Genomic DNA, 54,005 nt, shown 5'->3' with positions numbered 1-54,005 from the left:
CCCACGTGGCCCTGCCTTCTGTGAAAGGGATAGCTGTGCGCCCCTATCTCCCTTATTTCCTTTCTCTGTAGGAAGATTCATTCATGAAGTTTCTGTATCTAATCCTTTGCCCAGCTGCCTTGGGAAGGGAAATCAGTCTGCACCCACAGAGCCAGAGACAGGACTGACTATGGAAATTTTCAGCTGCTTACAAAATGAAAATGCAGAGCCCTTTGTTTAAAAATTAAGAGTTTCATAATAGTGACAGCAGAGCATTAAAACCAAGGGCAGGGCCTTTCTGATCATGGGCTCCTGCACAGAGCCCACATCCATTAAGCCAGCCGTGACTGGAAGAGATAGAACACTCCCTTAGGAGCTCCTAGATTTTATTTGGGGAAGGGTGAGACCTGGTGCATAGCTCACAGCTGGGGCCAAGGATGGGCAGGATTCCTCCTTCTGCATGGTCCATCAGGAAGACCTCTCAGATCCCAAAACCTTTCCCTACTCTGCATCTCCCTGGGTGCCCAGCCAGCTCCTTGAGGTGGGTCAAGCAGGGGTTAGGGCTCCATTTTACAGATAAAAGACCCCCAAGGCTCCCTGAGAGCCTGACTATGTAGGTGGCTTCCTCCTGGTGTATAAGCAGAGCATGGAGCTAAGATGGTCTGGGGGGGAGGGGGGACTTGCCTAGGAGACAGGGCCGTTCCTGCACTCCCATCAGCTGCTGGAGGTCACAGCCAGGCCAGCCTCACGTTTGTCCCCACCCAGGCCTGCACAAATCCAGCCTTGCCAGCCCACAGCATGGAGCCTGACAGGTCAGGATGGAGCAGCCAAGGTAAACAGAGGTTTCCTACCTCACAGCCACTCACCCAAGAGGGAATTCCGGGGCAGGCCCTGGCACACTTCTCACTGGCTCGGGGATGGCAGCTGCCAAAATGTCCGTGGCCTTGCCCTGCCCCCTCCATTGGCCGGCCTATGTTGTACTCCCCATGGCCCCCATGCTGCATGCTGCGTCCCTTACAGGGGTAGGGAGACTTCATTGGGGCCACACTGGGAGAAATGAAGGGGCAAAATCAGGAAGTGAAGACCTAATGTCCACACCAAGAACTGAACCCAACTCTCTGTGGCAACTTTACTCATAATAGCCCCAAACTGAAAACAACCGAAATGACCATCAGTAGGGGAAGGACAGGGGCTCCTGGGTGGCTTAGTCGGTTAAGCGTCCGACTTTCGCTTAGGTCATGATCTCGCGGTTCGTGGGTTCGAGCCCCNAAAAAAAAAAAAAAAAGAAGGGGAAGAAAAAGGAGGAAGGAGGAAAAACAAATAACAAAAATAAAAATAAAGTAAAAAATGAAAAAGAAGAAAAGAAAAGAAAAAACCAAAAGACAAAAACAGTCTAAAAGCATAAAACCAGAATTCCGAGCCCCGCGTCGGGCTCTGTGCTGACTGCCAGCTCAGAGCCTGGAGCCTGTTTCAGTCTGTGACTCCCTCTCTGACCCTCCCCTTCTCACGCTGTCTCTCTCTCTCCTAGAAATAAATAAAACATTAAAAAAAAAAAAAAGTAGGGGAAGGACAACAAGCTGTGGTATGTCCATACAACAGAATACTTCTCAGTGAAAAGAAGGAGCAAACTTTTCATATATGCAACAGCACGGATGAAGCTTGAAACCCTTGTGCTGAGTGAAAGAGGCTCATACTGTGCAATTCCACCTCCATGAAGTTCTAGAAAAAGCAAAACAAATCTACTGACAAAACAGACCAGTGATTGCCTGGGGGTTAGGGAAAGATTGACAGCAAAAGAACTGGAGGGAACATTCTAGGGTGTCAGATGACGGGTGGGGGTGGGGTTACATGCAGTTGTCAAAACTCTTCAAACCTGTGCCTAAAATGGGTACATTTTATTGTATGTCAATTACACCTCAATATAGTTTGATTTAGAAGAAAAGAAAGAGGTAGGAGTCCGAGGAGGTGGGTGGGCATGTGGGTGTAGAAGTTTCAGCAACATCAGGAGGCAAGGAGACAAGCCTCCCAAGGGGCGCTCAGTGTTTGAGGGGCAGGGACCTAGGTCAGCCCAAGGAGTGCCCACATTCCAGGAGCAGGAAGGGGATGGGGACCAAGAGGAAATGACCCAAAAGGACCAAGGAGAACCAGGGGGTTGTGATGTCTCAGATGCCATGGAGAAGGGGCTCTAACCAGGTCATGGCCCATAGCTGGGGAGGGTCGAAGAGGCCAGAGAAGTAGTGCAAGGTCTGGGAGAAGCCAACCATGAGGATTCTTGCTGTGGCCTCCCCATAAATGCCTGCCCCTACAACCTCCCTTTGACCATCTCTGTTACGCTGGCCCAGGGCCCTGTTCTGGCCAGCATCTAAGGAGTTGAGTGGCGTTGAGTGAGCCCCGGGACACTGAAGGCCCAGTGTCGGGGATTGGCCTGGACTCTTCAAGCAGAGGTGTCATCCCTGCAACCTTGGGACCCTGAATGGCTAAGGGGACCCATTGAGGGACCCATTGGAAACTGTGCTGACCCCCTTGAGGCCTGGGCTGGCCTCCAGGATGGACACAGGCCCCCTCTACACTCCATGGAGCTGCTAAATTTAGCAAGGCAGAGGAGGCTGTTCTGGGGCTGAGGGCTTGGCAGCACTGCCTTGTCTCCCTACAAGGTCTGGCCCCGTACCACAGCCAGCCACTTGGCCTTTGGGCTTATAAGGCAGGTCTGGCAGCTCTCAAGACCTGGAGTCTTGGGGTGGGCTCTGGGCCAAGCTCTCAGACTTTGGGGAGCCTCCTTTCCAGCCATTAACAGACATGGGAGCTACTTGGGCAAGGCATTCAATTTCTAGAGCCTCAGTTTCCTTATCTGTAAAATGGGGGTTTTCAGTACCTACATCACAGGGCTGTTTTATTTTTTATTTATTTATTTTTTTTCACAGGGCTGTTTTAAAGAAAATCTGTGGGGTGTGAAAGCACCATGTCCTCTGTAAACTCTGGCCCCTGCCCTGCCCACCCCTGTGCCCCACAACGCCCAGAATAATCACAGGTGTCCGTCCCTGGGGATGCTGGAGTTGGGGCAAGGGCGGGAAAACATAGTCCTGGAGGGAAAGATGTACTTTAGAACCGGTAAAAGATGCATTGATCCTATCAGTTGCCTGTCTTACTCTGGCAAAATTATTAGCCAAAAAAGAGATTTGGGAAGAGAAATGTAATTGCTTTTACTTCTTTTTCTTTGGGTCGTGGTCTGGATGTGACAATGCCAAGCGAAAGAATCCTCCATGACAGTCTGTTTTCTGAATGTCAGGGTCAGAACTGAGGCTCCAACAGGAGCACATGTGTGTGCTCCAAGCAAGGGTGTCCAAGTAGCTAAGGAGACCCATTGGAGCCTTGTGCCGAATCCCCTGAAGGCCTGGGCTGGCCCCCAGGATGAGCACAGGCCCCCACTGCACGGCACTGGCCCCAAAATTTAGCCAGGCAAAGGAAGCCCTCTGTCCATCGGTCCATCTGTCTGTCAGCAAGGTTGGCTCCTTGGATCGGGAGAGAGGGGTGAAGGAGGAGGAGGTGGAGGAGGTCATGGTGATGGGATCAAAAAGGAAGATACAGATTGGAGAATGACTGCCTGACTTCCTTTGCCCCCTCCTCCCCGCCTCACCTAAGTGCCGGCTGCCCTCCTTAATATCCAGGAATCATGGGTGGAGTGGGACACAAATATGGCTCAGATAATGCGAGCATCCACAATTCATTACAAGCAATTCATGTCCTGGGTCCTGCTATTCCAAGAGCCAGGGGATCAGCTGGAAAGAGAATAGGTCCGTTTGGGATCAAGACCAGGCCAAGGGGACGCGACCCCCTTAGGTCTGGCTCCCAGCAGCTCTGGATGGTTTCCTTAGAAAATCCCAGGACGTGGTTCTGGCCTGCCCCGCTTGAAGGTGGCATTGGACACAGTCGAGTCTGAAATTGGTGAGGCTGATCTGTCTGAAAAGGGGGGATTGACCCAGGCTACTGGAAGTGGCCAGGTGCCTGCCCTCTCTGGGGGCCCTTGCTGTCCAGAGAGCAGCTCTGCTCCTGTACAGCTGGGATTTCCAGCCCTCGAACCTGGTTCCCTGCCTGGAGGAATTTCCCAGCTGAAGGCCTGCCAGGAAGAAGACTCTTATCAGCCCTCAGGGCAAGGCAGTTTGGACTGCAGGGGACTGCCCCACACCCCGGGGACACCCAGCCTCCACCTCCCACCTCTAGAGGAAGTCCCAAGGACACCTGGCCTGGTGTGAGGGCCAGCCAGCAAGGCCTTCCTGCTGCAAGCTGAAGCTTCTGGTAATGCCCAGGGTGAGCTTGGGCAATTCTTGTCTCTTCTCTGAGCTCATTTCTTCATCTGCAGAACAAAGGCATGGGGTTGGAGGAGGCCTTTGGCTCTAAGGGCTCCAAAAGCGAAAATTCCGACCTCTGCCCCACCCCATTCCCCTGGGCCTTTGCATTCCTGCCCTGAGCTGGGGTTGAAGACAGGGATGCAGAGGGGCTGTACCCCAAGATCAATAGTGGCCTCTGGTTTTTCTGTCCTCAACATTGTTGGGACCCACCTTGCTGGGGCCTCTACCTATGAAGGAAATCCATTATCATCCCCATTTCACAGATAAGAACACAGGCTCAGACAGGTGAGGCAAATTACCCAAGCCCTCACCGGCAGCTAGTGGCAAAGCCAAGGATATTAACCAAGGCCATCTGCTATTAGGCTTTCCCGGTTGCATCGGAGGGAGCCCAGTGGCAATGTGTAACAGATATGGCCCTTGACTCTTCTGGGCTCTTGTCTCCCTCTGCTTGTTTCAGGGAGGTGGAGGTGTGGCTAGGACAGGACAGGACAGAACAGGTGTTGGGCGAGGAGAGGTGAGCTATAGAGATGCCAGCCCAATGCTAAGGTTGATTGGGCACAGGCCAGGCTTGGACTCAGACAGGTGGATGGAAGGTGGTCTACAAGGACACAGGTGGGGCTCCTGTCACAAGCTCTGGAAATATCAGGTAGCTGGACGAGAACTGCCCCACTTCCTCCTCTGCTCTCCTGGCCTCAAACCTCTCAGGGACTGAACTCCCCACCTGGGGGCACAGGTAGAGTGGGAAGGATGTTTGGATCTGGGGATAGGTCCCTGGTTTGGGAAGGGCTTCAGCCTGAGGCCACTCCACCTAAGCCCTTGGCCCTGTTCTGTTCTTTTAGGTTCGTTGGGGGCTGACAGCTTTATCTTTGCCTTGTGACGAGTGGCCTGTGGTTTCCTGCCAACAGCTTCTGTTTCCGGAGCCTCAGCAGGGCCGAGGCGGAGCCAGGAGGGGCAGTGGGGCTGGGCCTGGGTGGCCCCACCAGCCCCGCCCCCGTCCATCTTTGGGAATTTATTTGTCCACAGACAGGGCTGGCCCACAGTCCATTGCCTGCCAGGGGCCAAGAGCGGCTCTGACCACCCAAGGATTCTCCTTCTCAATCCAAATGCCTCCAACTAGCCCCTGACTTCTGACCTCTGGCCCCAAGCTGCCCTGCTCTACCCTTCCTAAGGGAGCTGGAAACCCCTAGAAACGCCACTGTAGACGTGAGCATTGACGCGGCTCCTCACCTCAAGAGCAAAGGTTGTGCACGGCGCTCAGTTCTCAGCCCCCAGCCTGGCCCACCATGGCACAGCGGCTCCAGGATGAGCTGTCTGCTTTCTTCTTTGAGTACGACACTCCCCGAATGGTGCTCGTGCGCAACAAGAAGGTGGGCGTCGTCTTCCGCCTGATCCAGTTTGTGGTTCTGGTCTACGTCATTGGGTGAGTCTGGGCCCCCTACCTGCCACCCTCTTGTAGCAGCTCCCAACCTTGGCCTTTCCTCTGGGCCCTGGGATATCCCCCAGGATCCCAAGGAGCCCCTTTCTGTCTCCATCCATTGTCATCCTCCATGACAAACTGTAGTGCTATTCAGAAGGAACCGGAGCCTGATAACTCACTGTCAGGATGGGGACACTGAGGTAGACAGGGGAAACCTTGCTCTGGGGTATATGGTGAACAAGAGGCAAAGCAATTGGGTTCTAAGGAACTGACTCACTGTTAACAGTCTCTCAAGCGGTGAGTCGTCTGGAGGCCAGGACCCCAGTGAACCACAGCCGGAGTCTTACCTCTGACCTTCCGGCCAAGCTGGTCACTATTAAGAGACGGAGGCTGCAGCCCATTTTATAGGCCAAAGAGGGAGAGGCCCTGCTTCCACCTGCCCCGCCTACATCAGAGGCATCCTGCGATATCTGGGACCCCAGAGCAAAGAAGCTCTCAAATTCAGGACACCTGGTGCCTTCCTGGTGGCATGTCAGGCAGAGGTGGGAGGTCACTTCAGGTTGCAGGGATGACTGCTCCTTTATAGGCATGAAGCCCTGAGCCCTGTCCCAGGCGTGCAGGGGCAGGAGCAAGGTGGGACTCCTCTGCAGTCTGGCCATCCTGGGAACCTCGCAAAGGCCATCTCCCTAAACTCAGCTTTGCTGTCCCGGAAGCCACGACAGGCCTGGGAGGGGCTTACACATATGTGTGCTTGTGTGAGCACGTGTGTGTGTTGTACCTAGAGCTCTGTGTGGACGTGTGTGTTCTCATGTGTCTGGGCACGTGCCACCTGGGTGTGTCCCTATGGCTGGGTATCCCCTTGTGCATGTCCTGCGGCCGAGGTATCTGACGTGTGCGCCCCTGGCTGGGTGTGGAGGTGGGGGGATCACGTCCACTCATAGTGAGGCTGCAAAGGCTTCTTGGAGGCCCCGGGGCCACTGAAAGGGTTTCAGCACCTGCTGAGAGGGTGGGGGATGCCTGGCAGGAGCTCTTTGCTCTGTGATTCTGAGGGCCCTGCCCCTCTGCTCTCCATATCCCCATTTTTGCTGTGGGACCAAACCCGGACTGCTGACTGGAGCCCAGGGCAGGCTGACCGGGGGGCCAAACGGTGACCATATCTCTCCGGTCCCCCCGGGGCCTCTGTTACCCAAAACAGCCTTCCCACCACTCCCATCTGGCCCGCAAGGTCTCAGAGCTGGTCAGGTAGAGTCAGAGCTAGGACCCAGCCCTCTGATACCTTCAGCCTTTGCCTCCCTCCTGTTCACAGATCCGTTGGACATCTGCAGTGTCATTTGAGCTGCTGAGGAAAACTTAGGCCCAGAGAGGAGCCTTGCAGGTCATATAGCAAGTCAGCAGCTAGAACCGAGGCCTCCTGACTCCCAGGCCTTCGCACTGCCTTCTCCTTTCCCACCTCACACAGGCTGAGAACTTTGTAATGGGCCGCTGATGCTGCGATGCCAGGCACAGGACAGGCTTCAAAGGTCACCATTAGCTGCACCCCTGACCCTCCAGGGAAGAGAGAACTCGCCCACCTAGGCCCAGCCCATCCTTTGCCCAAAGAGGCGGGAGAATGCTGTCCTCACTGCGGTCCCTGTGGCTCCCTATTTCTGCTTTCAGGTCAGCACTGGGACCAGCGCCAGGGCCATCTTGTGTGTTGGTCACAGACTGTCAGAGGGAAAGGGGCAGTCCCCGCCCCCCCCCCCCCCCCCGCAGCTGCACCATATGCCCCAAGCCACCATCCAGTCCTGAACACACATAGTTCCAGTGGCAGGGACCTGCCTGCTTCTCTCCCTCCCTTCCTCCCTCCCAAGGACAGTCTACTCAGTTTCCAAATGGATGTGGCCTCCTCTGTGTTGGTGAGGCTCAGAGACAATGAGTGATTTAGTGTGGATCCCACAACTAGAAAGAGGCTCAACCCGATTTGAATCCAGCTGCAAGTTTCCAAAGTTGGCCTTGATATCCTGGAAAGGAAACGTCCTCAGAGAGGGGCACTGACTTGCCCAAATATATAGCAGGGAGAGGAAGGCAGGGTGTCCCACAATACCCACCCCCACAACCCCACCCTCCAGCCCAGTCCTGCTCCGACTGCTACTCCCGCTGTCTCTGGCGCCCTCATCTGGCCACTGCTCGCTGCTTTGCTACCCATTCAGCTGGAGACTGAAACCAGGCTGGACTTGGTCTTACTATCTCAGGTTTCAAGTTCCCAACTGTGCCACGGAGCAAGGGCGGGGAGAGCCACTCTAAAGATGTTGTACGTAGGCACGTTCCTGAGGAGGAATGGCCTTTCTTTACTAACCCTCCACCCCCTTCCCAAGGCCCCTGTCTGTCTGAATGTCTGGTCCTGTGGGTGCTGCAGGGTACAAAGGGGAGCATGGGAGAGGAGCCAGACTCCCACATTCCAGAGACAAAGGCACAAACAAGATGGGGGATGGGCAGACTCAGAGACAGAACTGGACAGAGGGACAGACACTGGAGCACAACCACTCTGATGAAGAGAGAGGCCCTGAGACTTAGAGATGGAGAGTTTCTGAGATGGAGGTGGAGAGGCTGAGATGCCGAGAACTCGAACAGACTCTTAGGAGGGAAACTGAGGCTGTGTTCTCTATCAGTCACACTCTTCTGGGAAGCCCATGGCAAGTGGAGGGAGCAAGTGGGCATGAGGCCCCAGTGGGCTGAGCTAAGATGTTACTCTTTTTGGCTCAAATTAAAATGATTAATTTGCGGGGTGCCTGGGTGGCTTAGTTGGTTAAGCGTTCAACTCTTGATTCGGCTCAGGTCGTGATCTTGGAGTCTGAAATCAAGCCCCGAGTTAGGCTCCATGCTGAGTGTGGCCCCTACTTGGGATTATCTCTCTCCCTCTCTCTCTGCCTCTCCCCTGCTTGTGCTCTCTCTCTCTCTCTCTCTCACACACACACTCTCAAAATAAGTAAATAAACATCAACACTTTTTAAAATGGTTACTTTGCAGTCAGAGCTATCTTCTGGGAGGTGATGCGCTCTCTGTAACTGAGTATACAGGCAATGGCCGCCGTCCATGACCTTGCAGGCCCATACAAGGAGCATACTGGGTTATGTCCCTGCCTGAGGGCTCTGATTCAGAGAGAAGAGAGGTCTGGCTGTGGCTCACAGGAGAGTCCCAGTGGGATTTGTGAATGCTGCTTGGTAAGAGGAATGTGGGAAGGCTTCCTGAAAGAGGCAACACAGTGATGGAAGCAGCCTTGAGCTGCTGGGAGCCCTAGTCCAGGAAAGCCTGTTCTTGGCTTTCCTAATGCCTGTGCACCTCCACACAGAGCACTTGAGAAGTCCACGTGCTTCTGAGATTTTCATATGAATCCTGGAGCACACCAGTCTGGGATTAGGACAGATACAAAGTACTGAAGGGAAAAAAGCATTCAGGGACATTTCTACAGCATCTTGTCTATGCCTATTGCTATATTGGGCCCCTTGGGACAAAGGTGTAGGCAAAGGAAAAATGAGGAATGAAGGATGAATTAGCCAAGACTTCTTTGGCTCCTAGTGAAGAGTGGGGCTATTGAGTGGTTTATATAACTGGGGAAAAAAAAAAATCAAAGAGGCTTCGGGCCTGGCTGGATCCTCCATGGTGAGAGCCCAGGAAGAGCAAGTTCCACAGGGAAACGGTGAGGAGTTCAGAGTGGTCCCATTTGGGTTCCCCACTGAAGCCAGGATCTTCTCCCCTTCCCCAGTCTGCCATCCTCTGAGCTTCATTCTGAGGCAGCCTCTCTGTCCTCATAGTGGCAAAATGTCCACCAGTAGCTCCAGGCTGACATCCCACCAGCTTAGCCATCCCTGGGGCATAACACTGTATCATCTCCCAGAGTTCCAGCAAAAGTCCCAGATCCAGCTCTTACTGGCAGGGGTTGGGTCAGGGGCCTACCACAAAACCAGTCGTTATGGTCAAGGGAATGAGATACTTGGATTAGTAGAATCCGGTTATGGGCTTACCTGGTCCAGCACTCCTGCTGGAAAGCAAAGTGTGATCAAAGGTCCTGGGGCAGGAAAGGAACAGTGAAAGAGTCACTAGGGTTAGGCTGTGGAGCATGAGAGGACCCAAGGGAAAAGAAGTGGAGAGGTGAGCACAGCCACTGATTCAGGCCTCTGAATGCCAGGCTAAGGAACATGGGGAGCCACAGAAGGTAGTGGGGGAGCCATAGAAGGATGTCTAGCAGGGGAAGGCCCAGGGCAGGCAGGTGTTGGGGTGGGGGTGGAGGCCAGAAGCAGGGCAGCTGTGAAGAGGCAGCTGTGACAAGAGGCGAGGATGAGACCATGCCCATGTGGAAGCAGTGACCAGGAAGACAGAAGTGGTTACCCTGGTGGGTCCCCACCCAGGAGGTGTGTGTGGAGGGGGCACCCATGCTCACTTTCTGCACATCATCACTGCAGGGGGACGTGCGCCCAGCACAGCCAGAGTTGTTGATTTCTCAAGAGCAGTGGGAAAATTGAATTTTGGACAAAGGAGCCTCTTGGTGTTCAGAAGTTGGTGACTCATTAAATGTTTAAAAACACAAATCGTCAGCCTAACTTATCTGCAGACTGCATGTTGATTAACCTCTGAACACTCAGCAGGGGCCCCAGCTCTGAACTCAGTCCTTCCGGTGCCTGGAGTCTGGTCTAACCCCTCCCCAAGGCTGCCGTGTCCCATAGCGTGTGCCTGGGCTGGTCAACTCCTGCTACAGCCCACAGGTACACCTTGTGTCCCACTAGCCACAACCTACCCTCCCATCCCATGCCTGGGTTCCCTTGGCATCCGCCCCAAAGAGTGTGGGGATGACGGGGATGAACAAGGGTGAGAGGATGCTGCCCAGGCTTAGAGAGGGGATGCAGTAGGTACGGCACCAGCCTCCAAGATGAAGGCACCAGAGGAGCAAGTTCTGTGGGGACATGAGGCATTCGGGGTGGTCCCACAGAATTTTTGTTTTGAGATAGAAGTCAAATGCCATAACATTCATTCCTTAAAAATATACAATTCAGTGGCTTTAGTATAATCACAAAGCTGTACCACCATCACTATCTATCACTATACAAAATATTCACCACTCCAAAAAAGAAAGCCTGTACTTCTTTTTTTTTAAAGATTTAAAAAAATTTTTTTTAATGTTGTATTTATTTCTAGGAGAGAGAGAGAGAGACAGAGACAGAGACAGAGACAGAGACAGCGTGAGCAGGGGAGGGTCAGAGAAAGAGGGAGTCACAGACTCTGAAACAGGCTCCAGGCTCTGAGCTGGCAGTCAGCACAGAGCCCGACGCGGGGCTCAAACCCACGAACTGCGAGATCATGACCCAAGCGAAAGTCGGATGCTTAACCGACTAAGCCACCCAGGCGCCCCAGAAAGCCTGTACTTCTTAGCAATCACCCTCTATTCTTTCTCTCTACAGCCTATTTTGCCTACTCTGGACATTTCATATAAATAAAATCGTATAATATGTAGCCTTTCTTGTCTGGCTTCTTTCACTTAACATGAGATTTATTAATTTCATCCATGTTGGTTGTAACATGTATAAGTAGTTCATTCCTTTTCCTGGCTGAATAATATTCCATTGTATGGACATACCACATTTAGTTTGTCCATTCCTCAGTGTCAGGTCATGTGGATTGTTTCCACTTTTGCCTTTTGTGAATAATGTTGCTGTGAGCACTTGTAAGCAAGTGTTTGTACAGACATATTTTCAGTGCTGTTGGGCATATACCTAGGGGTGGAATTGCTGAGTCAATGGTAATTCTATGTTTAAGGTTTTGAGGAACTGCCAGCCTATTTTGCAAAGGGTTGAGTTGATTTGAGGTAGCTGTGTGATTGATGTCTGGGGTGAGGGACCAAGGAATGGGGAACAAATGTGTGTCACAAAGCAGTGGGCCATATAGGCATGTATGTAAGTTCCTTGAGTGCAGAATTTTGGTCTGTTTTGTTCACTTCTGTATTTTTAGTGCCTGGAACGGTAAAGAAATAACAAATAAATGTATGTTGAATCACTAAATGGATTTGTGGAATTAGATCTCTAAGGAGAGTGCAGAAGTAGAGATAAACATCTGGGGACACAATATATCTGTGACATGAGGTTTCTCTGGGCTGAGAAGGGAGGGAAGCCAGGGCCATGGGGCAGGTGCACATTTAAAGAGGAATTACTGACTCGAGACAGTGAAAATAAGAGAATTATTTATTATGTGCCTACTGCATGATAATTGCTTTAAAGAGAACTCATGGGAACGTCCCCTCGTCACCTAGACTTGGTTTCTTCCTGGGGCCCAGCCCACAGTTGAGTGCGTGGTAGGGCCTTGCTCATATTTATTGAATGAACAGCATTTTTGAGGTAGGTGCCATCACCTCTGTTTTACTGAGAAAGCCAGGACTGAGAGGCTCAGTCCTTAGCCTGGTGAGGCTAAAGTCACAGCTGGTAAATGGCAGTGCCCATACCTGAATCTCGGCTTCTATTCCCTCAGGGGGCCATGCTCTTGGCCACTCCACTATGTGCCCTCTTCCATTGGGGGGCTGTTAGAGAAGAGACTTGGGATAGGGTATTGATGAGGGTGAAGTGGAAAGATTGAGAAAGATAATATCTGGAAAAGGAGGGACTTCTGAAGATGTTCATAACTTTGGCATTAGACCCCTCCGATGGTGACAGCTAGGCCAGGTCAAGGTAAGCATGGCTTTGGAGGGGTGAGCCCGGGGCCATGGTTAATCCATTATTATCAGACCCGAGGTCATGGATGTCAGATTGACTTTACCATTTTACCCCCAGGATTGACAGTCCACAGGGGCGGGCATAGCTGGGAGTGACTGTATCAGCCCCTGCACACAGCCGTGGTGTGGCTCCATGCTCCCGCCTCCTGGCAGACGTGCTATTGGCTGGGCTGCTCAGTGGAGAGGGGCAGAGACCTGGGCTTGGACCTCAAGCCTGGGGTCTGCCCCCTGACTTGGCAGGGACACTCCCTTAGGCCTCAGTTTCCCCATCTATACTCTAAGTAGTTGGTGTTGGGCCCAGAGAAAATTCTGTTGGGATGTTGGACGGGGGCTGCCGGGAAGGAGGCCTGAGGCCCTCCTACAGGGGTTCAGAGCATGGAGCAGCTCCCCATCATCCCCAACAGCTGCCCCGAGCTTGGGTATGGAGCCAGAATCCTCCCAGTAGGTGATGCCCCCCCAACTCTCCTTGATGAGGCTGGAAGCACAGGACTGGAGGCCTTGGTCATGCCTCACCTCTTTCCACCTGGGACCTGCAGGGGGCAGCAGTGACCAAGCTTAAGATTGGGGGAGCCTCCAGAGCCAGGCTGGGGGAGGGACTTAGAGAAGATGGAGAGTGGACTATGGGAGGGGTGGGCTGACTTCCTGGGGCCTGGGGCAGGGAAACAGCCCTCAAAGAGCTAGCACTGACTCTGGGACTACGATGCCCAGATAATTGCTACTAGGCCAGAACTCTGGGACACAGGAGAGAGGCTTTGAGCTCTGCTTGGACAGGTGGGCTGAGGGTAGGGTGAGGGATGAACCGGATATAGACATACCTGCCCACAGTCAGGCACAGCCACAGGTGTGGTTACAGATTTCCCCTGGAGTTACATAGCTACACACTCTGACGGGCACCACAAATGGACACATACACACACACACACACACACACACACACACACACACACACACACAGAGTTACACTGAATCTCTATGCAGTCTCTCCTGAAGGAAATGGGGCATACCCAGTATCCTCAGTTGTTAAGTAACAGAAACAAAACCCAAACTGGCTTAAATAAAGAAAGGGACTTTATTAGCTAATGTAACAGAGAAAAGTCCAGAAGTAAATTAAGAAAAAATTTTAATGTTTATTTTTGAGAGAGAGAGAGAGAGACAGAGTGTGAGCAGGGGAGGGGCAGAGAGGGAGGGGGCCACAGAATCTGAAACAGGCTCCAGGCTCTGAGCTGTCAGCACAGAGTCTGACTCAGGGCTCAAACTCACGAGTCATGAGATCATGACCTGAGTCTGAGTCAGATGCTTAACCGACTGAGCCACCCCCAGGAGTAAATTTTTTAAACATGCTTCAGGCATGGCTAGATCCAGGAGCTCAAGCATTATCAGGAGGCTTCCCTCTCCATCTCCTGGCCTAGCTTTCCTCTAAGTTGGCTTCATTCTCACGTTTACTCTTTCTGTGAGGTTGCAAAACAACTAACCATAGTTTTGGTCTTATAGCTACCTTGCTTAGCTACCCAGGAGAAAGGATGTCTCTTTCCCAGTAATTCCTAGAAAAATCCTGGCCTCATTGCTGAAACTCCTCAGGTTGTGTGTCCATCTTGAGACCCACCACTGCTGATAGCCTTGGTCATGTGTCACACTCTCCAGTCCCCAAGGCTAGGATGGAGGTAAATTTCACCGAACCTCCCAGCAGAAAGTGGGGGAATCGAAAGGAACAGGGGTTCTTCATGCTGGAAGGGAAGGCCAGAATTTCCTAAGACAGCTGGTAGGCCTCCAGCCTGAGTCATTCCCACGAGGGCCTCAAATAGGGCCAGATAATGTGAGCTCTTCAGAGGACCACTTGCCCCCTTCTGTTTCTCTTCCAGTCCTCCTTGCTAGGGGCTCCCAGCATGGCTGAGATAAGCAGAGCTAATGTCTCTATAGCACTTACTGCATTCCAGTCCCCACTCTCAGTGATCTATGTGCATTAAACCACAAGTACTATTTATTATTTTTATTCCCATTTTACAGATGAAAAAACTGAGGGAGAGGGAGATTGAATAGTTTGTCCAAAATCACACAGCCATGGGTAGTGTAGATGGGATTCTAATGCAGGCTCTTGGGCACCAAATACTAAGTTATCAGCCATCACGCTTTGCTAGTTCTCAGTGGGAGAATCTTAGGAAGGAAGGAGCACTCTGGGCATAAGGATTATGATCTAAGAAGCTTGGCCTCCAGGCCCCAGCAAATCCTGCTCTTGGGAAAGGATCTGAAAGAGTCCTTCAGTGAGTCTCCTCCCTGGGAATTAGTATTTTCCCAGGGAAAAGCAGGGTGGAACTTCAGGTACAGGCCAGCTCAGGGAGGCAGGTGAGGCTCTCCTGCTCCCAGCCCAAGATGTCACTTTAGGAGCAGAGAGTGGCTCAGAGATGTTTTTGGAGACAGGGGGGAAAGGATGTGACATGTCTAGCTGGTGCCAGCAAGGGCAGCAGCCCACGTAGCCTGTGCCATCTTTGAATGGTCCTGCTCAGCTCTGACTCTTTTAACCCCCAACCCACTCCACAGGTGGGTGTTTGTCTACGAGAAAGGCTACCAGACCTCAAGTGGACTCATCAGCAGCGTGTCTGTGAAACTCAAGGGTCTGGCCGTGACACAGCTCCCAGGCCTGGGCTCCCAGGTCTGGGATGTAGCTGACTACGTCTTCCCAGCCCAGGTGAGCTACACCTTCCACCCAGATGACCTGGCTCAGAGCAGGATTGGCCTCTGACCAACAGCAGATGGGACCAGCCCAGCTCCTATCCCCCTCTGGGCCTCGGCTTCCCTAACCAGCAAGAGCAAGTGGTTACACCATCCCACTCTGTCATCATGGGCTGGGAAGGCTGCTGGGTATCCTGTGGATTCTAGGGGCTTGTTGGGGCAGTGCCTGGGTTCTGGGGCTGCTCCCAACTCAGGGCCCTGGTCTCCCCTTCCCCTGCCCCTCACTTCCAGGGGGACAGCTCCTTCGTGATCATGACCAATTTCATTGCGACCCCCCGGCAGGTTCAAGGCTACTGTGCAGAGGTGAGGACTGCTACCCATCCCCTCTCCCTGCTTCTTGGACCCAGGGCAGAATAACATGGAAGAGAAGGTCCCCCTGAGGGTTGAGGATAGGATTCCTGAGGGGACTATAATGGTGGAATTTTAGGCATAGATTCAAAGTAGCAGTCTGCTATTGGTGGTGCTGAGGTTTCCCTCTCAGCTGTGTGTCAAGCAAGATGCCGAGCCTCAATGCCCACCCAATCCCCAAGCCCTAACGTCCCTGTTCCCTGCAAGCTGGCACTGCCAATAGGGCAGCTGGGCATGAGCCCAGAAGGGTCCTGGGAGGAGTCTGGGGGGAGGAAGCTGTAAGCAAAATTCACCCCAAAGTGGTCTAAGATTGCCCCCATGACTTCCTTAGAGCCCTGGGGGTAAGAGGGTCTCTTCTTAGGGCCCTACCCAAGAGGCCTAGGACCAGCCTCCAAGAGCCCTAAGACTCTCTCTTCCCCTAGCACCCAGAAGGGGGCATATGCAGAGATGACAGTGGTTGCACCCCAGGGAAGGCAGAAAGGAAGGCCCAAGGTAAGCTCAGTCTCCTCCTGTCCCTCTGCACATCCTTGGTCAGCTCCAGGCTTCCTCCACCAGGAGGTCCTTCCTGCTCTCTCCCTCCCTGCCGTCCTAGCCTTGGCCTATCCTGTCCCAGATGCAGCCACATTTCTGTCCTCAGGCTTCTGCTCTTGGGTGTCCCATCACTGGGGGCTCTTGTGGATGAGGGGCCTCCTCTGTACCCCAGCTTGGGATGGGCACCCACAGGTTTCTCCCTTGCTCCAGGGATCCGCACGGGCAAGTGTGTGGCCTTCAACGATACCGTGCAGACATGTGAGATCTTTGGATGGTGTCCTGTGGAGGTGGATGACAATGTCCCACGGTAATGCCTTATCCAGGGGGCTGGGAGCAGGTTCCCTAATCCAGACAAAGGAGCATCTGGATCTAGTTCTAGAAATGATCTGTCCTCCCTTCTTCCAACCTCACCCTTACCCCATCTGTATGGCCCAAGCCAACGATGCCCCAGCCCCTGGTCATTACAGCACCCCCATCCCCCGCCAGGCCAAGGCCACAGGATGATCCCATAAGTTATCACACCCCCACACCCAAGACAAACTCTGGTGGGCACACGGGGAAGTCAGGGAGGGGGCAGTGAGTGAGTACGGTCTCCTCTAGCCCTGCCCTTCTCCAAGAAGCCGAGAACTTCACTCTCTTCATCAAGAACAGCATCAGCTTTCCACGCTTCAAGGTCAACAGGTTTGTGGGAAAAGGGGGCAGCAATGCAGCAGTCCCTCGAGGCTCTTCCAGCTGGTGTTGACTGCCTCTGTCACCTTCCACTCCCAGTGATTTCAATCTGGAGACAGGAGCCTGAGATGGGCCCCTCGGGTGGGCTGCCTTCAGTCTCCAAGGGCTGTGGAAGGAGGGGCATAATGGAGTTTGTGACGGATCCCCAGAGCTCTGGGGCACGGTGGGCAACCTCCCAGCTGGCCTTCTGCTGCCACCGATGCCCTCCACCCCCCTTATAGGCGCAACCTGGTGGAAGAGGTGGATGCGGCCTACATGAAGACCTGCCTCTACCACAAGGTCTTGCATCCGCTGTGCCCTGTCTTCAAGCTCGGCTATGTGGTACAAGAGTCAGGACAGAGTTTTAGCGCCCTGGCTGAAAAGGTATGGTGCCCGGCGAGTGAGGGAGGCTGGGTCCTGGGATCATCGGGGTCAATGAAGGCTTTTCAGTCCCAGACAATGCTCCCCTCAAGACCCTCTGGTGTGGTCTGAGTACATACATGCATCTATTCCCTACTACTGGGTGCTCCTGAGGATGAGGCCCTAGTCCACAGACAGCCTGGCATGGACCTGATGCAGAGGAGGTACCCAGAATGACTGGATGTGAGCAGATGTTATCACCTGGATGTCTGCTGAGGTCACACTGGTTTTTAAATATTAGATGAAAGCAGCTTGAATGCCATGACCCATGGCCCTGAGAAATCCTGTCTCTGCCCCTAATGAGCAATGTGACCCCAGACTAGTCTTTTACCTTCAGTGTGTCTGAGCTTTTGCACCTGCACGGTGGGGACAATAATAGTACCAGGCTTGGAGGCTTGTCTGGAGGATCAGTGAGTTCACGTTCATGCGTGGGACAGCACTTCAGGGCTACCTGGTACGTGGCCACCCCGTGCACATGTTCCGACGTGATCATTAGCATCCTTCTCCTGCAGTTGCCAATTTAGGGAAGGAAATCAGCTTCTTTCCTGGGATATCACACATACACACACAACTTGCTCACAACACATCTAGCACAGGGGCCAGCAAACTTTTTCTTTAAAGGGCCAGAGGGTAAGTATTTTCAGCGTTGCACACTGTATGGATTGTGTTCCAACCACTCAAGTCAGTGGCTGTAGCAGCCAGAGACAATCTGCAGACAAACTTGGCCCTCAGAACTCAGTTTGCCAAGCCCTGGAGGGGTTTACACTTGTGGCAACACCGGCCACCAGAAAACTCCTGTTAGAGCTCTCTGTCCTTAAAATCTCCATGTCACCTGCACTTCTTACCCCTCCCCATCATCTACAGATACCTGCGTACGTGCCTCCTGCTCACTTGCCCAGCTTTCAGCTCACTCTGACCACTTCCCAGCTCTCCTGTAGCTCACAGCCTACCCCAGCCCCATCCCTGACCCCCCTCCCCCACCTGCCCCTGCTTCTTGTCTTGCCCGGAGGAGCTTCACTTGTTCAAGTTTTCTCTTCCTAGCCCAGGTCTTTCCAGACTCACTCTTTAATTCAACACGGTCGCCTTCCATGCTGTGACTTCCACTAGGAACTCGGGGGTCACTGGAATGAGACAGCCAGCCCTACCTGCATGGAGCTTGGAGTCTTAGAGAAGATGGGCTAATAATCACACGAAATAAATACGTGATTTCAAAGTGGCGAATGTTCCAGGAGAAAACACAGAGGGAATAACAGGCACACATTGGAGACCGGAAGTGGTGGTTAGGGAAGGCCTCTCAGAGAAAGCGACCACAAGATAAGAAAGAGCCAGCTTTTTGGAACTAAGGGAACTTTATGTGCAAAGGCCCTGAGGTAGAAAGAACTTGGTGTCTTCTAGAAAGCATCGGAAAGTTGAAGTGGGGATAGGAGGTGGGGCCAGAGAAGGTGACAGGACCTTCACCCTGAAGCAGCTTCTCAAAGTCTCTTCCCAAACAAAATAAATGTCCCCCCATTCAAGAGATTGCTGGCATCGGCATAAGACAGCAGTTTCTTGACCCTGATACCCTGTGTCCATGTAGGGTGGCGTGGTAGGCATCACCATTGACTGGAACTGTGACCTGGACTGGCATGTGAAACACTGCAAGCCCATCTATGAGTTCCATGGACTGTATGAGGAGAAAAACCTGTCTCGAGGCTTCAATTTCAGGTGCCCGCCAGGACCCCACCAGTGCACCCTTCCTTGGGGTCCCAGAACCCCTTGAGGTCAAGCAAGCGTCCCCAGGAAGGAAGCAGAGGAAGCTGGGCAGCTCCCATTCTCCTGGGGTTGACAAAGCAGGGAGCCTGAAGGGAACAAGGCCTTGGCAGCCTGCACTCCACCCTGTGAGGCCCGCCTGGCCAGGGCTGCCCGGTGAAATTGCCGACAGCAGGAGTTAGGATGAGGGTTGAATGCAGCAGTCTTGGAATGACTAGGGCGGCATGGGACTGTCCTCAGGAACCTCAGGAACCTCTCCTGCTGAGCTCGGAGAACACTGGACCTAAAACTGTTCTCCATCACTCATTTCTGCCATTTCACCCTTTCCCCAAGGTTTGCCAGGTACTTCGTGGAAAACGGGACCAACCACCGGAACCTCTTCAAGGTGTTTGGGATTCGCTTTGACATTCTCGTGGATGGCAAGGTGAGTGTCCAGTGTGAGGGACAGCCAGAGGCACGATCTCAGTTCCTGTGAACACTTATTGGGTGTTCATGGTTATGGACAACAGGAAGTTGACTGGGCTTCATTCAGTACTTTTACTTCTAATAACAGATAGACCTGGATACCTGCTGAGGGCAGGTCTTTCCAGTCTGTGACCTCACCTCCTTCACTACCTCCCTGTGTTCAGGGAGGCAGAGCCAACGTCAAAACCCAGGGCTTCTAACCAGCAGCTGGGTCCCCATGTAGAGCCAGAGCTGTGGGGAGCAGTCTTTGGACCAGCTAATGGCGGGAGTCGGGGTAGAGAGGGGGAGCCCCTTGCCCCAGGTCTGGCCTTAGGGTTTCTGAGAAAGGCCTTTTCTACCCAGCTCCTTCTGACTGTTAATTCTTCTCTCCCTGGGCCCTGCCACCAGGCTGGGAAGTTTGACATCATCCCCACAATGACGACCATTGGCTCTGGAATTGGCATCTTTGGAGTGGTAAGTGTTAGAATTGTGGGGTCACTCTGCTAGTGTCAGACCCTCTTCCACATCTCAGTGGCAGCAACAAGTCTCTCACCGCATCCTCACTGAGCCCACGCCACTACCCCAGACCCACAGTATGTCTGGAGAAACTGAGGCCCAGAGCTGGGGCAGGACAGAGGTGGGATGGGGCGATCTTGATCTCCTGAGGGAACAACAGAGCATCATCCCCCTTTCAAAACCTGAGGTGTAGATAGGGCAGGATGGAGCCAGGCCCCCAAGCCAGTAGGGACTGATGTGGGGGCGGGGGGGGGGCTCCGTCCCCATGCCCATATTCCCAGGCTATAGCCACCATCTCCCTGCCCTCAGGCCACGGTTCTCTGTGACTTGCTGCTGCTCCACATCCTGCCCAAGAGGCACTACTACAAGCAGAAGAAGTTCAAGTATGCGGAGGACATGGGGCCAGGGGCGGTAAGAGAACTCCCTGAGTTGGGCCTTTCTGAGGCCTTAGGCCCACATGTCTGCGTTGCAGGGCCAGCTGCTTCCCTGGGGCTGACTTTTTCTCCCCTCCAATGCTTCCGCAGGGTGAACATGACCCCGCAGCCACCAGCTCCACCCTGGGCCTGCAGGAGAACATGAGGACGTCCTGACCCTCAGCCCTTGACTCCTGACCGGACACAGCATGATGCTTCAGGCCCCCACCAGGGCCCCTGCCAGGACACAGTGGTCTCTTCGGGAGCTCTCCATCCCCCCAGCAAGGCACACACTAGGTGGCTTGTGGCTCAGCGTGGACACTGGGAGACACCTGTGCAATTCTGGGCTCTGGCCCCAACTCCACGACCTCCAAGGGAGCCTCACCCCAGCCTCAGCCACTCCTGGTCTGGAGGGGCTGGGGCTGGGCAAGGCTCCTCTCACACTCCTGTGGCAGAGATGTGTGCTTCTCTCCCTGGGCCCTCATGCACCCCACTGCCTCATTTGTCTAGATCCATGCTTTCCCAGAGGCAGTCCCTAGCCATGATGACCATTTAAATTTATATTAACTTAAATTGATTAAAATACAAGATGCAGTTCCTAAAACTAGCCACATCACAACTGCTAAATAGATAACATGTGTTTGGTGGCTGCCATATTGAACCACATAGAAGACTGCAGAAAGTTCTAGTGGACAGCTCTGCTTAAGCCCTGTTTCCTACTGGCCCCAGATTTTCCTAGGGAGCTTATCAACAGAGCAGGCACCTGGGCCCACCTCAGACCTCCCGAACCAGAATCTGCAGGGCTGGCCACAGAGCTGTAAGGATGGCAAACTCCAGACCATTTTCAGGATGTCAGTTTAAGAACAGCTCCTGATTGGGTACTGGATCCAGCCTGGGCCTGCCTGACCTGGCAGGTGCCGGTAGTGAGCAGGTGTGTGGTGCATTTGTAAGCCACGTGGTGTCTCATGTACACACCCCTCTGCACACACTTATCCACATGCACACCCCTGGCCCATCCACACTTTGTTTTTGAACTGTTAGAGCCCTGAAAACACAACCATCGAAACATACCCATGCCCTCAAGTACAGACACGTGGTCCATGCCACAGCACCTCCAGGGGCATATACTTCTCCCTGAGTGTGTCAGGCCGACACAGTCCCTTCTAGCCATGAATCCTTACTTGGCTACCTCTGGTTGGGGTGGAAACCTGGCCAAATCCTGGGCTCCCTGCTTGCGGCCCAGCCTCGGCGCCTAAGGCCTGCCCGGCACTGTTTGAATCCAAGGTCTGGGGAAAGTGAGGGGCGGAGTACAATAAAAAGAATGAGGACATACCTCTGCTTTCTGTACTTTCCCCCACTTTTCCTCTGAAACTAGCTGTCCCCATTTGTGAAATGGGGGGGCTGAGTTGAGAGATCTTTGAGGTCCTCTGCGTCTCTTGGTAGACAGTGGTGAGCCAATACTTAGGCCTTGAAACCAGCAGGGTCGGTGCTAGAGGTCAGCTTGCCTCTGTCCCTGGGCCACTGTACCCGAACGTTGGAGCTCTTCCTGGTCCTCCATATGCCCCTCCCACAGCTTTGAGAGGGCTGGCATGTGGACAAGCAGATACCCTCAGAAGTGGCTCCATGACAGCAAGGATATGAATGGGGTGGGCTGTCCTGGGGGGAGGTCTGCGGGAATCCCAAAGGGAAGAGGAAGGCCTTGAATGGAGATACTGCAGAGGGATTCTCCAGGGCCCTGCTGCGGGCAAGACCCGTGCTCGAGACTTGTGTCCAGGCAGTGTCTCTGGGAAGCCCCCATCACCGTGCTCTATCTAGCCCTGTGCTGTCCAACACATGATGCAAACATTATCTGTGCTGCCCAAAATAATATTCACTAACCACACATGACCACGGAATACTTCAAACATGGCCAATACAGCCCAGGAACTTAATTTTTAATTTTGTTCACTATTTTGTTAAGTTTATTTATTTATTTTGAGAGAGTGTGGGCGTGAGCATGCACGCGGGGAGAGGCGCAGAGGGAGAGGGAGAGAGAACATCCCAAGCAGGCTCTGCACTGCCAGCACAAGCCTGACGTGGACTCGATCTCACGAATCATGAGCTCATGGCTTGAGTCGAAATCAGGATTTGGACACTTAACCGACTGAACGACCCAGGAGCCTTTAATTTTAGCCACTTTTAATTAATTTAAATCACCACATATGGCTGGTGGCAGTAAGGAACCATATTGGATGGCACAAGCTACCCCTTCTCGTCCTCCAGGTCCTTGGCTTTCTACCCTCTTCCCCAGCCAAGAACCGTTCTTCAGATTTTACAAGACAGGACCTCCTTCTTCTTCCCTCCCTTCCTTCCACTGTCCTACCTGCTTTTGCACCTCCTGCCCTTTTCCCTCCTGAATGAGCAGAGGATTCCTCCTTTGCATCCAACCCTTCTATCCAGCCCAGAGGCCTCCCAGGAGATGCTGCCTCTCCTCTCTGCCAATAGCTGCCTTTGCCTCCTCCTTTTTGCAGCTCTTCGTGCTCTCCCTTCACTGCCACCATTCCAGGAAGACCTACATTTCTACATTTCCTTCTGCATCCCACCCTGTGCAGTTGGCCTCCAGCCACCACCCCCACTTCTCCTAAATGCCCTTGGCAAAGTTACCAACAGTGTCCTTGCTGCCAGATCCAAGCAGACATTTCAGCCCATATCCTGCTTGGCCTGTCAGCTGCTGACACCGGTGACTGAGCCCTCCTTTGTTAAAAGATTTCCTTCCAACTGCTCCTAGGACCCACCCTCTCCTGATTTTCCAGCCAGACCGGTACACAGAGAAAGGACAGTTTTCAACTGCAGCTCTGCCAAGGGTCACCGTACGTCCTTAGGCAAGTTGCTTCATTCTCCAAGCTCCTCTACAAGGCAGGGATAACAATAATCTCTACTCAGGTTGGGTAAGATAAGATATGTAAAGTGCCCAGCACAGAGCCTGACACACCAGTAGTGCTCTGCCTCTCCATCTAGCCTCTTTTTCAATAGTGGAGTCAACTAGTTGTCCCTGGATATCTAGTCTACAGTAATGCTAACCTTGGTTCTTAGTTGGGTATGTGGCTGCCTAGAATGGAAACTGCATTTCCCAGCCTCCTCTTGCACCTGGGTCTGGTCATGTGACTGGTTTAGCTAATGGGATATAAGTGGAAGTATCATGCGACACCTTTTGGGAACTTTCCTTAAAGGAGAGCGAGTGCAGATCCTTTGCCCTCTTCTTCATCCTTGTCTTCATCCATTGCCTGGAATGCATATGCGATGACTGGAGCTCTGGCCATTACCCTGAATCATGAGGACAAGAGTCATACTAAGAGGTTGCTGGAGTGGGCAGTGAGTGGAAAGACCCACATCTGGAAGGTCTTTGCGGAACAGGGCTGACTTACTAGCCTTGGACTATCTTCTCTGAGACTGTGTGGGATATCTGTTACTAAGTCAAAACTGATCCTACTTGGTACAGAAATCTTTCCCCCTTAAAAGCAAGTATGTTCTGGGCCCCTGCTTTATTTGCTCTGAGTTATCTCACCCTTTCCCATGGCTCTACTTACAATCATGGGTCTTTTCTGACAACTTCCAAAACTGTCTTTCTGGTCCAGCCCTCTTTCCTAAACTATAGTCTCAACATATCGAAACCAAGTGTCATATCTAATTATTCATCAGACAAACATCTTTTGAGCAGCTACATGCTCATGATGCATCAGAATGCATGCTGGGTGAATCAGACACAGACCTTGTCCAGAGGGGGAACAGGCAGGTGAACGAATGCTGAGTAGAAGGAAGTCCCTACGAGGGGCTGCTAACCCTTGCTGGGCAATGAGGAGGTCATAGGGAAGAGGTCCTGGCAGAAGGGACATTGAACCAAGCCCTGAAAGGAGTTAGACAGGCGGGTGGTTAGGACAGGTCATGGAGGGCTTGTTGAGACCCATTCTCAGGATACTATGAGCCACAGATGATTCCTAAGCAGGAGCTGAATGGAGAAAGGTTAGTTAGAGGCTGAGGCTGGAGGCCAGTGAAGAGGCTGTGGCAGCAATCCAGATGCAGGAAGATGGTGGCCTGAGCTAACAGAGAGGCCGAGAGCTGGTGAGAAACGAGTGGCTTCTAGCCGTGTTTAAGACGCAGCATGAGCAGGACTGGTTGCCGGGAGGGATAGGCTACAATGACTCCTGGTGTTCTGGCTCCAGATTGAGACAGGGACACAAGAGGCCAGGTTTGGGGGAGTGATATGGGACTCTGTTTTGGGCAGGTGGTGGGGTGACGTGCCAGAGGATTCACAAGGGAACTTTGAATAATTGAACCAAGAATTGGTGAGCGATCCCGAGGAGAGATATGGGGGTGGGCAGAATCCCCAGGAATTGCCACTGTGAAGGTCAGGACGCCTTGCTGAGTTCTTCCCATTCCCTCTGCTCCAGCTAGGGCATTCCTGCCACCAGTTCATAGAGCCCTTCCTCAAACATGAATCCAACTATGACCCCAACACTCTATGATAAACCACTTCGCGTTTTGGCTACCCCCACCCAGCAGAAGGCTCAACTCCCAAGGGTCCCATTCATAGCCTTTTCCCCTGGCGCCCAACTTCCGCCTCATCCCTTAGTCGCGGATCTCACTTTGCCTCTCTCCTAGTACGCACCGCGCATCCCCACCCTCAACTCCCCACCCGCGATGCGCCCAAGCCCCTGCCAGGCCAAGATGGGAGGAGACAAAGGGTTTCGCGGGGTAAGCACTTGGACCTTCCAGGCCCGGCTGAGAGGCCCAGACCTCGGGTTGGAGGGATTTTGGGGGAGCCCAGGCAGGTTTTTTTTTTTTTTTTTTTTTAATGTTTTATTTATTTCTAGGAGAGAGAGAGAGAGACAGCATAACAGGGGAGGGTCAGAGAGAGAGGGAGTCACAGACTGAAACAGGCTCCAGGCTCTGAGCTGGCAGTCAGCACAGAGCCCGACGCGGGGCCCGAACCCACGAACCGCGAGATCATGACCTAAGCGAAAGTCGGACGCTTAACCGACTAAGCCACCCAGGCGCCCCCAGGCAGGTTTAATTGGGGCGGCGGGGGCGCGATGAGGTCCAGCCCCGCCGCAGGGGGAGGGGCCCCGCCTGGGCCATTGCCTCCCGTGGCCCCGCCCCTCCAGGAGCCAGGCGGGAGTCCCCGGCATTGATTGGGCGGTGCCGCGGGCGGCGGAGCCCGACCAATGAGCGAGGGCCGGGCGCGGCGGCGAGCGAGGGAGGGAGCCCTGTCTGGAGGAGCGGCGCCGGCAGTCTGAGCTCTGCGATCCCTGCCCCGGCGCGGCGGGTGGGGCGGGGCGCGAGCCGCGGGAGCGAGCCTGGTCGCCCGCCGGGCCGCGGAGACTGTCGCCGGGCGCCGAGGTAGGGGTCGGTGGGGAGGGGACCAGGGCAGGGAGCGGGAGGGGACTAACACCTGAACGTCTGCTCGGCGGAGCCTGCAGGGAGGAGGGATGGTCCGCGAGGCCGCGTCTAACGAGGGCAGCTGGGACCGCATTGGTGCGGGGATCCTCCCTCCGTTTTTGGGGCCGGATCTATTGGGTGCCTCCGGGAGCATGCTTCTGTCGGCGCCGGCAGCCGGGACCGCATCTATGCAGGCGCCCCGCCATCGGCGTCCCTTCCCTAGCTCTAGTCTGCGGGACTGCGTTCATAACCCTGCGCACTACCCACCCCCGCCCCAGCTCTGGGTGGGAGGCCGTGTCTATGCGAGTGGGCCCAGATCTGTGCACCCACGTGTGGATCTGCGCTGAGTGCTCCTCCTACACGGCCCTCCGCTGAGTCTTCCTGCAAGAAGAGCTGGGGAGAGGAGGAGAGGGGGTGGTTGAATGGGACAGATGTGGCGGGTGGCTTCAGCTGCGCAGTCCTCCCCTGGATGGGGCCAGGGTGGTGGGGAGCGGCGAAGGCGGGCGCTGCGGCCTCAGGGGCTTGATAGGCACAGAACGGGTGGCTGGAAGGGTACGCACGTGCGCGGGGACCTTTGTGTGGTGTTTGGAGGTGGGTGTGTGTGTCACGTGGACACGAGTGTGCCTGTGTGTGTGAGGGGAGTGCATGACTGGATGGAGTGGTGTGTGAGGGCCGATCACATGGACGTGGACGTCGGCGTGCGCCTCTCTGGAGAGGCGTATGTGTGTGCCTTGAGAGTGCAGAGGTGTGTAGAAAAGGTTGTGTCCCAGGTCATAGGACTGTGTCTTGCTTGGGTGCATATGGGGCTGTGTATCTGCCAAGTGGGCGGGGGAGTTGGGAGGAGCACACAGCGTGTGTCCTTGGGGATGCACTGCCCCCCCCCCCCACTCCTCATTCAGCACATACAGACTGAACACCCACTGTGTGTCAGAGTGTGTCCTAGGCCCACAGACTCCGGGGACCTCTTCCTCCTCCTTCGCCTCTCACTCAGTACCCACAGCAGGCAGGGGGATCATTTTAAACCTCATCCAACTGAGTCATCCCCCTGCTCAGAAGCATCTTCTGGATTTTGAGGCCTTCTGGTCTCTGTCCACAAACCTCTCCAAAGCCAAGCCCTGAATCTCAGCCAAAAATGGCTCTCTGACATGCACGGTGAGAACTTCCATCCTCTCCCCCTCTGAAATCCTTACCCAGTGGTCATGAAAGAGCTTATGTGCCCCCTCCTCCAGGAAGCCATCCCTGGGACCAGGCACAGTGAATGGCTGGGTCTTCTCTGGGTGTAACCCTGCTCCCCTGGGTACCTTGCACATGCAGAATCCCACTCCAGCAATATTAGCCTTCTTGCTGTTCCTCAGACAGTGTGAGCACCATCCCACCTCACAGCCTTTGCAGTGACTGGGTCCTCTGCCTCAAATGTCCTTCTCAGAGGTGCATACTGCTTGCTCCCTCACTTTCTTCAGATTCTATTCAAATTCTGCAGAAAGACCATTCCTACCACACTATAAATAGTACCCCTAGCCCCTCACTCTTCCCCATACATGACTGTATTTTTCTCTACTGCACATACTACTTGACATATCATCTGTTAATTATTGCCTTTCTTGTTTATTGCTTCTTGCCCTAACTAGAAATTAAGCTGCGTGAAAGCAGGGACTTTGTGGTTCACTGCTTTATCTCCCAGCACCTATCACAGTCCCTGGGCACATATATAGCAGGTGCTTATTGAATATCTGTTGCATGAATGAGTGACTCCGGATTTGGATCCCAGAAGTCCGTGTCTCTGGCTGCTACCTAGCCTATGAGCCCCTGTATGAGGCTAGGTATCTTCCTCTTCTGTCCTCCAGATTACAAATTCCTGGAAGGCCCAGTAGGGGAGTACCATGACCATATTTGCATGTTAGAAATAGTCCCTCTAGCAACTCGTGGAGGAGGGGGTGCAGTCAGGGTACAAGCCTGGAAGTGGGGAGGCTGTGTGGCAGAAGCAGTGGGAAAGAAAAGCAGAGGTCTACATCCTGATTTTGTAAGGAATTTGACTTAGTGACCTCATGCAGCAGTGAGGAGATCAAGGAGGGCCCCCGGAGGAGGAGATATCTGAGCTATCCTCCAGCAGCAAACTAGAGGGAGGTGTGTTCCTGGCAGAAGGCACAACTTGTACAAAGTCCTGGCAGCAGGATAGCCAGCAGTTTGGAAAGCTGCAAGTGGTGTGGTGCAGCCAGAGAAGAGAGTAAGTGTGGAGCTCAGGGAGCAAGGATGAGCAAAGGGAGAAGTTGAGTGATATGGAGGACTGCTGGGTGTCTGGAGAATTGGGAGAATGATGGTACATAGCTCTGTGACAGGGGCAGAGGAAGAGCAGGCTTGGGGGAAGTGCTTAGTGGAATGGGGACCCTGTGGGTCTGATCTGCCCAGGAACATTGCAGAAAGGAGCCAGATGGCTGGAAAGAGTGGGGCTGGAGGTGCAGACCTTGCGTGGAAGATGAGGAGGGGCAGAGATAGAAGGTGATGCCTGGAGGCCATCAGCGGAGCTGTGCCGAGGAAGCACTGAGAGTTGCTGTGTGAAACTGGGCGCAGGGCCCACCTTGGTGCTTGGGGCCTCTCCAGGGATGATGGGAGGGGGCATCCTCACAGTAGGCATCCTCAAGCATGACTTGGCACTAGATGCCTGGGCCTCCCTCAAGGAGGACTGAGTCATCCCAGGCGGAGGCAGGAACTGCAGAGGGCACCCAGACACTTGTCAGGAGCATAAACACTGCTCCTGTGAGGCAGCCTGGCGATGTCAGGGCCGCCTTCTGTGTCTGGCCTGGGCGGCTAGACCACCTCCTTGCAGCTTTCCCTTCTGGCTAGTTTTTGGATGGCCAGTGCCTTCTCTGCCTGCATGGTAGCTGCTCACCCTGCCCCTGCAATTTGCAGCAGCCTTCCAGAACTCATGGTGAGGTCTGAGTGCTGCCCAAAGTCATCCCAGAGGGGCTGCTTGAACAGTTGGACAAGAGCGGGATCTGCCTGCTTTCTTGTACTCTGGCCTCCTCCGAGGGACCTATGTGGATGGGGCACAACCGGAGGAGGAGGCTGGGTGAAGTAGGCCTCTGGAGCCAGAGTCTGCATGTTGGAAAGAGTCTGCATGTTGGAAGGAGCCAGATGCCTGGGGATGGGGGAATAGCCTGAGGGGGTTAATGTGCCAGGCCATCCTGGAGCCAGGGGGCAGATAATGGGGTTGTGCATTGTACATCAGGGCTCTCTCTCAGTGTCTTCTACAGATGGATACATCTTAGCCCCATATCACTCAGCACAAATTGCTTCTCTAGCCACATCTCATCTACTCCTATAGCCCTGGGAGTTGGCCGGACGGCAGCCCCTTGTCTGATTCACATATGAGGAAACTGAGGCTCTGGGAATCTCAATGACTTTTCCAAGGCAGTATGACCCAAGTCTGGGAGAACAGGATTAGGGTAGCTTTTCCCAGTGAGAGAGAGGGCCTGAGTCTGGTCAGTCTTGGCTACTAGACTAAGCTGGTCCCTGGGAGGCTTTCCATGCCCATAGAGTCCTTGCTGGGCCCTGGGCCTCGGTCCTAGCCTATCAGTCTGTCTTTTCTTTTCTTTTCTTTTCTTTTTTTTTTAAGTTTATTTATTTTGAGAGAGAGAGAGAGTGCATGCGTGTGCATGTGCTCTCCCACAAGTGGAGGAGGGGCAGAGAGAGAGGGAGAGAGAGAATCCGAAACAGGCTCTGCACTGTCAGCACAGAGATCAACATGGGGCTCAAACTCATGAACTGGGAGATCATGACCTGAGCCCAAGGCAGACACTTAACCAAATGAGCCACCCTAGCGCCCGTGTCTGTCCTTCTGTTTGTCCACATAGTCCCCTTTGCCTCCTTTGTCGGTTTCAACAAAGTGACTCATGAGGCCTCAGCTTGGGGAGGGACTTGAGAGACCCTTTCAGTGGCCCCTTGGAGAGGGGTGGCACCTGCCCAGGACACACAGCCCAGCTTGGTGGACAGGTGACCATATGGAGAGTTCAGACTTGACCTTCTGAGATCAGGTTCCCATGGTCCTCATGCAGCTCCCCCCCCCCCCCCCCCCCGCCCCTGTTCTGGACCTATAGGCACCCAGTGCACATTAACACATTTATATGCCTGTGTAGACCCCACTGCTGGAGTTCTGTCTCCATGCAGATGCACTTCTATGTGTGGACTCCCTACCCAACTCCCCAAACATGACCCCAGCCCACATCCCTGCTTGAATACACGGTCTCTCTCATGTGGCGACACATTCTTTCACGTGTGGACACAGGCCCTCAGATGCATAGCCTCAGGTGGCAGGCGCTGCTGCCTGGACATGAGGCTGGAACTTGGGGCCTCCCCAGTGCCTCCTGCGCAGACATGCTTAGTCACCTGAATTTGATCCAGGCAGGAGGGAGGGTGGAGGGCCTGACGTCAGCCCTCATAGCCGCCTTGTGCCGCCTGCACATCCATCTGGGCCACAGCGTGTCCTAGGCAATCACAACAACAGCAGCACAACAACTCACTTTTACAGAGCTTCCGCACTGACAGGCTCAGTTCTGAGACCGGTGTGGGCAGGATTCACACCTTTATGCCTCACAACTACCCGGGGAGGTGAGACGGCTATTACCCCATTCTGTAGATGAGGAAAATTGGGGCACAGAGGTGAGGTCACCTGCCCATGGACCCGCACCAGGAAGAGATGGAGCCTGCAGCCCGACTTCAGAGCCTGGACTCTTAACCAGCTATAGGGCCCCAGGGTGGAGCAGAAAGACATCTGCCGTGGCTCACGATGTGAGCCCTTCCCTGGCCCTTGCTGGGTCTTACTTTCCAAAGGAGAAAAGAAAAGGAAGGGAATTAGAGGAAGATGGCTTCCTGCTGTGATAACAGCCTCAGGGAAATCATATGCAAATTTTATGGGCCAGGCCACCTGTGGCCTCCGCCCACCTGCGGGCTGCAGACCTAGAGTTGGAGCTCCTGACATTGATTCATTCCCTACCACAGACTGGGGCCCCAGGCTTGTTGGGGTCCCCTTTCTGAGTCTGCTTTCCCATGTCGATCGGGAGCAGCACTATAATGATCCCTATGGGTACCACTCATTCATTCAACATAAATTTATTGAGCTACTATGTGCCAGGCACTGCTGCAGATACTGATGATCTCATGGAGACAAGGCAGACAAGAGCAATCATCTATGGACTTTATATTCTAGTAGGAGGAAAGAGGCCTACAGGGTGAGGGTGACAGGCCACAGAGTGGTCCATCTACACGGAGGAGTGGGCTAGGCTAGCCAGGCTTGGAGGGCTCCCTTCACCCTTGGCTTCCTCCTTCCTGCAAGTGGCCTGGTTCCTGAAGCCTCCCTGATACTTCAGTCGCATACACTGTCCCTCTCATCTCTTCCAGGGAGGACCCCTTGATGCTTCATCCCTGCTCACCTTCCTCACCTCCTTTAAAGAGGCCTCCCTCACCTCCTCCAGGGAAGTCTCCCTGATGTTCCAGTCCCACTCATTCTCTTACTTTCTCCAGGGAGGCATCCTTGATACTCTGGGCTCACCAACTGCTCCCTCATTCCTCTAGGTCCAGCCTTCATGTCTTTTCCTATTGCCAGTTTGGATTCCCTACCCCCTTCCCTTCTGCATGTCAACATCAACTCTGCCACCCCTGGGTTTCCACTCTTTCAACACACTGTACCAAGCACAGGGCTTCTGGATGACACCTTTGCCCACAGTCCATCTCTAAGCCTTGCATTGGCCCTACGGAATCTAGGAAGACTCTGTATCCATGGTACAGATGGAGAGACTGAGGCCCAGACTCAGGAAGGAGCCTGCTCAGGGCCCTACAGTAGGCCGACAGGCAGGATTAGAACCCAGCCCAGCCACTGGGTGCCATATGGAAACCAACTTGACAATTAAGTATTTAAGAAAAAAAAAACTAAAAAAAAAAAATTAAAAAAATTTAAAAAAATAAACCGCTATGTAAAAAAAAAAAAGAACCCAGCCCAGGATCCTCTGTGGCCAGTGGGCTCCGGTGAGCCCTAGCTCCTTAACATCTCTCAAACCAAGGTGATGGGGGAACAAGGGGTGACTTATGTTCTTAAAGTTACTGTGTGGGTACAGAGGAATTTACCCACAAACAGGAAGGGCATAGGGTCAGGAGTCCACTCACTTCCTTTTCCTGAGAAGTTGCTGAGTCCGGCCCAGGAAGGGTGAAGGGCACTGGGCTGGGGTGGGGCCAGTACTCAGCCTAGAGCGTATCAGGGATGGAGTCCCAGTCTGAGGGTCAGTGTTTGGCCTGGGGTCAGGGTTCAGCCCTGGGTTGTGGTTGAAGGTGAGGGCTGGATTAGAGGTTGGTTTTGGGTTCAACTTGGGGTCAGCCCTTGGCCTGCAGCCTGGTTTGGGGCTAAGAATGTAGTGGGGTCAGGGTGGGTGTAAGGTCAGACCATGGAGAACATCTCAGTCTGAGCAACTGTGACAAATATTTTGGGCACATAAATAAACTGGAAGGGAAAACCAGGAAAAATAAGGAGTGGCCTTTTAAATATTTATTTTTGAGAGAGAGAAAGAGAGCGTATGCCCATGAGCAAGGGAGGGAGGGACGGACACACACACATACACACACACACACACAGAGAGAGAGAGAGAGAGAGAGAGAGAGAGAGAGAGAGAGAGAGAGAATCCCAAGTAGGCTCCTCACTGTTAGCACAGAGCCCCATGCCCCATGTGGGGCTTAAACTCATGAACTGTGAGATCATGACTTGAGCCAAAGTCGGCCACTTAACCAACAGAGCCACCCAGGTGCCCCAGGAGTGACCTTTTAGTTTAGTGAATTCTTTCGACAGCCACCAAAGCAGCAGCCCTTCCCCTAAAGGACCGTTTTCTAGGTTTCAGGCTCTGTTGAGATAGGGAAAAGAGTAATGGGGGATGGGAAACTCACTCTGTGGTCCTGGAGAGGCCTTCCTGAAGGGTAAGTGACTGGCTTGGGAGGCCTCTGCATTCGCAGTGCCCAGCTCAGCTTCCCGGCAGCAGGATTGGAATGCTCTGCAGTCCAGGGTGGGGCTGGTGAGTCACTGGGCTGTCTGCTGGAAGGGGCCTGAGCTGACCCTGGACTCTGTTTCTCCCATTGCTGCTGGGCCTCCGGTATTCTGCCCATGTCAGTCTGGACTAAGTCAAGAGCCTCAGCTTCTCCCTGCTCCCCTGTGACGCCAGCAAGACAGATGTGACTATGCCTATTTCACAGATGGGGATACTGATGTCTAGAGGGCTGCCATGCAGCAGAGCCAGATGAGATCCTGGAATTCCTTCAGTTAGTAGGGGCAGACCTGACTTCAGATGCTGGCAACTCGGGCAGAGGGAACAGGTAGGGCAAAGTCATGAAGGTGGGACCCAAGGGCCTGGAAATCTGACCTCCTTACTCCATGCTCAGAATTGAAGCCTTCTCTGTCCTCTTTTTCAGGTTCCCAATAAGGCTGCACAGAGGACCCCCTTAACTGTGGCAATGGAAGGGGGCCCAGCAGTCTGCTGCCAGGACCCTCGGGCAGAGTTGGTGGAGCGAGTGGCAGCCATTGATGTGGCCCACTTGGAGGAGGCAGGGGGTGGTTCAGAGGCTGCCAGGAATGGTGTGGACCCTCCGCCAAGGACCAGAGCTGCCTCTGTGATCCCCGGTGGTGCTTCAAGACCTCCCCTAGCCCGGCCCAGCCTTTCAGCCAGGAAGTTCTCCCTGCAAGAGAGGCCGGCAGGAAGCTGCCTGGAGGCCCAGGCTGGGCCTTATGCCACAGGGCCTGCCAGCCACATCTCCCCACGGGTGTGGCGGAGGCCCACCATTGAGTCCCACCATGTGGCCATCTCAGATGCAGAGGTTCGTGGGGCAGAGCTAGGGGGTGCTCACAAGCTTTTTAGTAGTCCTAAATGAAGATTTTTTCTTTTTGTGTCCCTGCCGTACAGCTGTTGAGCCCTTGCTTTGCATACCCCCAGAGTCGAGGAGCTTGCTACCTCACAATATGGCCCTTCCCACCAGGGGAGCTCCTTCTGAGCCAATCGCTGTTAAGTCCCAGCATTCCTATCCCTAGGCCAGGCCTCAGAAATAGGCCCTTCCCTTGTCCCCCAAGAAGTTCTCTTAGAGCTTTGAAGACAGATAGTATGTCCACCCTCCCCACCAAAAGTCAAACCTAGCTTTAGCCCCCCACTTCTAATCCTGCTTCTTAGTCTCCTCTGACTCAGAAGCTGCCGGCATGCTTCCAGCCTCTGTTTTACTTCTGCCCCTCTATCCCACTGGCTCTGTCCTTTCCAATTAGATCTGACCGTGAACCCTAGTACCGAACAACCTAGCGATTGCAGAGGCTGAGCTTCTTGTGCCTGCGCCAGGGCCGTGGTCTCCTGTCGCCAAGGCTCTCCTCATCTTTCTTGTCCATGCAGCCAAGACCTTGCATTTAGCTGCTTGTAGAAATACTTGCTCATGTGTTTCTCACAGACTTAGGTCTCCCAGAGCCCAGCATCCAGGCAGGAATCAGTGTATTTTTCCTTCACTACTTCCTAGGGAGTAAAGTACAGCCATGGCTCACCATTCATGTTTGCAAACATGAGTTGGCAAGGCCTCTTGTCATTTTTCGTGGCAAAGATACCACCAAGTTTCCCCATCCAAATGTGAAAGGTTGATGAGATGGGGGGTCTGGGAGTGAGGGGCCCAGAGCCAGGATTGGACCCTGAACAGGATCCTGAGGTGGGATCAATACTGCCTCTGGATCAAGCTTCACCCGATGCTTCCCTTTCCCCTCCCTCCCTGCCAGGACTGTGTGCAGCTGAACCAATACAAGCTACAGAGTGAGATTGGCAAGGTAGGATTGGGATAGGCAGTGGGGACTTCTCCCTTAAGCCTTTGGGTAGGCAGCCTGTCAGGATCCCCTGCTTGGCAGGTCTTGCTCCCCTGGGAATGTAAGGCAGAGCCGGGAAGGCCCCAGCTTAGAAGTGAAGACAGTTTTGTCCTCTAGGAAATAGCCAGGGAGGGGTGGGAAATGATTCTCCATTCCTGATTCCTTAGTTTTTGATGGAAGACCAAGAGAGTCTGAGGGAGCATAGAGCTGCATTGAGCCAGGCAGAGGCAGTTACCAGGACACAGGAGCCCTCCTCCTGTCTGCCTGAAATGTATGCCCCTTGGCGACCAGCTGGTGGTGGGGGTGGAGATGGGGCGAGGGGGGAGGGAGCCGGAGCTGTTCAGACTCCCCATTCCCTGAGCTAGTCCTGGAGGAGGGCGCCCTGTCCAGGCAGGGCTGACCGGTGCCTATTTCCAGGGTGCCTACGGTGTGGTGAGACTGGCCTACAACGAAAGTGAAGACAGGCACTATGTGAGTCTGGGGATGGGAGGGAGGCATTGCCCCAGCCGGGCCCCAGCAGCCTGGGAGGTGGGCAGTGGCTGTGCTGGGAAGACAGAGGACGAGGCTGCCTCTAGAGGGAGTCAGCTCCTGTCCCTGAGGGAATGTAAAAGGAGTAAGCTTCTTGAGAATATGCAAGCAGAGGCTGGACTCTCTGAAAGGAGAGCTCCAGAAAGGTTTGTTGAGGAAATAGGGTAATTACGCCTAGACTCAGATATGGCCACCTCCTCACCCAGCTTAACCACACCTAGGCCATACCTTCAGCTCTGGGGGCAGTCACCCACTGGTGACTGGACCTCCATCCACATATAACCAGCATGTTCTAGCTCCTGGTGGCTGCACACAAGTGACATTTCTGCCCCTCCCTTCTCAGGCAATGAAAGTTCTTTCCAAAAAGAAGTTACTGAAGCAGTATGGCTTTCCACGTATGTATCTATTGGGTACTATGCTTGGGAGCTCCTTGCTTGGGGGCAGAGGAGGAGGAGACCTTGGTCCCTAGCTATTTCTTGTTAGGATGGGGAGGGGGGGTAAAGGTGGAGAGAGCGTAAGCAAAGGCCTGGTGGTAGGGATGTGTTTAGTGGGTTGGGGACAAGACCATTGCAGGATTCTTGCTTGAGACTGGTTGCAGGGCCAAGGTGAGGCCCAGCCTCCCGCAACCCGGGCTCGACTCCCCTTCCTGGTCACAGGTCGTCCTCCCCCAAGGGGCTCCCAGGCTACCCAAGGAGGACCAGCCAAGCAGCTGCTGCCTCTGGAGCGAGTGTACCAGGAGATTGCCATCCTGAAGAAGCTGGACCATGTGAATGTGGTCAAGCTGATTGAGGTAGGAGGCAGTGGTGAGTGGGTGGGAACTCAAGTCGTGGGGAGCATCTTGCAGTGCTTGGGGACACTCAGCACAGACCTGGGGTTCCCACCAAAGCAGTAGCTGGGGCTAAGGCCTCCAAAGATAGAGCTAGACTTGGGGTGGCAGCTATAGGGAGGCTCTAGGGGTCACTCGGGCTGGTTTGCAATATTCTCAAGGTCTCAGTGAGGGTAAGGGGCTGCTCAGAAGCAAGAAGTGAGCCCCCAGTCATGGCAGGAGGAGAGAAGAGCTGGATGTTACTTGGTGGGCCAGGGTTGGGGGTCAGTGATTTTTGAGGCCTCCTCTGTCTGGGGCCTGCACAGTTCCTGCTCTATTGTCTTGGGGGAGGGCTGCAGAGCATACTGGGGGTCCTCAAACCCTACCACCACGTCTCTTCCCTCTGACTAGGTTTTGGATGACCCAGCTGAGGACAATCTCTATTTAGGTGAGTGACCCAACTCTCCCCAAAGCAGCTTACCTGATGTAAGCCCAAAGGCTCCCCAGGGGCACATATGACCTTCAGATGGTCCGTATGAACATGTTCTCAAGCCCTGGATTCCCTTGCCCAGCCCTGCCAATCCAAACTTAGAGTACCCAGTTAGATCAATAAATATTCCCAAGCCCCCACTCCACTGATCAGAGACAGTGGATCAGGTACATGCAGGAAGCAGGCTATGTGATGTGGGTTCCCAGACCCTGTCTGATAGCTCTGTGCCTCAGTTTCCTCACCTGTAACATGGGGGATAATATATCTAACTCACAGGGTTGATATGAGGAGTAAATGAGTCATTATATAGAAGATTGTTATGAATGTTGTTATTATTTAAGTTCACAGTGCCTGATTCATGGCTGGGTTTAGAGGCCCTCCAGAAACGGGACAGAAAACACACTGGCTTAGAAATCAAGGCCAAGGCTTTAGTCTTCACTCCTTGTCCTACTTGCCTATCTGCTATGACCTGCAGGGAGATTCCTGCCCCTTCTGCAAGCCTCAGTTATCCACCTCCTTCCCCAGAAGGGAATCCATGGTGAATCAGGATGAGGCGGATCCATAGTAGACCTACTTTCACCTGTTATTATTTCCTCTGATACCCTGGGACCCTTGTCCCATCCATCCCTCAAGTATGCCTGAATGCCGGACCCTCTCCTACCTTCCAGGACAGGGAGGGACCTTGGCATCACCTGCTTTGCAAGCCTGGCTGCATCTTACTTACCTTTCTTCTCTTTTCTTTCAGTGTTTGACCTCCTGAGAAAGGGGTGAGTTCCCCATCCCAATCAGGCAGGTCAGGTCTAATCCAGGCCTTCTTTTCCCTCCCTGTGCCCTTAGTCCCAGGGGGGGAAATGAGAGACAAATAGGGCAATTCTTTGAAGTCTGGTGGAGGTCAGTGAGCCTGGAATATTCAGAGAGTTCTCTGGAAGAGGGGGTGGGTTTTGAGCCAGGTCTTGAAGAACTGGAAAGATTTTGAGGGAGGAGTGGGAGAAGAAAGGAGTGTTTCTCAAGCATATATGTAGAGATGGGGCTCTCACCTGGATTCAAATCACAAAGAGTTCTTTCAGCTTTACAAGTTTCTGTAAACTCCATTTGCTCCCGTTTACAAGAGGGGAAGCTGAGGTTCAGAGTGGGTCAGTGGCTTGCCCAAGGTCACACAGTAAGTCTAATTCATGTCTGCCCTATTTGGCCTTCTCACAGTATTAGCAAAGCAGCAGACTTGGGGTAGTTAGTATAGGCCTGGGTGGACCGTAGTCCCTAACTGTCAAGACCTTAAATACACGGTATGGCTTGTGATTGCCTCTGTGGGGAGTAGGGGACTGAGAGTAGTGTCCCTTTAAGACTCAGAGCCTTTCAAACGTTTCTGACTTTCATTCAAAGTAAGAAATACAAGTTTTCCATTGTCATCCATCTCTTTAACTGAGACCAAAGTTTTACAAAACATTGCATATCTTTATGACATTTGATGTACTCTGATAAATTCTACTATATTAGGGAAAAAAAAAGCATTAGCCAACCACTCAGTTTTTTTCATGACCCTCTATTAGGTTCGGACCTACGGTTTGAAAAACACTGCTGTAAATGGTATCTTTGCAACAGTTTGGTTATGGAGAAGTACTTAGTAGAAAATACCAAGCCAATCAGAAATTAAGATAAAGCAAATTTGAAATTATAATGATTGTAAAGGGATGTTTGTGTGTAGGTGTTTTAAATGTTCCATTATATGGGAAGAAAGCTAATGTCTTGGGTTGTGAGGTGTTTGAGCATAGAGGGCGCCCGGGAAGTCCTGAGGGGCGTAAATGGCCCAGACCCTGTCTCCCTTACCAGCAGTCTGCTTTTACTCATTATGATTCAGCTGAACGCCCCTCCTCCCCTCCCTTTCTGTAGGCCGGTCATGGAGGTGCCCAGCGACAAGCCCTTCCCCGAAGAGCAAGCTCGCCTCTACTTGCGGGACATCATCTTGGGCCTTGAGTATTGTGAGCGAGGGTCGGCTTGCCTCCTGGAACGGTGGACTGGGGAGGGGGACACCGGAAGGGGTGGAGGCCCGGCTGAGCTAGCTCTTAGCAGTTCCTATCAGTCAGCGCTGATCTCCCAATCAGCTTCGTTTGGGGGCGTGGTGTGGGCTGTGGGCGTGGCCAGAGCCTCCCGGATGGGGAAAGGGGAGGGAGTGGTGGCAGTCTTCGCTGGGTTTGCACCAGGTTGTTCAAGTGGGGCTGCGCTTTGGGTGTTCTCTGGGTCTCTTCTGCTGAGTTATTAGTCAAGCTTAACCTTCCCACAGGGTGTCAAGAGATGTAGGAGGGAAGAGATTTATGTCCAGCTGCTTGAGGAATAATCTGTCGTGTCATGGGTCCTGTGGGTGAGGAAGGGTGGGTTTACTGTGGGGGCCCTACGGTGATGAGAGCTCGGGAGGGAGGATGTTAGCTTGGCCTCTGTCTCCGGAATTCACCTGTTTACTCATTCATTCACTTCTTTTTTTTCCTCTTCTTTCATATATGAGTACCAACTAAGCCCCAGCTAGACGCCAGGAGATTGACAAAGACCCAGATGTGACCTCAAAGATATCCGTGTAGCAGGAGGAAAAGGAACCTAAGTAGGCAGATACAGTGCAGTGCCGGCTAAGGCGCGGGAGGCAGAGGCTGTCAGAGGCTGAAGGGAGGCTTCCCAGGGGAGGCCATTTGTGACCAAGGTCTTGAAGGATAAGTAGGAGTTCATTGGCCAGGCTCGAGGGATGGATGGGAGAGAGTGTGGCAAGCAGAGAGAACTGTGTAGCAGAGGCCCAGAGGCGCGTGGCCATGTCCTATTTAAGAATGGGGAGAGGTCAGATCTGGTTGAAGCATGGGAGGAAGGTGGTGAAACACAAAGCTGGAAAGCTATTCGGGCCTTGCCAGGAGGGCAGGGAATACTTCCATGGAGGACTTTCATGACTTCATCCTGTCGGCATCGGCATCGTAAACCTCTGAGGGCTTTGAGAAGGGAGGGGCATGATAGGATTTACATCTTAGAAAGCTCAGCAGCTGTGTGGTGGCTGAATGAAGGGCAAGAAGTGGCCAGCTGGTTAGCAAGGAGGCTTTTTCCACAGCCCAAGTAACAGATGGTGAGGCCTGGATTAGGGCAGTGGCAGTGGGGAGGAGAATGGAGGGGGGGCAGCACATGATGACTGACTGGTCGTGGGGAGGGGAGGGTCCTCACACCGAGGCTTCTGGCCTGGTTTGGGGAACAAGAATGGTGCCCATCTCTCTCAAATCTTAACTTGATTTATCAGGAGCATATTCTCTTCCTAGGGGAACAGGGTGAGGACCTATCTGAGGTGTCAGGAACCAGGATTGTCTTTATCTCATTTACGCCTCTCCACTGCCCTCTAACTAATATTCTGTTTGTACATATGGGAAACTGAGGCACACGGAGAGGAGGGCTTTGCAGAAAGTCTCTATCAAGGGTTTAGAGTTATGGAAGCAGTCATTTCACCTTGGGTGTGATAAGTGGCGGGCACAACCCTGTACCAGGTTGGCTTCCACCCTTTCCTGTCCTAGGCCTTTCTTTTCAGCTCAGGGCCTATTGTCTCACATCCTCTGTCCCCCCGCCCCCCCCACAAGCTAATTCCATCTGGCTCTGGAGTAAAGTCTTGTCAAGACCCAGCTAATTACAGTGAAGGACTTCCCAGAGCCCATTGGTCAGAACCACAGGCTGGACAGGCAGATGAATGGAGACATCAGGTGCTGAAGACTTTCCTTGTCATTCTGGTCCTCAGCCAGGAGGGTCAAGGCTGCCTGGGGAAGGCTCCATGGTCATGGAGCCCAGACCTGATTCTTGTAGATGGAGCAAGTGTAGCAATGCAGGTATGAGAAGCGGTCAGAGCTGGAATATATCTTAGAATTTGAGCACATAGGACTTGTTGATTGAATAGGATGTGATGTCTGAAAGAGAAGAGTTGGGGATGATCCTAAGCTTTTTGGCCTCAGCAACTGGTAATGTGCCATTAACCCAATAGGAAAGAGTAGAAGAGGAGCAGAGGTCTTCTGTTTTGTTGGTTTGGTGAGGGGTGTGGAGGGGGTTGCAAACAGAGAAATCAAGTTCTGAATTAGATGTGTTATTGAGAAATTTTGAGAAATACATTGAGATGTTTATTGGATATCCATGTAGATAAATAGTCTGGAGTTAAGGGGAGAGGCCAGGGTTCAAGATAAGAATTTGAGACCACTTTCCATGGTCACATACACAGTCCCTTGAGCCTCTGCACTCTGATGGGTATGTGTCAAATCCCTTGTGTGCATCAGGCACGTAAGAGGCAGTCACTATAGGAACATTGGTTTGTCTGTTATTGTTGTGTGACATTCACTCCCTTTGCCCTTAGCCTTCCTTTCCTCCTCTCCTCTCTTCCTTCCTCCTACCCTTTCCATCTTCCCTTGTCTTCAACTTCTTGGGGTCTGTTGATCCAGAGGAAAGTATTTGCTGAGGTGGAGCCTGTAAGTGGGTGACTGTGGGGTAGAGTCAGTGCCTTCTCTACTCTGGGACATCTCTGGCCGTCTCAGCCTGAGCTGCCCATTTTTCCTGGCATTGCTGAACCCAGGAGGCAAGGTGAGCTCTCAGCCCACTGAAGGCTGACCCTTACCCTGGCCGTGTTCATCCCAGCAGTCCCAAGGCCTCGGATGCCCTCTCTCTCTGATGCCCTTCAGCCAAGAATCCCTAAGCCTGAGGCAGTACTCCTGCAGGATACCCCACTATTCCACTCTCAGTCCAAGGAGGAGGAACATGTCTGACCTGGCTGGGTGGGAGAAGAGACTGAGAAGAGGTTTTGACAGGCTTTGGGACTGCAGACAACATGGGGAGGGCCAGAGATAGCCTCTGGAGAGGTTCCCTTCCAGATTTCCTCTGATGCCCCCCTTCAGCAACAGGTATCTTGATTGCCCCAGAGAGTATTGCACTTGGGGTCCATAAGACTCCTGAGTCCCGTCCTGGCTCTGCTTTTCACAGCCTGGGCTGGCCTTGGTGTCTCTACCACAGAGTGGAGCAGAGGGCCCTGAATTCTTCCAAGGTCCGCATGAGATGAGTGTGTGTGTGGGCTGGGATAGCCCCGCTCCTTGCCTAGAGTTAAAGATGGGCTTCCCTGGCCAGGTGAGGGGAGTTGGGGGGGGGTTCCAGGCAGTGCCCCCCCCTCCGGCCAGCACTCAAGCTGCCTCTTTCTGCAGTGCACTGCCAGAAGATCGTCCACCGGGACATCAAGCCGTCCAACCTGCTCCTGGGCGATGATGGGCATGTGAAAATTGCCGACTTTGGCGTCAGCAACCAGTTTGAGGGGAACGACGCTCAGCTGTCCAGCACTGCTGGGACTCCAGCATTCATGGCCCCCGAAGCCATTTCTGATTCCGGCCAGAGCTTCAGTGGGAAGGTGGCTTCTAGGACCTAGGCTGAGTTGGCATTCAGGTGGAGGGGTGGAATGGTTTGCAGTGGAGCCTCGTTTCTAGCCTGAGGGGGTCAGGGTCCTTATGTTCCTGCAGTGAACACTGAACACAGTCCTTTCCTTCCTGTTTGCCTCCTGAAGTCTGAGAAACTCCCCAACTTTGGCCTCCTGTCATTTTCCAGCAAGATGGCCCCCAGTCTCCACTGCAGATATTTCCTGCCAGCATCTCTGTGCAGAGTGCTGGGCTAGGCTGTGGAACAGACAGAGACCAGGCAGCCCAGCTCTCGGTCCTTCTGGAAAAGAAAAGAGCAGGAGGGCTCATGTTTGGGAAGATGTTGGAGGCTCCCCCCAGAATTTTTGGAGATGGCAGGGTTTGAACTAGGCCTTGAAGAAGGGGGTGATTTGAGCATGAGATGGAGACCAGAGAATGTACAAGAGCACTGAGGGGCACTGGGAAGGGGGCAGGATGGGTCTTGGGCAGGGTTGAGAAGGCCCAGAGGTTTGTGCTTCCTCCTAACCGACAGAGGCAGTGGGCAAAGCTTTCTGAGCAGAGGGCTGCAGTTCCGGCTGTTCCCACCTGTGGAGTGCTGTCCCCCACTGTGGCATGCTGGCTGCCTCACTGTCCCCAAGGAGCCAATGGGCAGGAGGCATTTGGACATGTGTGTGGGTGTGGAGCCCAAGAGAGGTCAGGGATGTAGACAGAGCCTTTTTTTTTTGAAGAATTTCTAATTTGGATGTAATCTCAAATTTCAAATTTACAAAACTTTACAACAGTAATAGAAAAAAAATTCCCATGTATCTTTTTACCCATGTTCACCAATTATTGACATTTTATTCCATTTACCCTTTTACCATCTCTCCCTATATTTATGTGATTCGTATTACATTTTTCTGAACTATATGAGAGTTAAGATGGAGACATTATCCTCCTTTGGCAGATATACTTTGGCAGATATTTTCTAAGAATAAGGACATTCTCTTACATAACCTCACTACAGTCATCAAAATTGGGAAATTTATCACTGATAAAAGACTATTATCTAATCGACCTTATTCAGATTTCATCAGTTCTCTGGATACTGTCCTTTAATGCCTTTTTTTTTTTTTTCTGGTCTAAGATTTGATGCAAGGTTAGTTGCTGCATTTCCTTGTCACATGTCTTTGGGGTCCCTTAATCCGGAAGAGTTCCTCAGCCTTTCTTTATCTATTCTGACCTTGCCATTTTTGAAGAGAACAGTCCTGTTACTTTGTAGACTGACGTCAGTTTGCGTTTGTCTGGTGTTCCCTGGTTGGATTCAGATTGAGTCATCTGTGGCAGGAATATGTAGATAGACATTTGAGAATCATTCACATAGGAGAGAAAGTGTAGACCAGGAGAAGTGGGGTTCCAGAGGAGGAAAACATAGAGCACACGTTAGAACCCAGGATATGGGGGAGCCGTGAGGAGCGGTGGAGGTGGCTGAAGGCCGGGGCCTTGCTGTGGACAGGGGCTATTTCTGGTGTGAAAGAAGGTGGATGGTTGATTCTCCAATGGAATATTCCCAAGGAAAAGGGATGACAAGCTAGTTTAGTGAGTATAAGCTCAATACATAGCATGGTTTCTGGGGTGCATTTATATCATGCGTACAGCAAATGTGACCCTGTAGGTGAAGGAAACTTTGCACCTTTTGAGTTGAAAATGTATTTGGTTTGGGTCTCTCACAAGGGGGCATGGAAACCCTGAGAGACAGGGGCCTTGTTCTTGTCATCCCTGTGTCCCTAGTGTGCAGCCCAGGGTCAGGCATGGAACAAGTGTCTGGGAGTGTTTGTTGAGTGACTATATGACTGATGAAGGAGGTCTCCAGCATGCCCTCTCCCATAGCCCACAGGAGCTAGGTGAGCGAGGGGTGTTGGTTCTTCTTGGGGGACTGATGTGAGCTGTTTCCTCCTAGGCCTTGGACGTGTGGGCCACTGGGGTCACTTTGTACTGCTTTGTCTATGGCAAGGTGAGTGTTGGATGGGCTGGCAGAGCTGGGCAGGCCCAGCCCCTTGGCACCATGGGCTGGGCCTAGCTGAACCAGGATGAAGGACAGCTGCAGGCTGTCATTCTTTTTTGTGTCCTAAAGTAAAGTGACTTTTGAAAGGGCCCACCTGACTCAGAGAAGACGGAGGGAAAGGTTTTTTTTTTCTGTTTTGTCCTGACCCTTGGGAGGAGACTCATATGAAGGAGTCCAGGACAGCAGACATCCGAATGGGAGCTGTAGATGGTGGTATTGGCACCTTCCCGCCATAGTGCTCCCTGTCCTGGCCCTGATGCCATTCATTCTTTTGTTCATTCATACATTCACTCATTCCTTCATTCATTCTGCAAATTGTCCTTGACTCTTGCTCTGGGTTGGGCTGAGCCTTGGGAACACTCAACACTGACTTGGCCAAAATCCCTGTCCATAGGTGCTCCCACTCTAGTGACTTCACTGAGAGCCTGGCGGGAATCTCAGTGAACATGTTCGCAAACTCTAGGCCCTGGGAGTGGAGGCCTTTCTGCAGGCGGCTATACGGCCAGTGGGTGCACCCAGCTTCATAGTTCCCTCAGTGACTCATTTGTTCAGTTAGTGTTTGTTGAGCACCGACTGTGTGCCAGGCCCTGAACGACTTAGACAGGGTTCTCTTCTACTAAGGAGCCCAGAGCTGCCCCCCACTCCTGGCCATGCCAAAAAATGCAGTCAGTCCCCCAAGGCAAATTGAGGCTCTGGGCCTGCATCCTTTGTCTGCTTCTCTACCCCACAGTGCCCGTTCATCGATGATTACATCCTGGCCCTGCATAGGAAGATCAAGAATGAGGCCGTGGTGTTTCCTGAGGAGTGAGTTGCCCCTGAAACCCACTCCTGCCCTGCCCACCCCCAGGGAGACATTCCTGAGTTACAGCAGAGCATTTGCCTTTTGAAGGCCCCACCCCAGCTTGCAGATCTGGAGGTGGGGGTGCTGTTTCCTGGGAGGGGCCCCTGAGCGGATGGAAGGGTGGAACTATAGAGCAAGGTCTCAGAGACATCTAGTTGGATCCCATGATACAGATGGAACTGCGAGGTGGGGAGTTGGGCAAGAATGACCCCAGGTCACACATTCACACTGCTCCTTCACTAAAAGCCTCTCTGGGGTCAATGGTATCAACATTACACAGACTCTGGAATCATGAGGAACCTCTGCCTTCCCCACGTGGGGTAGGAGGGCTTCAAGATACCAGTTTGCTTCCCCATTTTATAGATGGAAAAGTGGAGGCTCCAGAGGAGAGTTATCAGTGGGTCTGGAATTTGAAGCCACTCCCTCCTCCCCATCCCTTCATTTGTAACTGGGGTCTCCGAGCCTAGAGGGACTATTTGGAGAGGTTTCCTTGCTAATCTGTGGTTCTTCTGATTATGATATTGGCTACCATGGCTCCTTATTTTTCAGGCCCTTCTGCCATCTTATCAAAGTGCCCTGGGCAGGTCAGAAACCAACCTGGGCATTGTCCTCAACGATTCCTGCTCCTTTGTGCCCACTCCCTGTCTGGGCCCTGAGCCCTTTTGAGTCCACCTCTTCTATATCTCTTGATGCCATTGCCGCCTGCACCCCTGACTGGTTCTGTCCTTGGATTTGTCTAGCCTTCTCTTTGGTCTCCCTGCTGCCAGCCTCCCTCCAGTCCAGCTGCCAGCCAGGCCTGGGTGACCCCGATGAAGCACAACAAATCTCACCATATCTCCTGCTTAAAGTTTTTCCAAGGATTCCCAAAAGCCCACATGAAGAGGCCATTCCCTGACCCTGGCATTCCAGGGCGTCTGGGTCCTGCTACCTCTTCCCCCACAGCACTAGCCAACTAGATTCCGCCCCTTTTTGCCTGTCTCTGTACCATTCTGCCTGCTGTACCCCCTGCCAGAGGTCTCTTTCTTCCCATCCCAGGAGTTCGAAAAGGGATTAAGTATCTAGGACAGCAGAGGGAACCAAGGTCAACAGTCCCAAGAGAGAGTTCCTTCTCTTCAGGTTTGGAAGGATGGGCTCTCCAAAAATGTTGGTAGCAAAGAAGCCTGGGGTTTGGGCAGAAACAGCCCAGGCTAATGTGGGGCTGAGAGTCCTGCTCTCCCTTCCCTTCAGTCTCTCATCCCTGCCTTCACTCTTCTCGGTAGCAATGTGCCAACCAGCTAACCTCTCTGGGCCTCAGTTTCCTCCTCTGTCAAATGAGACTATTTCCTGGCTACTTCCCAGGCAGAGGAGAGGATAAAATGGTGAGCAGGGTGAAGGCCCATGGTGTCCCATAAAATGACTCTTCTCACATCATCCTCACTGTCTCTGCCATGAGAGGGTGTCTGGTACCCCTGACCCCATTTGTATTTGTGGCCCCTGCCTCTAGAGGAGATGGCTTTACTTCTGTTTAGGAAAGATGGATGTCCATCTACTTGTTCTGAAACTCTCTCCTTCTGCCTCGATACCTTGGAATGTCCTTCCTGCTCTCTGAGAAGTGAGGGCTGGGTGTGCCTCTGCCCTGGCATGTACTACTCAGGGAATCCCAGCGCAGGTGGGGATGGAGAGGTGGGCAGGAACGAGTCCTCACTAACTATCTCTCCCCCATCTCCTTCCTTCCCCACTCTTAGGCCAAAGGTCAGCGAGGAGCTCAAGGACCTGATCCTGAAGATGCTAGACAAGAATCCTGAAACAAGGATTGGGGTGCCAGACATCAAGGTTGGGGAACCCGAGGTCTTGGGCTGTGCTGGTCTTGGACGCAGCAGACAGGCCTCGGTGTCTCCTTCTAGAGAGCCCTACACCAAGTCATACATATATTGGGTTTGGATTTGGGGTTTATGGGCTTTGGGTCCCCTTAAGGTGGTTGCTGGTAGAAGGCCTGTGGTATTCTTTGCTCACTGGGTGTCTGTCTGACCTCTCCATGTTCCTCCCATCTCCACAGTTGCACCCCTGGGTGACCAAGAGTGGGGAGGAGCCCCTTCCCTCAGAGGAGGAACACTGCAGTGTGGTGGAGGTGACTGAGGAGGAGGTGAAGAACTCGGTCAAGCTCATCCCCAGCTGGACCACGGTGGTAAGAGGGTGATGGGCAGAAGACTCTCTTATCCTGGGACGACCTGAGGAGGGCATGGCCATTGCCCGAGACTTGCTCTTTGCTGGGCCCTGTCAGGGGACAGAGGGCCATCTGGTCAGTCAGCCCCCATGCTGATCTACTGAGGCCTTGCTGGAGGGCAGTGGGGAAAGGGGCCATGGCTTTCGGCCTCAAGGTAGGGAGACCAGGAGGCTTGGTGAGGAGAGTGAATGATTTAAGAAATATACTGCCCTGACCGAGTGTCATTCACTGTGACTGGAAGAAATATTTTCTTCCTTCCTTCCTCCCTCCCTCCCTGCCCACCCTGCTTCTAAGCGCTGTACTAGGTGTCAAGGACATGATGGTAAGAAGGCCTAGGAAGCTTTTGAATTGGAGAAGTGCCCCTGAGCCCTTCGGATCGCACCCACATACTCCCTCCAGTCACCTCTCACAGTTTACTTTTTCTCATCTTCCTCTGGACCTCTTCCATGTTAACTGTAGGAAGTTATTCATGTAGCCCCTCATGGCCACATGGGGTGTTTTGGGGACACTGAGAACCATGGCCTGCCCTGTGCTGAGGTATCACAGCAAGTCAGGGTAAGCATGAGGCAGAGAGAGCGCTGCTGCTGTGCTGTGGGTGGCATCAGATCAGGCCTGTGTGCGTTAGCCTCCCTGCTTGGTCCAGGCCCAGCTAGGGAAAGGTGGCCGAGTGCCGCTCATTCCTATGCTCTGTAGGGCTCCAGGGCTCTGTGGTCTCTGGAACCAGTCAGCTCCCAGAGGGTCTCTACTGCTACTTCCTTTGTCTTAGCCACCATTGTCTCTCCCCTTGACCACTGGAGTAGCCTCACCAGGTGTCCCCTGCTTCTACTGTTACCTGCATAACAGTGAGTGCTCAACTCAGCAGCCAGGGTGGTCCCAGTGACTGATCATGTCACTTTTCATCTCAGACCCTGCTCACTTAGGCCCCTGTGTCACTCAGAGTAGGAGCCACAGCCTTGACTGTCCCGGAAAACCCTGCATGGCCTGCCCACCTTCTGCCCCCACCTCTCTGCTGCCCCTCGCCTCTCCTCTCCTCCCTCCATTTGCTCAGCTCCAACCGTGGGTCGCATCGCATAAACTGCTGCCCCAGAACCTTTGCACTTCTCTTCCCTCCTGGGGTATGCTCCTGCCCAGAACTCGCAAGGCTCGCTTCCTCACTCCCTTCCAGCCTTTACTCAAAAGTCACCGTTAGAAGTGAGCCTTCCTTCGCCCCTTATCAAAAATTCCCACCTCCTCTTTGTCCTTCTCCATGTCCTCCTGCCTTGTTCTACTACTGTTTTCTCCTTGGCCCTTACCACTAACTCACATATTTTACTGACTCGTCTTATTGACTGCTTGTCCCCCTAACTAGAACATAAGCGCCATAAGGGCAAGAATTTTTGCCTCAGTGTCGACCCTGCACCTAAAATAGTGTCTGGCATGTGCTAGGTACTTGATAAATAGTTGTTGATTGAATGAGTGAGTGAATGAATGAGTGAATGAATGAAATAAAAGAACGAGGCATGTGTTTGTGAGTTTGTGTGTGTGTAGGCAGCGGCCCAGAACTGTCCTTGTTGCAGGAGGAAGGACACAGGGAGCTGGGGTGCCGCAGCCTCTGCCTGTCCAGGCACCTCCCCCAGACCGCTGTGCAGCTTCCTCTCTGCTCTGCCTGCACAGCCTCTCCCCCTCTCCATGCTCCCCACCTTAGCTGTACAGCCTTTCCTGATTGTACTCCCCACGTCCTCAGGATCCAGCCCATGCTTTCAGCCTGCCATTCCAGACCCTTCTGGACTGCTCCTGGCCTCTGGGTCCCCCAGGCACCAGTTGTGTCGAGCTCCTCACCATTCCCAGAATTGTCCCTTGACCATCACCCCTCGTGCTCTTGCCATTTCCTTTGCTTGGAATTCTCTTCCTTTCTCTGCTGACCAGAAGGGAGCCTCCGCAGGGCCCACCGGGAGCTGTCCCCTTAGGGAATCAGAGGGGCTGCCAGTGTGGCTGGGAGCCTGGGGTTTTGTGTTCCTCACTCTGACATGAGTGTCCTCCCCAGATCCTGGTTAAGTCCATGCTGAGAAAGCGTTCCTTTGGGAACCCATTTGAGCCCCAAGCTCGGAGGGAAGAGCGATCTATGTCTGCTCCAGGAAGCTTACTGTCGTAAGTATCGGCCAGCTGAGGCCTGCAAGGTGCTCCCTGGGTAAGGTGGGGGCTGTGGCATATCCCCGAGACTCTCACTATCACTGGGCCATGCGGGCTGCGCTTGGAGCCTGGGGACTCAGCAGATCTCAGAGGAGGGCCCTGTTTACACCTCTGTTCTCAGCCCATGTCAGCCTGGTACAGGTTTGCAGACTGGCCTCATGTCTGCTCCTTGAGGAAGGTTGCCTGTCTGTGGAAGGAGGGGCACTTATGACCCTTCCTGGCCTGGGGGATCCATAGCGGCCTTCCTGAGTGGGCCACACTACCTCCAGCCATTGCTGAGGCCATGTGCCCAGTCATCACTCTGTAAATGCCTGTCCAGCAAGTGAGTATGGACAGGTTGGCTGATAGGGCCCGGGAAGAGAACTTCCTATTTGCTGAAGGGTCCCTACTGTGAATTAGGCATGTGCATTCACCACCTCCTAGGACAGGTCAGAAAAGCAATTCCCTAAACCTCTGTGAGCCTCGTCCTCAGCTTTTACGCTTCTTCCATTAAAATAAAAGTCAGTTTGGGATGCTGACAAGGCCTGCTGGAGTTTGTGTGCAGACCTGCAGACAGAAAATCGTGAGGGGTCCTGGACCACAAGGTGGCCCTGGGACCTTGGTTGCCTTCCTCTGGCCTGTGGAGGATGCTGCAGGGAGGAGACGTTGTGCACCCCTCCCCCCGCCTTCTGCCCCTTCCGCCCACTGTGTGGAAAAGGCATGCTCCCTAGAGAGGCGAGTGTCAGACGTTGTCTAGGTACCTCAGCCTCTCCAGGCCCACACGCTGGTTTCATGTGAGGCCACCCTTTTGTAAGTGGGCTCCTTAGAAGTGTCAGGTCCCATCATAGCGGGTGAGCTGGGGTCTGCTCCAGTCAGAGCTTGCTTGCACTCAGTAATGTCCATATACCAACTTCTTGCCCTCCACCTGACAAACATCCCCGGGTGCTGGAAGTTGGTGGGGGCTCTGAAGAGGCCTTGACAGTACTGAGCTTATTTTCAGTTCCCTGTCTCTTCAGTGAGGTGGCCAGGTCCAGGAGAGGGGGTTCCCTGGGTGCCTCGGGGTCTGCAGGTCTTGATGCTGGAATTGGGTTTAGTGTAGGGGATCACATATTTAACATCCAAACAGAGCCGCTTTTGAGAGTGAAAGAGGAATCTGTTATTAATTATGGCAGGACAAAAGGCATAATAAGTACGACCATAATGAACAAACCTAGTCAGACATCTGGTTTCTCTAGCTCAGTGTCTGTGAGTCAGCGCCCCCTTGTGGGTGGGACAAGGCAGTCACAAGCTAAGGACCTCTAGTCTACTTCTGGCACAGAACTGGGACCCACGAATACAGCTGCGCAAGTTGTATTAATCATTGTCCTTTTACGGACACATTTCCTCATTTGGACTATGAGAGGATTGGGCTTAATCCTTTTCACCTATAAAATTCTATAATTCTGTGACTCAAAATTCATTTTGAAAGGCAGGTTTTACTTCATCATAGAGTCCCAGTATTTATCCTTGACAGATTCTGGGTTTTTAAAAATTTTTTAAGTGTATTTATCATTTGCTTATTATTTTTTAAAAATATTTTTATTTATTTCTAGGAGAGAGAGAGAGAGAGACAGCGTGAGCAGGGGAGGGTCAGAGAGAGAGGGAGATACAGACTCTGAAATAGGCTCCAGGCTCTGAGCTGGCAGTCACCACAGAGCCCGACGCGGGGCTCGAACCCATGAACCGTGAGATCATGACCTAAGTGAAAGTCAGACGCTTAACCGACTAAGCCACCCAGGAGCCCCTCATTTGTTTATTTTTAAGTTTTTTTATTTTTAGAGAGAGAGAGAGAGAGCAAGTGGGGTAGGTTCAGAGAGAGAGGGGAGAGATTGAATCCCAAACAGTCTCCACACTGTCAGTGCAGAGCCCGATGTGAGGCTCGAACTCATGAACTATGAGATCGCGACCTGAGGTGAAATCAAGAGTTGGATGCTTAACTGACTGAGCCACCCAGGTGCCCAGACTCTGTTTTTTTAAAAAAAGTTTTTTTAATATGTTACAATGTTCATTTTAATGTTTAAAATATTTTTATTTTTGAGAGTGAGAAAGAGAGAGAGAGAGGCAGAGAGGCAGATGTAGAATCCAAAGCAGGCTCCAGGCTCTGAGCTGTTAGCACAGAGAGAAAGATCTTAGGGGAATAATCAGATACAGGACTCTATTCAATACGTGACCAAATTCCAAGACTGCTAGGTAGACTCTTCCCTGTGACTAAAGCAAAGAGAAATCAAAACCAAAGCCCCTCCACCCAGAACCATGGGGGCTGAGCTAGGCTGACATGGAGGGCCTGTGACATGGCTGGTACTCCAGGATGCAGGGAGCCAGCAGGGTCACATTGTGAGAAGCTCCGGAGGCCAGGTGGGGAAGTCTAGACTTCATCTCCAGGCGACACGAATGGTGGAGGGTGCCCTGTCTGAGGGTTGTGGGCTGACACTAGGGGTAGGGAGAGTGGTGAGAGGCCGCAGTGCAGGGGGGGCAAGGCTGACGTGAGCTTGGGGAAATGGGTGGGGGGATGTGTTTGAGAAATTGTGCAAAGGAATGGCTGTGTGAGTGTGTGTGAGAGTGTCTCCTGAGTGCACATTCTGACCCCTGAGGTCCCTCTGCCCATGGTGTCCCCTGAACAGGAAAGACAGGTGTGGCGAAGGGGGCAAGAGCCTGGAGCTCCCCGGCGTTCAAGAAGATGAGGCTGCATCCTGAGCCCCTGCATGCGCCCAGGGCCGCCGGCAGCACGCTCATCCCACGCCTCCAAAGGCCCACTGCCCTCATGCCGACAGCCGCCCCTGCGGGCAGGGGGCTGAGGACTGTGGCCCCTCTTCTGGCCCTCCTCCTTCTATCATGCTGCATGACCTCAGCGCGCAAGTCCAGGGACGGGATTGGAATGTTTGTCATCTGGAGCTTGAGGGGAAGGGCTCCCATGAGGCTTTTCTCCTTGTCCTGGCTCTCCCTGGTGGGACCCATCCTATGGGAAAGAGAGGTACCTATGGTGCCTTAGAGATGCCAGCTGGTGCTCGGCAAGGCAGTAGGTAGGAAACCCAGGCAGCAGGTGGAGGCCTGGCTCCCCCTACCACCCCCCCCAGCAGAGACCACCCGCTGGGAGCCGGGCAGGCCTGGCTCCGTTGCCGCATGCACAGAGAGGAGTGTACCCTGCGCACCTCAGAGGGGCGCCTGCCAGAGCCCTCGTCTACTGAGAACACTGATATGGAGGCTCTGAGCCCTCGGTGGGTATCCTTGGGCCTCGGTGGGGAAGGGGCCAGCACCGGAGAATTCAGATTCTTTTTTGTTGTCTTTTACTTTTGTTTTTAATGTCAGGAGTGGGTGGTGTAAAGGCCTGCTTGGGAGCATCTAGAAAGCTCTCCTCCAGCTTTCAGTGGTTTCCAGCACCCTCATCATCATTTGGCGGCCAGGCGGGCTGGACTGACCTTCCTTGATTATGTCACACTTGGCGCCATCTGGAGAAGGGGTTAAATGAGAGCTCCCGGCAGAGGCCTGAGCCAGGAGCGCCCACCTTCCCTGCCCACTTTTCTCCCTCCCTGTGCAGCTCCCCTGTAGAAGAGATACCAGGGGTTGGCCGGCCAAAGGCCATAGACTCACAGGGCTGTGGCCTTGTGGATGCTGAAGTAACTGGAACCCAATCTCCAACCCGACACTGGCCTGCCCACCCGGCCCTGGAAGCTGCCCTCACGTTCCTACGGTGAAGGACCAACTGCCCGGGTCAGAGGTGGCACTAGAAGTGGGACCCCGGTGGGGTGTGTATGCTGGCAAGTGGCCACAGAGAGGTGGGCCTGCTGCCACTGCTTCACCCCAAAGACAGTTGACATTCAGCCTGCTCAGAGCTGGTACGCTGGAGCATGTGTGTGGACCTGGCATTGCTGGGGCAGACATGATCTTCTCCCTGGGATCGTGCCTGGCTGGCTTGGCACTTACTGACCAAATGCTCAAGGAATGGACCCCAAAGGAAAATAAAGCAGGACTCAGATGCTTCCCCTGAAAACATGGGCCAAACACGGGATTTCAGTTGCCTGTGTGGGGTTCCTGCTGCAGGAAGGCTGGTGCTGAGAAGGAAAGGGAGGCTGGTCTAGAGGAGCATCTGTGTCCCTTTCATCTTTGTGCCCTGTGGGTATGTGTTGCACCTCCACGCACACACGCGCATGCGTGCCCATCTGCTGCACACAGCGCACCTGCATGCCTTGCACTGGCACATGCATCTGTATTATAGTTTCTATATGTCTTTAAGGCTATGAGCAGAATGTGGCCCATTGTCAATGGGCCCATGTATCTCCTAGGCTCCTTTGCGCCAAGGCATTGTAACCCAGGGCTTCAACCACTAATTCGGTACTGTTTTTAAGAACACTTTTTTAGAGTTCATGGGAGACTAATCACGGACCCACAAGTTTCCCTAAGCACCTCTACACTGGGGCCTGGAGGGTGGGAGTTTCAGGGGCCTGCACCACTGGGCCCTGCCCTCGCGGATCTCAGAGGTGGGCCTGGCTTCAGTGCCCACGTGAGCCTGGACGGGGTGCTTCCTGCATCACTGACGGTTTTGGTCGCCATTGCTGGTTTTGAATGTAGCACAAGTGCTGAACAAACTCCATAAGAGTGTTTAAAAAGTTAACTTCCCAGGAAGTGAGTTAAAAACAATAAAAGCCCTTTCTTGAGTTCAACAGCAACAACAACAACAACAAACTGTGTGTACATTTTCAACATCACGATGTGTGCTCTTTCTCACCAGCTGGACCACTCGCTTTGCTCATTTTTCTGGAAGGGTCTAAGCAGGACAGTGGTGAGAGGCACTCTGGAGGGAAGTGAGAAGGAGGCAATGAAGGAGACGGAGGGACAAAGCCTGGCTCTGGAGTCCGGGATGTGGCCCTTCCTTGGGAAGAACAGGATGTTTAGGAGCTAATAGGCTGCCCAGGTTTC

At 53.2% G+C, this 54,005-nt stretch overlaps 2 protein-coding genes across 6 annotated transcripts; both read left to right on the top strand.

Annotated features, from left to right (window-relative positions):
- The first annotated feature begins 5,355 nt into the window (after positions 1 to 5,355).
- Positions 5,356 to 21,661, top strand: P2RX1 (purinergic receptor P2X 1). Of its 2 annotated transcripts, XM_039223028.1 has the most exons (12): positions 5,356 to 5,745; positions 15,011 to 15,158; positions 15,434 to 15,505; positions 15,973 to 16,042; positions 16,292 to 16,388; positions 16,682 to 16,762; positions 17,032 to 17,173; positions 18,786 to 18,913; positions 19,292 to 19,382; positions 19,811 to 19,876; positions 20,228 to 20,329; positions 20,443 to 21,661. In XM_039223028.1, exons 1-12 carry the CDS (start codon positions 5,609 to 5,611, stop codon positions 20,506 to 20,508), a joined length of 1,200 nt encoding a protein of 399 aa, XP_039078959.1. In that variant the 5' UTR covers positions 5,356 to 5,608; the 3' UTR covers positions 20,509 to 21,661. The 2 variants fall into 2 exon arrangements, with proteins under 2 accessions (XP_039078959.1, XP_039078960.1); XM_039223029.1 differs by lacking the exon at positions 16,682 to 16,762.
- Positions 21,662 to 25,620: 3,959 nt separating this feature from the next.
- On the top strand, positions 25,621 to 53,079 carry CAMKK1 (calcium/calmodulin dependent protein kinase kinase 1). Of its 4 annotated transcripts, XR_005526657.1 has the most exons (18): positions 25,624 to 25,707; positions 32,974 to 33,093; positions 33,190 to 33,591; positions 34,520 to 34,567; positions 35,021 to 35,074; positions 35,475 to 35,526; positions 35,788 to 35,921; positions 36,348 to 36,384; positions 37,172 to 37,193; positions 38,314 to 38,402; positions 41,613 to 41,812; positions 43,756 to 43,809; positions 44,591 to 44,664; positions 46,426 to 46,513; positions 46,737 to 46,865; positions 48,928 to 49,031; positions 51,713 to 52,306; positions 52,398 to 53,079. XR_005526657.1 is itself a non-coding variant. In XM_039223023.1 (17 exons), the coding sequence occupies exons 3-17, from the start codon at positions 33,232 to 33,234 to the stop codon at positions 51,783 to 51,785; spliced, it is 1,518 nt and encodes a 505-aa protein (XP_039078954.1). In that variant the 5' UTR covers positions 25,624 to 25,707; positions 32,974 to 33,093; positions 33,190 to 33,231; the 3' UTR covers positions 51,786 to 53,079. The 4 variants fall into 4 exon arrangements, 3 of the variants coding, with proteins under 3 accessions (XP_039078956.1, XP_039078954.1, XP_039078955.1); XM_039223023.1 differs by having other exon boundaries at positions 51,713 to 53,079; XM_039223025.1 differs by lacking the exon at positions 32,974 to 33,093 and having other exon boundaries at positions 25,621 to 25,707; positions 51,713 to 53,079.
- The last annotated feature ends 926 nt before the right edge of the window (positions 53,080 to 54,005 follow it).

This window comes from Hyaena hyaena, unplaced genomic scaffold (genome assembly GCF_003009895.1).
Source record: "Hyaena hyaena isolate Hyena2069 unplaced genomic scaffold, ASM300989v1 scaffold_1241, whole genome shotgun sequence".
Lineage (NCBI taxonomy): Eukaryota > Metazoa > Chordata > Mammalia > Carnivora > Hyaenidae > Hyaena > Hyaena hyaena.
Note: the sequence above shows the minus strand (reverse complement) of the source record. Positions and strands in the feature narration are given on the sequence as shown.

Coding starts and splice junctions, on each gene's coding strand:
- P2RX1 (XM_039223028.1), top strand. CDS start 5,609: ATGGCACAGCGGCTCCAGGATGAGCTGTCTGCTTTCTTCTTTGAGTAC. Junction 16,043..16,291: donor GGCAGAAAGGAAGGCCCAAG/GTAAGCTCAGTC, acceptor CCCTTGCTCCAG/GGATCCGCACGGGCAAGTGT. Junction 19,877..20,227: donor GAATTGGCATCTTTGGAGTG/GTAAGTGTTAGA, acceptor CCCTGCCCTCAG/GCCACGGTTCTCTGTGACTT.
- CAMKK1 (XM_039223025.1), top strand. CDS start 33,232: ATGGAAGGGGGCCCAGCAGTCTGCTGCCAGGACCCTCGGGCAGAGTTG. Junction 43,810..44,590: donor ACTGCTTTGTCTATGGCAAG/GTGAGTGTTGGA, acceptor TCTACCCCACAG/TGCCCGTTCATCGATGATTA. Junction 46,514..46,736: donor TTGGGGTGCCAGACATCAAG/GTTGGGGAACCC, acceptor CCATCTCCACAG/TTGCACCCCTGGGTGACCAA.